Below are 72089 nucleotides of genomic sequence, written 5' to 3'. Positions count from 1 at the left end.
CTTATTGAATAAACTTATCATGATGGCTTCTTAATATTCTTGATCACTAACTTCCAAAAAGGAGAGGTTCAGTAGCAGCATCTCCAAGAAAAGTAGTAGTTCAAACGTTGGGCATTTACAGTACATGTATGTATATAGTTTTTTATTGTAAGCCAGAAGTTAATTGAATTAAAAAAATTGTTTTATAATTTTTATGGGTCATTTTGTTAAAATGTAAATAATTTTTGTCTTCTTACTGATATACAGGGTGAGTTTTTTAAAGTGATCCAATAGCTAACTTTTTAATTACACGACTTAGCACCACACTTTAAATTTGGAACTTGCTCAATTTTAAGTTTCACTCAGGGATACACTTTCAAATTTTTTGAAGATGGCCGCCATTTTCCAATATGGCGGTCAACTTTAAAATCTCTTATGGAACACCCTGTATTTTACGTTGTTTTTAGATTCTACTCAACAAAATAATACATTTTTGCTTTTGAGAGTTTTTCAATATCTCTAATGGTTCAGGAGCTACGTGGACTGGAAGTTTTCATAATTTTTGCCAATATGGCGGCCAACTTTAAAATCTTTTATGGAACACCTTGTATTTTATGTTGTTTTTATATTCTACACTACAAAATAAGACATTTTTGCATTCTAGAGTTTTTCTATATCTCTAATGGTTCAGGCGCTACGTGGACTGCAAGTTTTTATCATCAGTCCGAAAAAATCCGAAAACTTGCAGTCCACGTAGCGCCTGAACCATTAGAGATATAGAAAAACTCTAGAATGCAAAAATGTCTTATTTTGTAGTGTAGAATATAAAAACAACATAAAATACAAGGTGTTCCATAAAAGATTTTAAAGTTGGCCGCCATATTGGCAAAAATTATGAAAACTTCCAGTCCACGTAGCTCCTGAACCATTAGAGATATTGAAAAACTCTCAAAAGCAAAAATGTATTATTTTGTTGAGTAGAATCTAAAAACAACATAAAATACAGGGTGTTCCATAAGAGATTTTAAAGTTGACCGCCATATTGGAAAATGGCGGCCATCTTCAAAAAATTTGAAAGTGTATCCCTGAGTGAAACTTAAAATTGAGCAAGTTCCAAATTTAAAGTGTGGTGCTAAGTCGTGTAATTAAAAAGTTAGCTATTGGATCACTTTAAAAAACTCACCCTGTATATTGTAAAAAATTTAATTTAAATATTTTATGGTGAATTTATAAATGTCATTTGTTTTTAAATGTTAATTTTTATCTTTCGTAACTTTTTACCACATTTGATTTATATCACATAAATTTATACTTTTTGTGTTTTTATAAGTAATTTCAGTTAAAGTTTAGTGTCAGTTTTATTGGTTTTTAAATTTAAAAATTGTATTTGCATTATTTAAGAAAACAAAAATTAGAAGCTGTTATTAAGAACAACTTTCTGGCATTTTTACTCTTGAAGAGAAATATAAAGCAAACTTATGTTAATTCAGTTTTCTTTAGTTCCTACTTAGTTGGGTTAGTTTAAAAGCTGCATGCCTAAAATGTTATTGATTTATGTACATGTTAATTTATTCATCTTGTAGTGTATATAGTTTATATCTTTAAATAAATGTTTAACATTTCTATTAAGTATTTGTATCTTTGACTGTGTTTTTTGAAAGGATAACAGGATTTTGATTCGGACATTTGCCAATGCTATATATTACTAAAGGTATAACACAAAGTTTCGAGGATTGGAATCTATCCAAAGAATTGTTGTAGTTTTATTTGTATGAACTGTCCTTTCTTGCTATTCATATACAATTCTAATATCATGTACGTTTCAGAAACATGGTAGTTACATATTTGTTTATATTCGTATATTTTTCTTTGAAACGTATCAAATATCTTCCTTTGAAATATAACATATACATTTACGTAACCTGAGAAAACATTCTCATCAGTTATATACGTGTTTGAAACTAAGGAGATATGCTTTGAACTGTATCTGAAACATCACCTATGATACAATGAAATAATTTTTATACGTACTAGAGACTACTGAGTGCTGTGAGGGCAGCTACTAGTAGTCCTGCATTTGTGCCATAGGTATCAGATACAGTCAACAGTGTTAAACTTCTGTAACTACTAGCTTTAACACATGTACTTCATACCTAATAGTTCAGTTATTGCATAATGAAAAGTATTTCATTTAAACTAAATTTTGAATTGTTTACTTTAATTGGTTATGTTATTATTGCATACTATATGTTTGTACAACCTCTAGCACAATAACTAAAAGCACAGGTTATTCTGTTTTTCTCCAGTGTCTATCTCCTGACAGATTAGTAACCACAGAATTGTAATCCAATGTGCGGGCTTAGGATTAATTTTATCAGTACTTGTTAACTTATTTTAAATAACACCTTTATGATTTAAAACTGGAGGTTTTAAAATTTATTTTACTAACTTTAAACAACACTAAAGCTGACGATATGAAACTACGTTTTGAACAATCATACTGCTTCTAATAGTACTTTGTTTTGAAATGGACATAATTTTGATAAGTATCATAAAAACAATAATAAATTACAAAATAGTCTTTCTAATGCAATGCTCTGAAATAAATACTATCATTTTTAACATTATTTTTGTTGTATATTTGTGAATATAATTTCAAATGTATAACCATTTCTGTCACATTTGTAGTTAGTAGCTACTGAGAGGGAAAAATTAAACAAACCATTCTAACTACTCGTAATAACTTAAATTGCCTTTTGAATAAATAAATATTTTGCTAGTGAACTGCAAGAGAATTTTACTATGTACACTGTTATAGCAACAGTATATGCCAGATGATAATAGTTGTGGGAAAGGTCTTCAAAATCATCACAAAATCAGTTTAACATTTAAAGCTCAGTAAAAAAGTAGTTCATGTACTTGTTAAATTTAAATGAAAAATATGAATAAATACGTATTCAATGTTTCACATATTCATTAATTACACTCATACGTTTTAATGCAGTTTTACAGAACAATCAAAATCATATATTATTACACAACTAGGGATAATGAATGGCATATTTTTAAGTTTACATAACTAACATAATATATACTGTCATTATTGTAAAGATATTTTAGACAAATTTTTAGCTTATATACTTTAAGATTTTAAATATCTAATATCGGAATACAATCTATTTTAATATTTTCAACTTAACTTCAAATTCTTAATACATGACACAATATATTAAAAAGGTCTATTAATTCTAAATTTAATAATTTTATTGAAAGTCATACGTAGTATTAATTGTTCAGACGTGATGAGTATGACTAAGCCTTGTTTAGTAAAAGTGATGTCTGTCGGTTAGATGTTACTAAAATGTTAGTCAATAATATTTGGGCATTTAAGTTTTAGTTAACATTAGTTGAATGTGAACACATTTATTGGTCTTAAATAAATACATTTATAACTATAAAAGCGTGAATAGGCCTATTCTTTAATTAAGCTAACAATCTTCATACAAGTTAGGTTATGCTAGGATGCAGAATAGTAAGCGGCCACCACCACTATCGAGTCAGGATACTAAATTATTGATTAGAAATACCTAAACTAGCTAATATAAAAGTATTTTAACTATGTAAAGCACTGGTAAATGAATACAAATTTTCCAATAGGTATTAATTTTATTATTGCAAGAACTTTTTATACTACAGCATCATTTTATAATAAACAGGTAAGATTATATTGTCAAACTATTGCTTGATGTGAACATGAAAAATATCACCTTCCTCTACATCTAAATCTGATATGACATCATTAGGTAATAAAAAACTCACCATCAAATTGAACTTTTATATCTTCTTCTACACATTTCAGCTCTTCGGCACACATTTTTAAAAGCTCACTTACTTTCATATTCTTCTTCATTTTAAAATCTAAATAGTTTTTCTTTCCTTCTACCAGCAGTTTAAGTGATACAGGTTCACTAGTATCAAGAGACTTATTGTCGTCACCTTTGGAAGTGTCCAAGCTTTTATTCCTGTAACGTCTTCTAAAATCAATGGGAGGCATTTCATTTGTTGGGTATCCTGTATCATCATCAAATACAATAACTTTGGGATCAATTGGAGGCTCACTTCTTTTAGAATCAATAGGAGGTTTGTCTTCTACCACAATCACGTTTGGATCAATTAAGGGTTCACTACTTTTAGAATCAATCAAAGGCTCCTTGTTCTCATTTATCATAATAACATTAGCATTTGTTACTTGAAAACTACTTCCCTTTGCTGATGTACTTGGTCTTACTATATTGTCATTTATCACTATAACATTGTTTGGTTTCATCATGAAACGCATTCTCTCCTTTCGATTATCAATAAGAGGTTTGTCTTCTACCACAATCACGTTTGGATCAATTAAGGGTTCACTACTTTTAGAATCAATCAAAGGCTCCTTGTTCTCATTTATCATAATAACATTAGCATTTGTTTCTTGAAAACTACTTCCCTTTGCTGATGTACTTGGTCTTACTATATTGTCATTTATCACTATAACATTGTTTGGTTTCATCATGAAACGCATTCTCTCCTTTCGATTATCAATAAGAGGTTTGTCTTCTACCACAATCACGTTTGGATCAATTAAGGGTTCACTACTTTTAGAATCAATCAAAGGCTCCTTGTTCTCATTTATCATAATAACATTAGCATTTGTTTCTTGAAAACTACTTCCCTTTGCTGATGTACTTGGTCTTACTATATTGTCATTTATCACTATAACATTGTTTGGTTTCATCATGAAACGCATTCTCTCCTTTCGATTATCAATAAGAGGTTTGTCTTCTACCACAATCACGTTTGGATCAATTAAGGGTTCACTACTTTTAGAATCAATCAAAGGCTCCTTGTTCTCATTTATCATAATAACATTAGCATTTGTTTCTTGAAAACTACTTCCCTTTGCTGATGTACTTGGTCTTACTATATTGTCATTTATCACTATAACATTGTTTGGTTTCATCATGAAACGCTTTCTCTCCTTTCGATTATCAATAAGTTTCGGATTTTCATATATTACTTGCAATTCCTCATCATCAGAATCAAATTTCATATTATCATGATTGCTTGAAAATAAAGTGGCTTTAAGTTGTTCAAGTTTTTTTCGTTTCCTCCTGATATTTTCTGCTGTTCTTGTATAGGCGTCGAATTCGTCTGAATCCGAAGACGTCATTATTGGTTTATTTATCCTTTTTCTTACCTAAAACATCCAAAATAATTACAAATTATTACTCAATACTCATCATAAATTGATTGAGTTTTTAGTCTACATATATCAGGTTGTTACTTACTTTAGCCACGTTATAGTTTAGACTTTAGGTTAAATCTCGAATAGTCCAACAAACTAAGGGACCGGGGGAATCAGGGTTTCTGGATGGGGGGATAACAAGATAGGGAGGGGTAGAAAAGAGATGGAGGAGATAATAAGCATCAACACAGGCCAACAAAGTAGAAGAAATTTTAGAGGTCCAAGCATTTTCGCAACAATTTCTACCTCTATGGTGACGTTATTCCTCTGCTCCTGTTCTAAAAATTTTTTCATGATTATTTGACGATTTATTAATTATTTCAATCTATTTTGTAATTGAACAAACTTTCTGTGTTCTACATTCCAAAATAAAGACGTAGTACTTTGTGTTTTCACGTTACCATTACCCATTTTGTGTTGGCGTCTTTTTGAGTGCAGTTACGTTTTCGTGACTTGCTGAGACAATGGAATTACCTTCAACAAGTGATTTTGTGATTGAACCAGTGAAGTGTAATGGGTGTTCGCGCAAGTTGCTTGAAAGCGGTGCAATGAACAAATCAAACTGTTTCATGTTTTGTGAAACACAGTGTATTGAACGACTCTTCATTGTAATAGATGTGGTGGGCCTCTAAATCACAGGAAAAGAAGAAGCAGTGTACCTATAACGTACACTGGTTGAAAGGAGCCACATCACTATCCGGGATATTTTTTTTTATGTAGTTTTCTCCTTCATCTTTTACCCCCTTGACAGGGTCTGATAGAAAGAGAATTAAATTTAAGCAATGGGACAATGGTCGACTGGTACTCTTTACTAGAGAAGTTTTTATACACCACATCAGAAAAAGTTGGCGAACCTCAATCTGTTGTACAGATTACTTCGGCAAGAGAAAGTACAACCGGGGATGTTGGATCGAGGGGCAGTGGGTTTTCAGAGGTATTGACCCATCTAGAAAGAAATCCTTTCTTGTTCCTGTAGAATCAGGGGACTCTACGAAATTGCTGGCTATTATCAAGGAGTGGATTCTTTCTGGAACAACTATTATCAGCGACTGCTGGAAGGCCTATGATTGTTTGTCGAAAGAGATTTTTCCTCTCTCTTGTTATATACTGTTATAATATATATGTTATAACTGAGCATGCCCTTAACCAATCTAGGATTAACAGCACTCATCTGGCAAACTACAATCTCGTATCTTTTGCAGAGAAAATCACGAAAAAGGTGGGATTGCTATCTACATTCATAAATTCTTTGGCAATAAAGTAGAGGAGATTGAAACAAAGAAGCATTGACTTGAACTCGTTAGGAGATGGCCAGTATAAAAATAGCTCTCAATGGAGGAAAACATCTTTACCTGTGTGGCATCTACAAGCCTACTGGAACTGTTGTCGTGGAAACTCTAGGTCGAATCTCAGGATTTTTGGATATACTCCTGAGTAAGAATACCCTTATCTGCATGGTTAGTGATCTCAACGCGGCTAAAGCTAAGGAAAATCAAGCCTTTCATAACGTTCTTGCCTGCCTCGACATTCACAGAGTGAACCTGCCCTCAAAAAGAGTCACCAGTACCTCTGAGTTATCTATTGATGTCTGCAGCAATCTAAACTCAAAACAACTTAATATCAAGATGGTTCATGAATACATATTCGACCATAGCGGTCAGGTCTGCGCTCTCGTCACTAAAACTCAGCCAATCTCTACTCTCATGTGATCGCAACCTGTTGCAGTTGAAGACACTTCTGGACAAGTAATCATGGGATTCATTAATAGCTGATGTTAATGAATCTCTTTCAGACCTCATAAAAACATTTACATTGGCACTAGATGCATCATGTCCTTACAAAACATCGCGGTCTAATTACCCATTACAAAGATCTTTCCGGTATTATGCAGAAGTGGATATATTAAATACACGCTTTCTCCAAGCCCAGAACAGATTCTTGCTAACTGGAAGAGTGCGACAGGCTGGAAGCTAGTCGTAAGAAGAAATCCTACGATCTAAAACTTAAATCCTCCAGAAGAGTCGCAAGTGAAAAGGCAATTTCACAACCTTCCAATAAAAGCAATGCTATCTGAAGCACTATAAACTCTGAAAGAAGAGCGTATGATAAACCAAGAGAAGAGCGTATAATAAACCAAGAGAAATCATCTGGAAACTGAAAGTTTCACACAAAATTGTTGAAAACCACAAAATGGTTGTGGGCTGTTTCAATGAGTATTTCAACTCCACAGCCGAAGAAATGCTTAAATCCAACATCTCTCAGACTCTACCCTTCTTATGCAGCATCATCAACCAGCTATAGAACAAGAATTGGTCTCATTTCACACGCTTCTGACGAGGTAAACCAACTTTATCAACTGGCTTGGATGACATTTCCTCTAGACTCTTGAAATTCTGTGAAGAAGAACTTTGTCCACCATTAACCGACATTATAAACAAATTCTTGACCCAGGTGCTCTTCCGTGGAAACATGAAGATCATTAAGGTTTATTCCCTCCACAAAAAAGGGAACACTGAAGTCATGGAGAATTACAGGCCAATATCATTGATCCCCACCTTTTCTAAGTTACTAGAAAAGTTATTTTGGCTCGCTTCCATAAACATCTACACCAGAATAATCTTTTTCTAAGGGGACAACATGGGTTTATACGTGCCATCACCGCAGTCACAGACATAGTAGAACACATCCTTCATAACTTAGAATCTGGAGCCAATCTCAGCGCGGCTTTCCTGTATTTCAGCAAGGCGTTTTGACTGCCTAGACTACCAGCTCATCGTAGAAAAACTTCGAACAAAACGTGACATCACTTGTTGATCACTTCTCATTAAACTGAATTGTTTAATATGAATTCATTGTAAGTCGTGTTGATGGATCAACAGCGACAAAATATTCTAAACCGGGTATTCTTCGAAACATTACTGTTAAACGATTTGTTTACTCTATTGGAAAAGTAATGCATTAGTCTTAAATGTATGAAATAACTATATTAAAAACTGTGGGTGCTCATTCAGCGCCTTGACTATGTCCATGCCCATTCCCTGAATAAGCAACCCCAGGCCTGCCGTCAAGAGCCAGGGGGGTGCAGCCAGTTCCTTCTTTCTACTTCTGCACCTCGTGGGAGGGGGCGGTCACTGTAATCTGCATTCATAGCTCAATTAATCAACATCTCTACTGTTTTGGTATGTTTGTAACATTGCATTTTAATAGCATTATTTATTGACAATGTTAGTATATTTTAAATGTACACACAATATTACTGAGTTTGGTTTCCACTGTATTAATTTATCAATTTCAACTTTAATCAAGTTTAGGGTGGTTATGTATTTTATATTGTATAATATTCTGCTGACCGTAAAATTAGGTTTAGATTTAATCCTCTAGTCATGCTAGTCCTGAGAGATTTATCTATATGCCATTTATCAATGGAAATTTAAGGTGAATATACTTCTTTGTGTTTATTATGTAGGATTTTATTTTTAAATTCAGAGTGGTATTTTGGGTTTGTATGAAATGTATTTAAATGTTTAAATTGTAAATGTTTATCTATATATATAGAAAAATTAGAGGAATAAAAAAAGATTACTATTTTATTATTATTTTGTAAAAAGAAATGAAATATTTAATTTTAAAAATGCACAAATCTAAAATCTTCTCACACTTACAAGTGTACATTTTAATCTTACGACCATGTTAACCTCATAAGGTGATAATGGTATTGGGGAAGCATGACCAAATTTCAGTGTACTAAATTCACTATTTTTATTAGTGGTTAATTATATTATTCTAATTATATGGAGCAATATAAATTATAATAAAATTGCCTAAACTGCAAGGTCAATAAATTACTTTATTCTGCAAACAGCTTATATGAACATTAAATTTGTCATAACTCTGATATAAATATTAATCATCTTACGTTTTGTTTAGATTTTCCTTATAAATTAGTTTTATTTGTAACAAATGGAACACAGTTTTGGCTTCATAAAATGTTTCATTTTGAATTGAAACTATAAGAACGTTCTCTGATTCTAGTCAGACCCGGTTTTTGTAACAAAAGCGAAAAGTGATATTATCGGGCATAATGGGAGAGGCACCTCCTCAGGCTTTGACATCAATTCAACACATGGATGCATGGACAAGGACCAGTATATAGAAGTATAATAGAATTCATATTGGGACTTTCGTATTAAATGTTATCAACATTAAAAGAAAAATATTCTCCCCTTTATGTTTTATCGCTCCTTTTAAAATGAGTAACCCTATTTTAGAATATGGATCATAAGTCTTTTATTATCTACAGTACTATAGGAAATGATGGAATCGTAATTGTTAATTACATTAGAACATCAGTTAAAAAAAAATCATGGAATGTTGCATTGAAATTAGAATATCTTCCAATGGCCATAATTAATTTCATAAGTGGTATGCCATTTTTGAAAAAAACATAATTGAGATGTCTATGACATACCAGTTAAGCTACAGAAAATTGCGTATGAAGGCACGGGTAACAGTTATTAAACATAAAAAAACCTTGAAACTCTAAATTTGTTCTTAACATCATTGCTTGTTATATTTGGCTGTCAACCAAGTATGAAATATACTGAGAAAAATAAACATGTAAATATCAATTTCAGAACTGTAATGAAGAATCTAAAAGAATGTTAAATCAATTTACTTTTTTTCAGGGAGCATTTAAGTCCTTGAATTTTCACAAGGCAGACATCACGTTTTGCAAAGTAGGAGGGTTAGTCCACGTCGACACACGTAGAGTACCGACTCTAGTGCCCAAAACTGACCTGGCAAAATTGTGTAATAATATCGATGTAAGTTTAGAACTGTGTATATTTTTATTTTAGTTATGTTTCATTTTTCGCAGTTGTAATTCCTATATTAATACAGAACTTATTATGTATAGTGAATTTATTTGATGAAATATAGTACGAAATACAGAAAGAAATTTCCTCTTTAGGTGACGGATACTTTTACACGAGTAAAGAGAAAAGACAAACTAGAACATGTTAATGATGTATGGACAAAAATTTTAGAATCTTCGCCTTTTTTGTATGCAGTTAAAAAATGTTTAACTATTCTATGTTACATTAATAACACATGTACTTCTAGCCCTGTGTATCTGTAAGTGTCAAGTGTCAGCTTAAGTCTTAACGAGCATTTGGACAAGATTGTAAAACAGAGCGAAATTTCAGTGAAATCTTAAATGAAGAATCTAAAAAAAGGTTAAAAACAATTTACAATTATACGCAGCTAATTTGTCTTTTATTTTGAGGCTCATCATATCGGAAAATGTAATGAATGATTAACCCAATGAATGGCAGAACTTCTGTGGCCAAATTTAATTTTTCTGTTGTTACTTTATTATTTTCAACTCTTAATTTTTAAAACTGATTAGTAAGCTATATAGTCAATAGATGTATAGATGCAGAAATATTAGTTCATTAATAATATCAAAATTACTGTACATAAAATCTAATTTTGTATACAGTATATTTTATGAAATTTGAGTGCAGGTAGAACAAAGTCCTCGAATCTCAGTTAGCACAAACTTAACAACTGCAACAAATGGCAATCTTTACTGGTACATAATGAGAATCTACGTTTACCAATATAATAAATAACATAATTACAAACTCTCTATTAACTTACAAGGTAAAGGTCAAAGGTAAATCTGCTTTACTACGATTAATTGTTAAACCTGCCATTGGAGGCCCAAAGCTCGTGTGAGAAAATGTGATGTGAAACGGTTTAATATATTAAAACAATACTTAATTTATTACGGCTTCATCCATTTAAGGGGCGAGTGGAGTGCATGATCGTAGGAACCTCTCATGGTTCGTGTGTTCCAACGAGCATGGGCCAGACGCGGAAAGTTAACAAAATATGTTTCATTAAAAAGAAACAACCTTGAACCACCATAGTTTTAGTGGTGTTAAAAACTTAGTTTTAAATCATAGTTGTGTTTAGATTTTAACGCTATATCTAAATGAAATTCACCAAAACTACAGTAAATGCATTTCTGCAGTCCTGAGTTTCGAACATATTTTGAATGATAACATTATGACTAACACATTATTGTGATAAAAAAAAATTTTTAATATTGTAATGAGTCGTATTCAGAAATTCCATTCCATTCTACTGAAGAGGGTATAGACAAATTGATCACCCCCTACGACAAGTTATTGAACATTTGTGGAAACTATGTCGAAAAATAGTTTAAGGTTTGGGCTTTCATGTAGAAATAAAATTGTGTTGAAAAACTGTGTTTTTTTTAATGGTACTTACTTTCTGAACACGCCCTGTATTATAGAACGTCATAGACTGTTTTACGATAAGTACCACTGGAATATCCACGGAATACCCTATGACAATATCCTAATTTAATTTCGAGACAGTGTGATGAGGAACTTGAAATTCTGTAACTTGTTCACCTAACCATTGAACATTATTTACAAACATGGCTTTAATTTTAAAAAAAATCATCTTAAACAATGCCAGGGATGGTATAGGCACATGTTCTCAAAGTGGCATACCACTCATGATAAAGGTGATGATAAAGATAAAAACTTAATCAATCAAAACTTTTATCGAAATTTACAGAATGGGGTCCCAACAAATTACAAATAATATATCGTTAGCTGTCCACATACAATGTGAGAAATCTGAACAATTAAGTAAATGTAAATCACAGGATCTAAAATTCCTAACATCAGTAGGTTATTATTCTAATATCCCAATAGCTTACCTTGATTGGATAATTCTAAAGGTTCCAGTAGCACTTGAACTATCTTAGTTCAAGGGGACGAATCTAAAATCTTCTTCACAACAAAATTAGAGATGTAAATTTTTGGCTAACCTCTTCAGACTGCAAACTACTGCGCACTGCAAGCTGAGCTGTGGAGTGTGGGCGACGGTGGCAATGCGTGCGAACTTTAACAGTCTGGACCTTTTGCAATACGCGCTTGTGGAGCCATCTACCCGTAAAAGGGACTACTACTTATCGCCTTCACCTACCAACCTCAGCGCAATCGGCACATGCTCCCCACCCTCTTCCAAAACACCAGACACTTATTCAGACACATCATCCTAACCTTTATTACAAGAACTTGAATTATGTTTATAATTTTTGACTCCCCCCATTTGCACACCAAACACCAGTCCTAACCTATTCACACATAGCCCTGGAACAAGGAAATTCATCATTCCTGCTTATCTTTTAAAAATCTGTTTCCCCCTTTTGTATCTGACCATCGTAGAATATGTCAGATACTGATTTCTCTATTTGGTGCTTTTTTTGTAAATTTCGTTTGTTTGTGAATACAATATAAATATACCATTTTAATTTTTCGTTTGGTAAATTATAAAATAACTTGATAAAAAACTATTTAACATTCTTTGGACTAGAACGTATGTTCTTGATTTTTGAATACCAAAAACTTTGGGATCACAAAAGACCCTACCATGATAATTATGTCATTAATTCCACTATGGTAATTTAAGGTTAAAAAGAATTAACTAAACCAAATCTTCTCGCAAACATACATGTGTAAAGTCTCCATATTCTCTTATACCTCAAGATTTGGTAACTTGATGAGCTCACTTCAATTCCTTCTGTGTCTCATGATGAGAATCATATTTCTCGTTTAACTGTTATCAAATATGATGATATTGCTGTATTCAATTAGATCCATATCTTAATTCATTATTTCGGTAACGTTTAATTAATTGAATATTGAATGAATTGGAAATGGTAGAATTTATAAGGTTGGCGCCTTATGTGTGAATATGTTATTGAAATGCAATTTATCTGTGACAAATAAGAATGTGACTGGTTTTACGGTCAGTGGATATTATGAATGTAAACTTACAAAAATGAAAATGTAAACACCGACAGTGAGAAAACGTACTTATTCTCTAACAACGCGTCTGTTTCACAAATATAAGGAAATTAAAAACCAATTAAATAAATAAAAACTTGTTCTTCGCCCTAGCCACGACAGCCTTGAATATTACCACTCAAGAAATAGCTGGGAAGCCTCCCCCCTAAAACGTTCAAATTTTTGAAACTTTCACAAAGTAGTGTATTTTGCACAAAGTTTTAAGTCTTTGAATAAGTTGTATTGACGACTGACATAATTTGCCTAATGCTTTAGTAGGCTGTGCAGGATTAATAATTGAAATTGATTAAACTTGTGTAGTAATGTTATTATAAAGATATTATTATCTGCAAAACACAGTACATAGTATACAAATGCTAAGTAAGATATGATATATGTAAAAGAGGTTTTTACAAAAGTAAACTTTTTCTTGACTTCTGAACCATTGAATGTAGCACTTGCTCTGGAGAAACTGATATTTTCCTCAAGCAGACAGAGAGTAGGGCAAATGTAGTTAACCGCTCGGTCCCAATTTTGTTCCTTGAGAAACTATTGACCCGTTTCAATTTTGAGAACGATCTTTCAGCGGTACATGTTGACACAGGAAGTGTTCTTCACACTTTCAACAAACGAAATATATGTGGGAAAAACAGGGCTGTATTTCTAAATAGGCTAAGTAGGCTGCAGCCTAGAGCGGCAAAATTAAGGGGCGGCAGATTTGAAAAAAAATTAAAATATTAAAATGAAATATTTGTGAAATACAATATTATTTTCCTTATACGAGTTTAAGTTTGTGTTATATAAATAGAGCTTTTAGGAAACACATACACTTTAATTTCCTATTTCGTTGTATGTATTACTACAAAATATGTACGAACGCCTTGTTCCTTCGCGCAACGAGCGGCGATCTGCCGATTTACATTGGCAACACCCCCTGGCAGCCGGCAGCCCTGGGTGGCTGGCGCGACAGCTCTCCGCTCCCCTGCCCCTCATCACCTCTCCAACACTGGCGCTCAGCTGATAGTCACCTGACGCTGTAACGGACCGACAGACGCACCCTCTGACTCACGACTCACGCATCCACAGATTACACTACACTACAGTCTACAGTGACTACACTGCGCTGTCAGTTGGTGGTTGATGTTAGTGTTGTGCACACGGCGGCACGGTTACGGTGTTATATAAGTAGTTGACTCGTTGTATTCAGCTAGTTCAATGTTAAAGTCAACAATCAATTGTAAGTATGATTGAATCTGAATGAGACTTAGATGTAAGAGTGGAGTGAATGGAAAATTTTAGCTAACAAGTAACCATTGCAATAACATGTGGGTCGTTGTCAAATCAACTGTCCTTTCGAGGTCCCAATATATACAATTTTTAATAACTTTAATTTTAAGGGGGCGATTCACCATTGCGGTTTTAGCAACCTTTGGCCGGTCGGCTCCCATAAGCGCAATGTTAATTTCACGCTTGCAGGCTTGTCGAATTCAAATGATCATATTCCAACAGTGCTCACAAAATGTGCTCATAAAAAGTAATATTTTTTTACGGAAATCTATTGACAACTAATCAATCTAGGGTTCTCGATTTTTTAATTTCCTCTCAAAAAATCTGTTTAGCCTTCAACGGGCGGTTAAAAATCACTAATTTTTGGACTTTTTGCCAAGTCCCCTACACTATATTGTTTAATATTTTCAACATTTAAAAAACGGCAATCCTAGATCACCATTTGAGGAATACACCAATACTCTAAAATTTAGGATAACTTAATTCTGTGAGCAGTGATCATTTGAATTCCACGCCCTGTTTTCATGGTCAGCGGCGTGTTAGAGCACCCCCTTAATAAAATATACTCAATTGTCGTATGTGTTATCAATGAACCAATTAAAATTTAGGATAATTACTTTACTTGCTTATTACCGCTGCTCTTGTACTTATTACTCCTTATAAACCTCATGAGTGTTACTCTCTACATCATGGAATGTTAGGTAGGTACCCTAAATCATGAGTGTTACTTGGTAGGGAAAATTGTTTAAACTACAGATATTTTGGCATATTTAACATATGTTTTAGATAAGTAAGAACAGAAGTACTCTAAAACTCATTATTAAGACAAAATAAAATTTTTTGGCGAGTGAAACTCAAAGAAATTGAAAAAATCTCATAAAAATTCATGTAAGTAATACAATGTATTTGCTTGCGTTCTCACAGAAAAAAGTCCAACATTTTTCCAGATCCCCTTTTGGCTGGTATATGTGTGCCCTCCAGACCTTCTTCCTTCTTCCCATATAAAAAGAGCTTTCAAATCTCGTTTTCTCCAGGACCCCTAGGATGGCAGTTACGCAGATTACGCTCCCAAATAACTGACTATTCGGTTCTAACGTAGAGTTTTATATTTTAGGCTACTACTAGCTTCTCTACAACTACAATGAGTGATGGACGGAAGAGGCTTAGCGGTGCGGAGTACAAGAAACGGGCGAAGAAGAAACTCGAAGAACAAGAACGTGTATTGAAACAAACCAAAAGGCTAGATTTGTTCTTTAAGACGCCAGGAGAACAAGAGATTGCACCAGTACTTGAAGGACCTGCACTTGACGATTCCGTTGACGAGACGGCCGGCCAGCTGGACGACAATGTTTCAGCTGGGCCAAGCTGCTCAAATCCACCAGCTAATCTAGCAAGTTTAAACGAAGACATCATCATACCTCACGAGATCGCCACTGAAAGCCTTTCGTTGGAGCTGCTGTCACCCTGCTGTTCCAGCGAAGATCCAGCTTTCTGGGTTTTGAATGATGCAACTCGAGATTCAATCGCAAAAAAATGGGTTCAAATAAAATATTGACCTGGATTTCTCAAACAGCGTCAGAGAATACAAGGATCAAAAACGATATTTATCCAAATCTCTGTTTCAACGAACATTGAAAAATGGAGAGGTTCAGGACAGAAAGTGGATGGTATTCTCAAAAAGCAAGGGTTCTGTTTATTGTGGCCCTTGTTTGGCATTCAATTTCAAAGAGAAATCCCAGTTTGATTGTAAAGACGGATTCAACGACTGGAAAAATGGTGAAAGTCGGGCCAGTCATCACGAAAACTCACCAATTCACAAGTCGGCAATCATTACTCTAAAATCACGAGAAATTGCTCTGAAACGTGTTGGCAGTATGTTAACTGAGCAGCTAGACAAAGAAACCAATTATTGGAAAAAGGTTTTGGCCAGGGTTATAGCGGCCGTTAAGGCCTTGACATCAAGAGGCCTTGCATTAAGAGGCGATGATGAAATCTTTGGATCAAACAGAAATGGAAGTTTTTTTATGGCTTTAGAGCTTATCTCCGAATTCGACCCTTTTTTAGCTACTCACATTGAAAAATATGGTAATTGTGGAAGTGGTCATACAAACTATCTCTCTTCCCAAACGTGTGAAGAAGTCATTGAATTAATGGCTCAAAATGTAAGACAAGAAATTTGTGAAGAATTGAAACAGTCAAAATATTTTTCTCTCATAGTTGATTCAACCCCAGACATGTCTCATGTAGACCAGTTGGTTCTTGCAGTCAGGTATGTTTTAAATGACGGTGTACCCTGTGAACGATTTCTTACCTTCATCCCGTCAGTTGGACATACCGCAGAGGGTATGTTTAAAAGTGTGATGAGAGAACTAGGAAATCTGGAAATAAACATTGATGACTGCCGAGGCCAATCGTACGATAATGCCTCAAATATGTCGGGGACTTACAATGGTCTTCAGGCAAAGATAAAGAGCAAAAGTCCTTTAGCTCTATTCATCCCGTGTGCGGCTCATTCTTTAAATCTGGTCGGATCATCTGCTGCTGAATCTTGTGAAGAAGCGTGCAGATTCTTCATGTTGCTTCAAGAACTTTATGTGTTTTTTACATCTTCTACAAAACGATGGGAGTGCCTGATAGGTGTAATGGAAGATTCTTATCAGAATAATAAGACTATAAAAAGGGTGTGTCCTACACGATGGTCGGCTAGGGATGATGCATGTCAGAGCTTGCGAGAGTCTTGGGACGAAGTGTACAAGGCTTTGACAACAATTTCAAAAGACCCAACAGAAAAGGCTACAACCAGATGTGAGGCTCAAGGAATCGCTCGGAATCTAGAACGTTTTGAGACTGCATTTATGGTATGCTTCTGGAGCACTGCCCTCCATAGAATTCACAAAGTCAGTAAAACTATACAAAGTGGAACCGTTGACGTTTTGTTAGTCAGGGATTTGTATGGTTCTCTAGAGGAATATTTTGTGTCAGAAAGAAACAACTTTTCTTATTTCGAGGAATTGGGTATGAAGATAACCAAAACTGAAACATACGATTCATACGAAAAAGACACAAGCAGACAAACCAAGCGAAAAGTCTGGCCAGACGAAACCCGGAGTGAAGAAGTCAACCTGACTGGCAGAGATGACTTGAGAATTAACACATTTCTTCCAATTCTAGACTCCTTTATTTGTGAATTTAAGAGAAGAAAAGTGGCCTATAGTGACTTTGTAGATAAATTCTACTTCCTGACTCAATTGTGTGACAGCAAAACAGACATCAACATCACAGAAGAGGAACTAAGAAACAAGGCAACGAAACTTCATCAAATTTATCAAAATGACTTAGATTCCGATTTTATTGAAGAGTGCATTCACTTCCAAAAACACTGTGCGGTGGGAATGGACAATCCCTCAGATAAAACGTTGGAAGGAATTTCTACCTTTTTGAGAAAGAACTCGTTGCATGATGTTTACCCTAACTTGGACATAGCAGTACGAATTAGTTTGTGCATACCTGCAACTAATTGCGCGGGAGAACGTAGCTTTTCCTGCCTTCGAAGAGTTAAAAACTACTTACGGACAAGCATTTCTGAAAACAGGCTCAATTCACTTTCCCTCCTATGTATAGAAGCAAATTTAACAAAGAAGCTCTCTTATGAAGATTTAATTAAAGAGTTCTCAATTAAAAAGGCTCGTAAGAAAGCTCTGTAAAATGTAAATAGCCTACTGTATATACAATAAATTAGTTCTGTTAATCACACAATGAACTTGTATTAGAATGTACAAACGTTATTTTTAAATATTTCAACTCATGCTTATAATAAACCAGTTATTCAAATAATTTTGTCAACTTTAATTTCACCTTGCAAAACCATTTGATTGATTTAAATTAAACAATTTTCCAAGATTTGAAAATATTTAACAACATTCCAAGTAAGTGTAAGTCTGCAAAAAATACACATTTTCTAAAATGTGTGTTATTTGGGCTGCAGTTCCATATAGTTCCACCGGCACAATCGAATACGAACATATCGATTGTTGATCAAGCTAAAACATCGTGCCGCGGCGTTAGGTTAGGTTATTTCACGTTATTTTGTGTTTCTCGGTCGGTAAATAACGTGAAATAACCTAACCTAACCACCGCGTCGCGATATTTCCCCGTTATTTGACTAAACATTAAAAAAATTTATACTACATTAAAACTGTTACGAAATGCTTTAAAAACGCCATCCAAATTACTATTTTGTTCCTGAAAAATGCAAATTTTCCCGGGGGGGGGCCGGACCGCCGGACCCACTTTTGGCGGGGGGGGGTGTGCTCCCCTTTTTGGGGCGGCAAATTATCTTAAGCCTATAGGCGGCAAACTGGTAAATCCGGCCCTGGGGTAAAAACTTATTGTCACACCTGTCTAGACGCTCGGCAAATAGAGCTCGTAAAGACAATCAAGCTCGTCAACAGTCGGGCTTTAAGTGGCTGCATATTAAAATGAGTTTAAAATTATTCGGTAATTAAGGTAAATTAAGAATCATTATGGCAATGCTGAATTATTTAAATAATAATAATCGTTTTCTAAAAAAAAAAATTAAAAATTCTGGGGGGCCGGACTTCTCGCTAGCTACGTCATTGACAATATAGTGCAGTATTTTAATGTCTGTCTAAGGCGCAATTTAAAAAATACTTTTATCATTACGGTAATCAATGTCTACAGGTCGCAAAGAAAAAGACTAATTGCGGATTATTTAGTTTTACAATAATAGTAACTCTATCACTCTCCACCAATCTTATGGAGCAAACGAGTCTCTGTTGTGACTCCGCCTCTCTATATCTGACTCTACAGAGACTCCGCCCTTTTATTTACATTTGACTCAACACATCGACAACTCTGGATTTAACTGTTCTTGTGGAAATGTAACAATGCTTTTTACGCGTAACTCAGTAAAGGCTCTGTAAACAATGTTTTCCTCACAACAGCATGCACTACACCAACTATTAGTTGGAAAAATTAAGGTAACCTTAAACTAATATTAATACATTCTTTGCGGTTGTTGTTTGATACTGTGTATTAATAACAGTATGAAGACAACTCCATAACACGGAATTTACCACGAATGACTACAGACGGACGTGGATTGACTCTTTGTACTCGATACTATCAGGTATCGATACTCTTCATCCAATACCTGAGTAGTATCGAGTACTTTTTTACCGATACCGATGCAAGTACTGGTATCGATACTTTCGTGGTATCGGAACAACCCTAGGCTTTCACACTGGATATCTATACTCTGATATTAGCTATTAGTCAACATTCAGTTAAGAATGACTGACAATGGCTTCCAAAATATATGTTTATAAGATGTGTTTTGAGAAGGAAGATCCGGAACGTCAGTCGGTCAGCCAGATGTTATATATTATAAAAACTAAACGCTGTTCTACTAGCGAGAGCATATCAAGACATTTTGAGAATATTCGTTGTATTCATAAAAAACGTGTGGTGTATATATGTTCACATCAGGACTTCTGTAGCATTACAGCTGTTACTTAATACGAGATGTAGTCAAGTTGCCGCTACTGCTGACGTGTCCTGCCGAGATAACTGCTGATCGTTGAGTGACGTATGGTGTATATATGTTGACATCAAAACTTCAAATCAGTTTTATTGCAGCGACAATAGTACATTGTATAGCAAACGTCACAAATTTTAATCTAAAACTTCTTACATTCATACCACAAAATTCTCATTCGCGAATGCAATTTTACACTTGTGCACCGCACCTTTTATTCTTCGCCAATATACCCCACTGTAAACAGCAGAATCAGTCGTGTAATTGGGCGGTCTCCCAGTTAAATGCTAAAAATTCCCCTGTATTATGAAATGCTTGTGAGACCAAAAGGTGTTTAAGGCGCATTTTGAACGCCTTGGGTGTTAGGGAATTTTTTATTGAATTTGGCAGTATGTTAATAAAATTAACACCCTCACAGGCAGGTGTTCAAAAACCACTGTTCTGTGGCTCTCAGTTAGTAGTAGTTCTCTACCTCATGTCTCATGCGTATGTATGCCCCGGCCTCTGGTTAAGGCACACGTATACATACAAAACAAAGTGGTTTCCAAAATTTACAGACATGGGAGAGTTAACAACTGCAATTCCTTAAAAGCTTACCTGCACGACTCTCTGAATTTTATTTTTGCGATTATTCGAATAGCTTTTTTTGGAGTTTGAATGCTCTCTGAAACTGAGAGTTTGCGCACGCTCCCCACAGAATCACTTCGTAGGACAAATGGGGGTAAATTAAGCCATAATACGCCGTTATCAGTACTTGACTTGGGCAGAATTTTGCTAAGGATCACCAGGCATAAATGCCTGAGTAAATATTTGCGCAAACATGATTGATGTGCTCATTCAAAGTCAACCCTCGATCAAGGTGTATTCCTAGGAATTTTGAAGAGAGGACTTCTTCCAGTGTGGAATCAGCTAAAAAGACGGCAGGTCCACAATGGTTGCCTACATCGCGCAAAGCAAAATTTAAAGCGTTGGATTTTGAGGTGTTTCTTGTGAGATTGAGGCTTTGGAAGTATTATTGATGTCAACAAAGGTCTGTTGTTCCAACACTTCGTGATATTGCACTAAAACAGAGAGTCGTATCATCGGCATACTGCACTAGTCCTCCATGCAGAAGTGATGATCCTATGCCGTTGACATAAAGCAGGAAAAGCTCAGGACTAAGAATGGATCCCTGGGGAACACCGTAACTCAGTTCTATTGGTTTTGACGATTGATTTGATATTTGGATAACTTGGGATCTATGACTTAGAAATGAGCTAGGTCATTTAAGGGGCACGCATCTGATGCCATGGGACCCAAGTCTGTCGAGCAGTATGCTATGGTCAACGCAGTCGAATGCTTTGGACAAGTCATTGTGTGGTTCCGACATGCTATACCTTCTACAATCATAATGACAAGACTCACTACTGCCTCTGTCGTTGATTTGCTTTTTCTGAATCCAAATTGTTCATTTGATAGCTGACTGTATTTGTCCAATAAGTGAAGCATTCTTATGAGAAAAAGATTTCAAAAATTTTGCTCAATACTAGCAAAATTGAGACAGGCCATTAGTTATTGATTGAAAATTCATCGTCTTTTTTGAAAATTGGAAAAACTTTTGCAATTTTCATGAGGGAGGGGAAAACTCCTGTTTGGAATGAATAATTTACCAATTTAGTTAAGGGTCTCACCAAATGTTAGCAGCATTGTTTGATGAGCCATGTGGACATTAGATTAAGATCATTTGACTTTTTGGCTGGGAGCGGCTGACTAATTGGGTGAAGCTCATCCTCAGTGACAGGCGTCAGCAACATTGAGGCTGCTGGACCCTGTCTTCGCGAGGGGCGTATTTGCGGTTCAGATGGCCGAGGACCTTGCTCAATTTTGATAAACTGATTGGCAACCTCAGTTCCATCCTCCACAAGTATATTCCCATTTTAAATTTTGATTTGTTTTTTTAGTTTTTGTTTTATTGTTAATGATGTCCCAAGTTGTTTTAGAAATATTTTTAGAAGAAATAATAGATTTGGAGACATCGTATGCTTTCGCAGCTTGGATCACTTACCTGTAATTATTTTTGTATTTTTTTAAAATTTTCATTACGAGTACGTTTGTTAATTTCGGAGAAAAATTTCACTTTCTCGAAACCAAAATATTTTGTAATCCATCTGTTTTTTTTTCGCAAATATTAATCGTTTTTGTAGGGCAGCATGTGTTAATATGGAAATTTAGGACGTCGTTAAATGTTTTGAACTGCTGCTCTACGGATTGAGAAGAGTGAAGGAAAGTCCACTTTTCTGTTGACAGGGAAGTGTTGAGGCGAGCGATGTTTTTTTGGCCTTGTGTCTCTTATTGTTTGGTTAATTTTGGGCTCCCTTTCAAGTTTCATTCCACTGACGACAGCTTCTTGCACGTAGTGGTCAGAACTTAGGTAGCACGCACACACTACCTAACTAGCTGAACTTAGGTTACAGCTGTTACTTATTACGGAATGTAGTCGAGTTTCTGCTGCTGCTGACGTGTCCTGCCGAGACAACAGCTGATCGTCGAGTGACGTATGGTGTATATAATATGTTGACATTAGAACTTTATAGCATTACATCTGTTACTTATTACGGGATACAGTCGAGTTGCCGCTGCTGCTGACGTGTCCTGCCGAGACAACAGATGATCGTTAAGGTGACGTGTGGTGTATATATGTTGACATCAGTACTTAGGTAGCATTACAGCTGTTACTTATTACGGGATGTAGTCGAGTTGCCGCTGCTGCTGACGTGTCCTGTCGAGACAACAGCTGAGCGTTGAGTGACGTGTGGTGTATATATGTTGACATCAGAACTTAGTTAGCATTACAGCTGTTACTTATTACGGGTTGTAGTCGAGTTGCCGCTGCTGCTGACGTGTCCTGTCGAGACAACAGCTGAGCGTTGAGTGACGTGTGGTGTATATATGTTGACATCAGAACTTAGGTAGCATTACAGCTGTTACTTATTACGGGATGTAGTCGAGTTGCCGCTGCTGCTGAGGTGTCCTGTCGAGACAACAGCTGAGCGTTAGAGTGACGTGTGGTGTGTATATATGTTGACATCAGAACTTAGGTAGCATTACAGCTGTTACTTATTACGGGATGTAGTCGAGTTGCCGCTGCTGCTGACGTGTCCTGTAGAGACAACAGCTGAGCGTTGAGTGACGTGTGGTGTATATATGTTGACATCAGAACTTAGGTTGCATTACAGCTGTTACTTATTACAGGATGTAGTCGAGTTGCCGCTGCTGCTGACGTGTCCTGTAGAGACAACAGCTGAGCGTTGAGTGACGTGTGGTGTATATATGTTGACATCAGAACTTAGGTTGCATTACAGCTGTTACTTATTACAGGATGTAGTCGAGTTGCCGCTGCTGCTGACGTGTCCTGTAGAGACAACAGCTGAGCGTTGAGTGACGTGTGGTGTATATATGTTGACATCAGAACTTAGGTAGCATTACAGCTGTTACTTACTACGGGATGTAGTCGAGTTGCCGCTGCTGCTGACGTGTCCTGTCGAGACAACAGCTGAGCGTTGAGTGACGTGTGGTGTATATATGTTGACATCAGGATTTGAGAGTGATAAATTTTAGGGAAATTTTATTACTCTGATTCGGTAAGGATTCCAAGTAGAGGTTCTAGAATATCTATATATTTAAAAGTAGTTTAAATAAAGAGTTCTTTCTTATATTTGACAACACACTGCTATTTATATACAACGTAAATAACATAATACATAATATAGTAGATAAGTCAAAATCAGCAGTAACGAATAACAGAAACATAGCTCAAATTTAATACACTTTAAATTTTGTTAGTTAACGTACCAATTGTATGAATGAATGATAGTATATTATTACACTGAACAATTTCTCATTTCACATTCCTTTCGTAATACCAGCATGCACTGTCGTGGATGACAATCTGGTTAACGTTTTGTTGAATGTGTCTGGGTGTTATTAGTTTCATCTAATGATAGATTCAACAGATAAATATTATTACAGATTAAGAATGTTATGCTGTTCAAGTGTTGTTTAACCAAAAATCAAATTAATAATGTTTCAAAACGTCAACATGTCGTATGCAGTTAGTGGATAAATGATAAAAAATTTAGTTTTCAATCGCCATAGGGTTTTGCCACGCACTCTATTCTATATATTGGGATAACACAATTTTACATAACAGGATATTTGAGAGAAGTGGTATAGGTCTAAATACTGGGTACCCGTAAAAGCTTAGTAGAACTTTGTTAAATAATAATAAAAATTCATGTAAAAGTTGGATTATCTTTTCTTTACATGAAATAGTAACAAAAATCTTCCATCGTACATCTAGTGGATCTCTACATGCTCTCCATTAGAGCCGGGACAACAACAAGACCGTGGTCCGCGAGTTCCATTCCATTCAGTGTTTTCCTACTCTTGTAGTGAAACTTGAAGAAAGGCTGCCGTAATTCTTTCTCCGAGCTCATCTACTGTGTGTACTTATGTTCAATAAACAATGTCCATTTTGAAGCCCACAAGAAAACAAAGTCACAATGTGTGGTATTAGGGTAACGAGGTGGCCATTGTATAAGTGGTCTTCCTGTGCTCTTACAGTACCAGTGTTAGAAAACTTGTTTACCCATTAAAGAATGTTACTGCGAGTTATCTGTTGTACTCTCGCAAAAATTAAAACTTCAGTCTCTGTGAACTACATTATATATCTGGATTTCTCGTGATACGTTATTGTTTTCTTCTTAGGATTTAATGACGTTGTAACCGAACAGACCCTTCAATAAATAGGGAAACAAAGCCATATCATATGGTAGACCTAACTTCCACCACTAGCAAATAATATGCAGAATAATACAATTATTACAAAAATCGTTTATGAACACCCGTTATATTAAATATTTTATGATATTTTGTATTAAATCTTAATGTACGTATTATAATTGTTTAAGTTAATGTTAACTAATTGAAGGTGTCTTTTCAGTTGGTGTCCTATGGTCCCTTAAGTGTGTGCCACTACACATTGAATAGTGTTATGCCTTTAATAACAATAACTATTTACTTTCGTAAAAAGGATAGGTAGTTTTAGTTTCCCATGAATAAATCAACTAAAACTACTGTTGTGCTTTCTAACATTCATATACTTGTGTTGATACTATCATTGTGTGACGACTGCATTGTTACAACTATATTTTACAAGGACTTATTCTATAAACACCGCTGTGTAAACCACCTTTCTTTCTAGAGGAGTAGAATATATTTTTAGAACATATAATCTCTAGCAATACGAGATTGCGGAAGTGCAGTAAAATAATCCCTTTTGTTGTAATTAGAAGGCTGCAGATTTATCTTCAGTAACACAATTTACCATTTCTCCCTGCATTCTTTGGACAAGCAAAATTTAAGACAAGCAGTAAGGTAGGCCTACCTATTCAAGTCTCTCTCAGGGCTGTCAGGTCCCGTAAGTCATAAGTGGCCAAAGCTTCGCAAACCTCAATCTTAGTGCCTATCAAGTCCACAAATCTAAGTCACCGAGGACGATGTTTAGTAAATGCAAAATTCAAAGTAGTCCTAATGAATTCCAAATCCAAGTCGCATGTTAGCTCGTTTTTATAACGTACTCTTGTATGTAATTGTATTGCTTGTTTATTGTTGCAGAAAGAGGTGAGGTCTTGTCTCCCTTTCAGTATACGGCACTGTAAAAAACCTTTATTGAGATCAATGATAAAAATTACTTCGCACAGCTAAAAATTTGGTAATAATTGTGTAATTCACATAAAAGAAAGTAAATATTTCCAGTTTCTTAGTATAGCCTTCATTTTATTAACTGTAGGAAGACTGTCCGAGCCTAATTAAAAAGTAAAAACAATCGGAAAATCATTCACTATTAACTTTAATAACTTTATTGTTCTTCAGAATGGCCTATTTTTACACTGGCGTTGTTTACTTCATCTAATAAAGGCTGTTGTCTAATTAGACTCACTCATGAAACTTAAAATACAGTAATATAATTGCCTCTTAAATACAATATCAACATAACCTGATGAACACATAGCATTAACATTATCCTAAGCTGGTACTACTTTACTTAAAAATTTCTTAGAAGCAATAATTTAAATCCGTTTACTTACAAGACTTCGCTGAGGTGGCATGCAAACATTTCTGACATTCATTTAATTCTTGAAATTTCATGCAGGCATATGGACGGACAGGCAATCATACAGAAAAGAAATTGGTGCAAACATTGCATTCAGAGAAATTCCATGGTTGGACGTGCATAATACAACATGTTCTTGTATATGTAGAAATTAAGTTTCCTTCAAAATTCAGTCTGTGGATGAAATCTTCTTAAGATATCGTGCCACATGATAAATTCAGTATTTTGTATATTAAGTTAGGTTTCATGGAAATGTTCGAATAATAAAAAGTTCCAGTGAGCTAGAGAGGATACTACAATGCAAGAGAGCGCTTAAATCAAATCTTATCTCCGACTTCTAACATTGACGTCCTGCTCTAATTTTTCACTCTGAATAAAAATGGAACATGCTCAGATCACATATGATTGGAAGTAGGTAGGGTTCACTAATTAATTTATTCATCTATTTTCTCGTTGCCATTATGGTTATCCGATTATCCATAATACTATGGAAAAATATACACTAATGCTGAGCTAAAATACAGATACCATTGTCGAACTCAGTAATGCTTATATAGAATTGAAGATTTTTGCAAAATTTCAAGTCTATATGTCATTTCGTTATCGTACGAATAAACATTCTGATAAACGGACAGAGAAAAATTAAAATTGTCCGCCCTTTCGAGTCTTAAGCTTCGCTACAGCTCAGCCAATTATGTCTCTGGATGCTCAAATGTTCAGTAAAAATTTTGTTTTAAATTTACTACAAACCAATATATATATATATATATATATATATATATATATATATATATATATATATATATATATCTCTTCAATTACTCGCATAGTGTTCACATTTAATTTATTCATAGATAGCTTTATTCATTTCAGTCTATTTTTGATTATTCCTGCATACATCTTGATGAAATGGCGTTTTGCATACTTAGCTGTAAAGTTCCTATAGTATTGCATGTTTAGGCTAGTACTTTTCGTATACATATTACTAGGTATATGTTTACCTGTAGGATAATAAGATTTCGGACATTGCCGTCGTTATATATTAAAAAAATTCAAATACGTTTCAAGGATTGAAATCTATCCTCTTCTTCAGGCGTAAAAAGTCCCTAAGACGCCAAAAATATTTAGAAATGGGGCAAGTGACTGCCACTCAAGGTTGAAGTAATTAAGTGAAACCTGACGAACTGCAAGAAGTCCAGATTAGAGAGAATATAACTAACTTTAAGCAAAGAATTTAACTATAGGGGTTTCCCGAGATTAATAACTCTGGCGTTAACGGGATTTATTGCTCCCCTACTTACAAGTTTTTAGCTTGCTATATTTAGCCATGTGACCAGATTTATTACATGTAAAGCATTATTTTGGATTGTATTCACTCTGAATAACGGCCATATTGCTGATAAAATACGGTGGATACAGGTTATGTTGCTGTGGCATACATGAAATGTCCCTGACCATAATAGGTTAAATTTTGATTGGCTGTACACAAATTTACCAAATTATTAAAACTAGTTGCATTGTTTAAAAAGTAAATTTATTTCTATTTGAGATACTAATTCCTTGGTTTATACAATTTATTATGGCACGAGACATACTATTGCGAGCCTGGGTTGTGGCAAATAAATTAACGTTTAATGCACTTAGGCCTGAGATATATTGTTTAAACTTCACTTGAGTGTAGAAGATTAGCTCCTTGCGATAAAAATGGTGAAAATTATTAATTTCGATCTCTTTAGATAATTAATAAATAATAAAACAAAGTACCAGGCTTGCAGATTCATTTTTATACTATACATTTTGGAGCACTGCATAAAATTTGCCCTATGCTATCCAGTATAAGTCGCAGTTAACTTTTGGTTACTCTAAGTCTGATGAGAGTTGTAGTCGATTTTTTATCACTTTGAAATTAATAAAAATGATCTTTTAAGGGTACAGGGTAGGGCCTATCTAAACAATGTTAAATTGACCAAACATTTGCACACATTTCTCAAAAACCATAACAGATATCCCAATGAATTTTTTTCACAATAATAATTATACTATTGTACAATGTTTAACTGGAGGAATTTAAAAAATATTTTTAAAAAATTATTTTTTTATAAACTACAACAAAAACTTTGTTTTTAGCTTAATATAAAAAAATTTTTTTTCTAGAATGAATATTGATAAAATCTCTCGTTAAACCATACAACTGAGTTAGTTTTATATATGATAAAAATTTCAGAGCTTTAAACCTCTCCAATGCTGAGAAAAGTGTGCAAATGTATTTAAAAAAAGTAAGTTTCGGAAATCGCAAAAACCACCAAGAAAGACAGTGTTTTAATGGTAAATACATGAATTTAACGTAAACTTACTTTTAATGCATCCCATAACCATAGCTGGGGTCATCAGGATCCTCTTCCACATCTTCAATTTTCATTTTTTTATGTCTTCTCATTTGTGTAGCCTTCTTTGTGATCTCTAACACTTGTTTTTGCGCAAAGTATACTCGGTCCTTATCCAACCTTTCATAGCTTCAATTGTGTTTAGGCCTATTTTCATGTTACATTTTTTCATAGTTTCACATTTGGCAATGTAACCATCATTAAAACATGAAATTGCATCATGAATGCCGAAATGCAATGTTTTATTAGCTACAAAGACAGTTTTGGAAATGCGGTTCCAAATAACACTGTTCACGCTCTCATTTAGATTTTGGGTTTTCCCATGAACACATTTTTTAGTAGATCTGCTTTGGCTAGGTCACTAAAAATAGGTTTAATCTCCTTCATAACTACTGCAGGTAGTGCCTTTTTATGGGAAAAATATTGTTGGTTCACAACTGCCTTTTGGTACTTGCACCACGATTGCTGGCGAAATCGTTGCGTGCAATGTCCACAAATATCGTAAATAAACATGACTTACATATATATATATATATATATATATATATATATACATATATATATATATATATATATATATATATATATATATATTGTATTATATATCAAAATGTTGAGAATATTTCAAAGAACAAGAAAAAACATTAAAATAGTTTTCGAAAAAAAATCTTTTTTTTTCTTACCCTGTCCCCTTAACTCCAATCTTGTACAGTTATCTTTTAATAAAACAGTATTATTTTAAACTAAATATAAATAGTACATAAAGTTTTTCATTAAACCATATACATTTTAGCAAACATTGCCTCCCTTAAAGAAGCATTTAACATTTTTCTTAGTTGGTTGTAATCTCTTAAACTAGGTTAAAGACTTAAATGCTTTGGCTATCAGTTCAAAGGTCAGCTTGTACTTGGGCATGTAGTCTATTTTAAAGGAGGTAATTTCTTAGGCTATACTAATTTAATCTAGTGCATTATAAATTGGTAGGCCTCGAGTCTTTAAAACAAGGTTGCTAGCACATCAATTAGCAGAGTCACGCAGTAAGTGTATCCGAAAATCAGAGGGGTATTGTGTAATAAATAAATACAAAGTAGAATTACGTCACACCACTTGTCGTAACAGGCATCGCTCAGGTTGCATGCATAATTTCAAATCTACCTGTATAGCTCACTTCACTATCTGGAGACAGAGAGTCAGAGAGGCAATTGTAGAAAAAAGATATTGACACAACAATTTTCCATCACAGAACTCTTTCTTGTAAAAAGATTTCCTTCCAAATTTAAAGTCTACGTTTGAAATCTTTCCCGACATATCTTTCCACATGATAATTTAAGATTTTCCATAGTTCAATTGTGTTTTACATCCACTATCAGTGTTTAAATAATAAAAGTCTGCACAAAAAGTGGCTTTAACAAGATGTTGTGTGTTGGGATAGTTAGGTTACATGTGATATTGTCACACGTTTGAATCTTTAAAGTGTATTGAGTTTGTTTAAAAATTTAATTATTCTGCTATTTTTTCGTTGTAATTATTGTTTTTCAACTACTGTAAAACTATACGCTAATGCTCAGCTAAATCCCAAGGAGTGACATGCAGCATCATCAAACTCGTTGTTCCTCAAGTAGAAATGAAGCTTACAGTTCGGTTTCGGGATATCGTGCGGATAGACAGACACGCAGACAGAAAAATTCTAGTCCCACGAGTATTATTAGGCTTCGCTATAGCTCAGCCAACTAGCCTTCAGAGCTGATAATAATCATGTATTATAACACTTTTATGTTGTGTACCGACACTTTGCCTAGGACGAATATCGCTTATTTATTAAGAAAAATATAGATTATATTTTATTATGAGAAGAGATAAGACATGCTCCCAAGTTTATAATAACGTTAATCATAAATATATTAAAAAATTCACAAAGTTGTTATACAATTCTGTGGTTGCAACCTGTTATGTTTTAATAGATTCAAGGAGAACATATGAGTTATAAAAATTTAGGCTTTATTCATTTGGGCAGTCTTTGTTAATTCTGCTTAAAAATTAACTGCAAATATTGGCTATACTTTATTGCATGTACATGAATGTCAAGGGACCGGGAGGAAAGTTCAAACTGTCCCAAATTTAAATAGAATTATGTTTTGATTATCCTAGTTTGAATGTGTACAAAATAAATATGTGTATTATACATGCTGAAATCAACATTTATCTTTCAACATTGAAATTTTAAAATATCAATGTTTTAAATGCTGATAAAATGCAGGTTTAAGTCACAGCATTTACAATATTGTGAATGCTGAGTTTAGCTCCAGTTCACCTTCCTATTTATTGGTGCAGCGTCTAGAATCGGACGCTGTCACAGATTTCAATCTGGAGTCATGTTCCTCTGAAGTGATCCAAAAAGTACACGACAAGAGACATGAATTGTTCCATACCAAAGACGTCACATTCACTAAGATTTTGCTGACGCTGTTAATGTATTAGGACCGATAACACAGACCGATAAGTGTAGAACAAGAACAGAATAAATATGTGATGGTTACAGCTATCAGATTAATTAATCTGATGAACTAAGGAAAGTAATAAATAACACCATTAAGCAATGAACAAAATGTAATAATTAATACGTATAAAGGCCTGTAAACATGAACTACACTTATATTGATATATAAAATTATTTTGTTTTTTAACAGTAAAAAATTAACACTATTTTAATACTCAATAACAACTTATAACACTAAAGTATTTTTATTTATTTTATTGTATTATTTATTTTATTATGAATTTTTATTTCTTTTTTCACTAAATAGTAATAGTAACATATTCTCCATCTATTTTGCTATCAGGCAAATATCAAGTATAACATTTAATACAATTGTAAAAAATTAGTTATATAACTAATCAAATTTAAAGATTAAAAATATATGAAAGTGAAACATAACTCATTTGCCGTATAGCTTGAAATGGCTCTTCTTATTTCATTCTACTAGTAAGCTTAGCTTTACTCTGATTTTTTTCATAAAGTTAGTAAAATTGTAGATAAAAAATAGCAAACAATCAAACAATTCTTAGTGACGAGGGTATATTGTATGTAATATAATTAATTACACTATTTATTTATTTACTTTAAAGTAACACATCAAATCATATACATTACTGGTGACTTCTAGTCAAGTTCTTATAACAAAACGTACAGTGTTGCTTCACAATATAAAATCTTAATTGTTTTATAAACTAAAGATTACAAAAACAGAAAAGTAAAACTATTTACATACTAAAATATTCTTCTGATGCAATGATTTCCTCTGAAGCCATTTCCGAAATTCTATTTTAAATTTTGTAAGGGATTTATTATTTCTTAAATGATTTAAAAAGTTTAAGCCGATACTGTGGAGGTTTAGTTATGTTAGGTGTTCTGGTGCTGGGTATATTGTCCTTAAATAAAAAACATACATTTTGAATCTGATAATGCACGTTAATGTCAATAAATAGATACTACACAATATTTGAATTTTAAGATTAATAAATGTTACCTACCATGGAGTGCTTGGTGGGAACTTTGCATGAATATTTACTGCCTTTTTAAACTCTAAAAATGGTTTTCGAATGACCTACATTTCCCCATGCAAGGATTCTATAATTTAAAACAAAATAAACATGATAAACCGCGAGCTGTGTATTTATTGTGGTTAACTGGACAAGAACTTTTGGAGAGAATATTATTGAAAAATGTCTTTATTAGAGGCGAAGTTAGGACTATAAAGTCCTCTCTACCACTTACTTAACCTCATAATCTCGTTGCAGACTTTTATATAGGAATACCAATGTCTTGCTGTCAATTTCGACCTCGTGAAATAGTACAGAGTTCAGTAAAACTATACTTTTGTTGTTTAATTAAGTTTTTAACTAGAAATTTTAATTGTATGTTTTAAATTCAATTACTTGTATTTTATGTATTCATTACAATACCACTTACTGAGAACCAGATCTTAAGAGACTCAAATTCTTCCTTCACATTTGTCAATATGGGACCCTTTTGGCCTGCTGCAGACTAGTGTTTTTTCATCCGTATATTGATGTAATTTACCTCAAGTGATACAACATATTTCATTGACATACGTGTTAAAAAGATAAGATCCTAAGATATAACCCAGTGGAACATCACAAACAAGGTTCTTCCGCGGTGACATACAGTTATTGCTGTACGTATTTTAAATAACCCGTTATTTTCTTTTACTTAAATTAGAGGAAAACCAACTTGCTTCTGTGTTACTTATGCCAATTATTTAGTTTCGCTATCAGTTGGTTTGGTTTACACAAGCAAAACCATTGATGGACAGGCCACAGAGAACAGCTCTCCGAGACCAGTCCAAGGTCGCTGATATCTAGTCAACAATATCACCAATAGCTTTGTTGTGCTCATTGGCTTCTTGAACCAATTCTGACAAGAATTTATGAATTCATTTGTATTAGTAGAGCTTCTACAACTTTTTAATATGATTTAGAAAAAGACGACTACAAGGCTACTGAACCGTAGCTGGGTAGACCATTAACGCTGCCTTTAAAAAAAGTTCGTTTGATATCAGCAAATTTAAGTTTTTCATATGGATTCCTTCACAAAGAGACAAAATAAATCACTTACACAACGGATGTTTAATTTATTCAGACTTTTTTTAAATTTATATGGGCCTTCCCATTCCACGGCCTTTATTATTTACTCCAGTTATATATTTTTTACTTCAAAGCGTTTCTTTTTAAAAGTTTAAAGATTGTAAAGTTATTTTTATTATTTCTTAAAGTTTATATCATTCCAAATAGTTTGCTTGTTGCTGTTAGATGCCTAGGGATCGTCAGTAAAACCTTAATTGAAGTTGCTAGCAAGTTGTTCAATAGTCTGGTTCACATTTTCTTAATTTGGTACTGTAATTTCAAAGGGTATTCATTATCTGTTTTTCGTTCTTAATTCTTTTTTGACAATAAATTATGTACCTTTTGATTAATTCTCACATTTTTTAGTAAATATAATTACTTTTCTAAATACCTTTCTGTAATTGTTAAAATATGCCAATAACTACAGTATATTCAATTTAGATTCAGAATATAGCATTCTTTTCTATTGATATTTTAATTTCTTTAATAACCCATATTTTCTTATTTGGTTGGGGATGTTTTCCCTAAATAGTCTTTGAAAAGGTTCCTGAAATATACCAAAAGAAATATTTCAAAAGCTATCAGCGTTGGAATTGGTACTCAAAAGGCAGAATCGTCACTTTTGAGTGACGCAAAAGAAATTCTAATTTTAAAATATTTTCAGCTGTAAATTTTCTGAAAATATACAACTGGAAAGTGTACTTTTCTTCTCGGAAATACTTCAGAAGACAACACTTAAGATTTTTTAAATGTTAACAATGATGCTCTGTTGTCTGAGAGTTTCGCCTCTATCACATTCTAGGTCATAAGTTTTGATCGATTGTTATAACCAAGTGGAAAAACATTATCAACACAAGTACTAGATAAAAACATCTGACGATTGTGAGCTCCTTAAAATGAGCTAAAAAAACCATAAGGTCAACTAACATAAAATTATTTCATTATCCTACACTCTTACGCTTATGTGGTTAGTTATGACTATTATCTAAGTTTTCTAGATTTCGAAACTTAAACTTTGTTAGCAGTTTCTTTATGCAGCTCAAACCAGAAAACATAGATGATATATATACAGACCAAAGAAAGGAATATAAGGACCATAGGCAAGTGGTAGGTAAAGTCATCTAAGAACGTTTTCATCAATAAGGTGGAGGGTAAATACAAAACTAGCGAATGCCGAAGCCCACTATTACAGTATACAGTAGACTAATATTGTGTACACGTCAAAAATGTGTTTGTAGTTTAGTTCATTTGAAAATAATAACAAATGTGTTATATTTGCAATATGCAATTAATGCAGTATAACTAACAATAACTTTATCATTTTTAATGTGGTTTGATGTAATTTTACTTTGTTCTGTGCTATATGAAACTTAATAAAATATACACACTTTTTTCATTAACTACCCATAAATATCATGTTATTACATCATATAATCACTTTCATATTTTTTCAACTTCAACAGGTTTGTTATGGAACCGATATTTCATTTAAATAATCAATTAGTACCATAGGTAAAATTAGCGTTTACATATTTTGTCTTCATTTTAGTTAGCACATGTAAGTAAGACAATAAATTAATTGCAGACAACTCATAGGTTAGTCCGCAAAAAATTTAATTGATGCACGTTACTGGCTGATAATGTCGGGACGGAGCTTTGGCAGCTACTCATGAATCCCACTTCTGATGTGATTTGTAGCAAACTGCTCAGTTATTGAAATAAATATACAGAAAACGATTTTTTTCGAGTGTTTTCCAACAACTTTCCCGCTGACAAATATTACAAATAAATAAACAAAAATATCCTCGCAGATAGACTTTTATGTGTTTTTGTATTAAGAAGTGTTTTGTTAGTGATATTCACGTTAATTTGATCAATAATGAACAGCAAACTAGATTTTAAAAAATGTTTATCATGGTGCCAATATATCTTTGTACAAGAGTGTGAAATGTAAGAATTAAATTACAACTGTAATTTTATTTCACGGCAATGTTAATGAAACACGTCTAATTAAAATTTAGCATTAGTTTTTGGACATCGGTTCACTGTTATCACCAATAAGGGTGTGCATGGTTCAGGTTAAGCTTCTGTAGTGTCTCTTACATGAGCCTACTCAGCCTATATTTCCTTTGGTCTGTGGATATATCATTATTGAAAGTAGTGTTTGCTTATTTATATCTTAAAAATAAATGTTTGTTCTTTTAATAATAAATTGATAAAAAATAGTAGCTTCTGAGTAGACATGGAACTCCTCCAGGTGCCAGAAAGTATTAAAATTCCCTGAAACAATACCAATAGGTTGTTAGTGTATCCAACCAACATTGCTCTATTCAGGGACAGAATAAATCAGTGACACAACAGTAGACGTCTGCTTGATGTTTGCAGATTGATTACGCTTATTGCCCTCACTTATGATACTTCAAAAGTCTATAGTTATTAAACTTAAGATTAGTTTCAATAGTACAAGTTCTGCTGGCTAGTGACAAAATGAGAGACATTCCACGGAGAGAAAAATGTACAAAATCTTAAGTATGTAAGCTAATTTATTCTCTAGATATCCCCATGAGTGAAAATGTTCACTAACATTCAGCCAAAAACCATTGCTGAATGTGCTCCAAATAACCTTTGTTCAGCTAAATGTACACTAATAATTCACAGCCTACTACCTCTCATACCCCCACATAGTGTGAACTTGGGCCCTCTCATTAAAACTTCTACTGTACAAGAACCACGAATCTCTTATCACAACGCAATTTTCAAGTTCTCCCTCACTGTAATAATCTGTAGATTGGGATCTTCTAATTGATACGCAGTGATTAATGGTTTGACACTGTTTATAGTTTGAAAACAACACCGCCTTTAAACACTACAAACCTATAAGAAAACAATTTGAAGTTTCCAGTGATAAATTTTGTTCGACAATTTCAGTGAGAAGGTTTTACCGTTGAGTGTAAATATTTGGATTTGAAAACCGTACATAGGTTAAATATTTCAAACTTTATGCTCTCTGTCAAATTTTCAGGATACTTCGCTATTAGATTGAAATGCCTTTTTTTCATTTCTTAATCTGTATTGTTTGGGTTTTAATTAAAATGTAAAACAGATTTAAATGCGTGAGTTTAAATTTCAGTTCCTTGTCTATTAATTCTGTGACAATACGATTATAACTATATCATATAATTTTCTTCAGCTGAAGATTTATAGTCTTGCTTCAACATCTTTTTCAAAACGTTATTTCCTTTTTCTTATAGTCTCAAACTCTACGGGAACTCCTAAAGCTGTCTCGAAGTCCTTAGGACTTTCTAAATAAACAGACTATATATTTCCTCTGTTAAATTTTGGATGTTGCCTTTTTCCATTTTAAGTGCAATGTCACGAGAGTGAATTAAATTTAATATATCCATTTCATCTACAAATCCGCTCTAGTAAAGTTATTAAACTTCGAAAAATTATGTGTTACGCATTCTGCGTCAGATTTGTTCTCCTTCTGTCAAGTTACAGTTTCTTTTAACTGTTCGTATGCTGAAATAATTTAGGTCAAGTATTGTACAATGGAAGCTACTGACTCTACTCTCTAACTTCATCTGGTGTCTGAGTGGTCTGGCTCTTATTGTTTCGTTTAAAAGTACACTCTGAAATTCAGCTAAATAATTATTGTGTTACCTTCAATATTATATAGCCCTGATCTGCAGATTGACTAATAACAATAACTACGTACCTTCGTCAAACAGTTCAAACCGCAGTCATACACTATTATAGTTTCGTCTTTTAATAAGTCATCTTCTGGTGTCGTCAAAGTTTAAAATTCACGAACTCAGGACAAACACAACGAATATATATAGTAAGAGAAACACAACATGTGATAAGCCTATCGCACGCGAATATTAAACATGATAGAACATCACGGCCGTCAGAAGAAGCGTGTTTAATTTGGTGCCTTTGCGACCTTGATATAAGACTAATTACTAATTCACTAATAAAAACAATAATCCATATTTTCATAAATACCGTTTATTGTGTGGTTCTCATCCATCAAATGTTGAGCAAATTACGAAGTCTGTTTATGTAATTTAGGTTTAGGGTAATGCTCTTTAAATCTTTGGCTAAACGATCTGCCTTTCTGACCGATGTAAAAACTATGGCAATCGGAACAAGTTAGTTTATAAACGCCGGTCTAAACACGCTTGAAGAATATGCCATTTATAAATATTCTAAAAGGAATCCTTGGGTGCGAAGTGGCGGGGTCTTCATACCCCAACACATGTGCCAAGCCAGAGCGTCCACGAAGCACACGCACAGCCACCTTCTCTCTTCTTGAGTGCTGTACTTTTCGTGCGCGTGCACCTGGGAACTGCCTGATCCAAATCTTGTCCTTCTTTTATAATTCCGATCAGGCTGAGCTGATCTGGCGGCTTTCTTTTGAATTATCCAAAATTTTTAACTTTCTTTTCCCACTACTCTCACCTGCCGGGTAATCTTCCCAACAATCTATCTTAAGCTATTCTAATTCTAATTTTCCTTCTGTTAATCCAAGCCAAGGTGGAACAGCATATGCCGAGGGCTGCGTGATCAAGGGAGAGCTTGGTCGTAAATATGCGAACTCTGGATACCTGGCGACCTCCAGTTTAAACCTAGCCTTCCCCAAGTAGAGCGGGACAATGCTTGGGGTGACCTTTAGATCTCCGCTACTCGTGGGAACACAATGAGTACAGAATTTACAGAAAAACAAACAAAACCAGAGAGCTCTTGTAGCACTCAAAAAGTGGATGAAAATTCACGAAACACAGAGGGATTGATGATGGGCTCTGACCCTAGCAATCCTGACCAAAACCCAAAAAACAGGCGGACTTCCTAGTAGAAGTCCAATAGCCTCCGACTCGTCAGAGTCGAAACAGATGAAGAAGATGCGATACTGGAGGGCGATCACCAGAAGGAAGAGGGAGCAAAAGTCGAGAGACAGCTCCCAGCACTGCCTAAGTATATTTGGAGCCGCCAGGAAAACGCATGGTCTGGTTCCGAAAAAGAGGGTACTCCCAAGAAGAAGCCAGGGAATTGGCCTTAAAACCAATCCCAGAAGAAAGAAATAAGAAACTGAACAAACAAAAAGAGGGAAAGAAAACCGAAAAGACCTCACTCTGATGGATCCACTCCGGAGGCCCATCAGAGGAAGAAAACAAAGAACGAAGGAAATCAAGGGGAACGCAAGGAGCAATCTGGACAACCCCAGAAACCTTCATACAAACAAGCGGTGGCTGGTATAAGGGTAGGGGTCTTGCACTCCAATTTTCCCGAGACACTACTCACAACTGAACAGATGGAGAAGATCCAGAGCTTCATCTGGAAGCTATCGTGGAGGAACAGGAGGGTTTCCTACTCTCCAAGATTCTACGGTATCAACAGGAGACAAGGGGTTCTAATCTTCACCTGCGAAAACACTGAAAACAGCAGAATGGCTTAAAGGAAAGCAAGACTCCCTAAAGCCTTGGGAAGAGGCCAGTCTAAGGATAGTACCAGAGGAAGAAATCCCTCGTGCGAGAATCGCGACTGTCTATCTTCCTGACAGCATACATGACACAACCGAAAAGATAATGAAGCTCTTAAAAGGACAAAACAAAGAGCTATCTGTCGGAGAATGGAATGTTCTGCGGAGAAAGCGACGAGGGGAAGTCTGTCCTACTCACCCTGGCAGTCGACTGTGCTACAGCGAACAAACTTGAGAAGGAAGGTCCATGGATCGGCTACAAGTTTTGGGGAAAGTTCAGCTTAGACTGAAGAAAAAACATCAAGAAAACATAGAACAACCCACAAGGGAAGAGGGGGACTACAGAGAAATCTGAGACGGTCACCACAGAAAAAATGACCGCTGAAGAGATGGAAGTGGAGGAGGCCACGAAGGTGTCAGAGCAATCTGTATACATACCTTACCTAAAAGGTCTACTCCACAAGCCAGAGCAGCGGTCGAAGAAGAAAGACCCACCTGTTCTCTCTTCTTGAAGAAGGGACCTTCACTCAAAGGACCATCCGTCTCGGCTCGAGGAAGAAAAGGGGATAAAGTCTCCAAGCAATCCAGAAGAAGAGACGGGGATGGACCACCTGGGGGAGGTGGGAAGAAGGGCGTAAGTATGCGCCTAATACAGATAAACCTACACCATGCAAAGGGCGCAACTGACATCTTGGGAAGAAGGTTTATCTCAACAGGCCTGGATATCGCCCTAATCCAGGAGCCTTGGATCTATAGAGGTTGCATCAGAGGACTGACAACTCAGGTAGGTAATCTCATTTATGATCGAACAATTGAAAACCCAAGAACTTGTATTCTAACTTCAAAACTAATAACAGTCTTTCCGATTACAGATCTAATAACAAGGGATCTGGTGGCGGCTACAGTGAAGGTGACTTCACTGCAAGGGGACAAGAGAGGTTACTATAGCCTCAGCTTACTTCCCCAACCCGTCAACAAGCTGCCCACCAAAAGAACTAGAAAGACTATTGCAGAGCTGCAGAGACAGAGGCTCGGCCCTCATTCTCAGCTGCGACTGCAATGCTCACCACACGTATTGGGGAAGTACGAACACAAACAAGAGAGGTGAGGAACTTCTACAGTTTATGTTCAGCAATGATCTAGTGTTAGAGAATAGAGGGTCAAGCCCAACCTTTATAACTAGAAAATAGGAAAGAAAGTCCTGGACATAACACTATCTACAGGACTAAAAAACAAATATAGTAAGGTGGCACGTCTCCAAGGAGGCCTCACTATCGGACCACTGTCCAATTAGGTTCGACATAGAGGAGACAGGGGAAAGATACGTGACCCACAGGGTTCCTAAATCGACCAACTGGAGAGGTTACAGAGAGTCCCTGGCAGAAGAGTTGGAAGAAATAGGACCCTTGCAGAGAAATGAATTTGAATTAGAAAGGTCTGCACAAATAGTAGAGCAAGCTATAATAAAGGCCTACGAGAAAAACTGTCCTCCCAGGCAAAACCGGTTGAAGAGGGATGTGCCGTGGTGGACTGGGAGGTTGGAAAACATTAAGAAACAAAACGAGGAAATTATTAAAATGGGCAAAAAGGACAGACGACTGGCTCCCTTATCTACAGGCCCAAAATGAATATAAGAAAGAACTAAGAACAAATAAAAGAAGAACCTGGAGGAATTTCTGTAAAAATATCAACAGTCTTCCCGAGGCATCCAGGCTTCAAAAAACTCTCCAAACGGAGCATACAAATCCTATGGGGACTCTAGTAAAGGACAACGGTGACCTAACAATGAACAGGAAGGAGACCTTAGAACTACTTCTGGAGACACACTTCCCGGGGGGTCAACTAACTCGTAATGAGGATACTTATTCTCTATATGGGGGGGGATCCAGTCGGGAGGTGGCAAAAGCCAGACAGGTGTTCTAACAGACTATTCACACACGAAAGAATTAAATGGGCGATAAGATCGTTCAAGCCGTTTAAATCTCCTGGGGCGGATGGAGTTTTTTCCAGCCCTGCTTCAAGAGGGGCTGGACATTCTACTAAATACCCTTAGCATTCTATTTAGAAGCAGTTTTTCGCCTCTAGGATATATACCAAAAGAATTGGAGGATAGCACTAGTGGTGTTCTTTGCGGAAAAATGACAGGGATCCAACAAAACCCAGTTCGTATAGACCCATAAGCCTAACCTCCTTCATGGTGAAAACTATGGAAAAAATAATAAATAGACACATAAGGGACGCAATATTATTACTGGAACACCCACTTAGTCCCACACAACACGCATACATAGAAGGAAAATCAACCACCACAGCTCTCCCACAGTTTAGTGAGAGAGGTGGAGAATACCTTCGAAAAAAAGGAAGCCCTAGTCAGCGTCTTCATGGACATTGAAGGGAGCTTTCGACCGAGTAGCATATCAATCCATGAAGACTGCGATGGAACGTTTTGGAGTTTTCCTCAGACGTAGTCAAATGGATAGTAGCCCTCCTAAAAAGCAGACAGGTGAAAGCCAAGTACGGGGACGAATCGGCTGCGATCACGGCCCAAAGAGGCTGCCCCCAGGGGGGAGTCTTATCTCCTCTCCTGTGGGCGATGGTAGTGGATGATCTCCTAAGAAAAGCAGAGAAGAGGGGGATAAGGCTACTATGTTATGCGGATGACCTAGTGCTTATGATTAAAGGGAAAAACACTGGCAGGCTGGAACGCCAATTACAAACAGAACTGAACTTCATAAGCAACTGGTGTCATGGGGAAGGTCTGCGGATCAACCCAACAAAAACAAACATGATTACCTTTACCAGGAAAAGGAAATTCCAGCTAGCTAAACCGGTCCTGGAGGGAATCAGCATAAACCAAACAAAAGAAGTGAAGTATCTGGGTTTAATCTTGGATGAGAAGCTCACTTGGAACTCCCATATTAGAAACAAGATATCCAAAGCAATAATGCCCTTGGGCCTGTAAGAGACTCTTTGGATTTAAATGGGGACTTAAACCCAAAATGATTTTATTGGATTTACGAAACCATAGTGAAACCAATGGTCACATATGCTGCTTTAGTATGGTGGCCGAAGGTTCGAACAAACAACAGCTGCAAAAAGGCTACAGAGTCTTCAGAGGTTAGCTTGCTTAAGCATCACGGGAGCAATGAGCTCCTGCCCAACACTAGCAATGGAAGCGGTTCTGGGTTATACTCCTCTTGGCCAGGAAGTGATGAGAACAGCTGCGATGAGCGCAATGAAGCTTCTAGGGACAAAGGTAATAAATGTTACCTCCCTAGAAGGCCATATGAAGATATTAGGAAAATTTCCCTGAGGCTGAAATGCTAACCAAAGTAATCTGATACTATGGTTAAGAAATACTCCTTTGAAAAACCATACACGGTCTCTATCGGAAGTAGGGAGGAATGGATTAAAAGGGAGGCCTACCCAAAAAAAGGAGTCCTGAAGTTTTACACGATGGTTTCACTCCTAGACTCAAGGGCAGGATATGGAATACATGGACCTGGAGTTGAACATGGCTGTGCCCCTGGGAAGACATGCCTCAGTTTTTCAGGCGGAGTCATGGCAATAGATTTCATGTTCTAGAAGACTCACACAGTTGGGGACTAAAGGATTATCATACCTTATACTCTCTGATAGTCAGGCTGCACTGAAGGCACTGGATAACCTGTTCGATTGATTCGAAAGCGGTCTGGGAATGCAGGAAGGCCCTAGCAGAGCTAGCAACAAGTAATAGAGTAACACTCGGATGGGTGCCCGGGTCATGAAGGAATTCATGGAAACGAAAAAGCGGACATCCTCGCCAAAAAGGGAGCGGAATCCATATTGGTGGGGGCCAGAGCCAGGATGTGGAATATCCTTCTCTCCAGCATTAAAGCTCTGGTTAAAAGATTGGGAAAAGAGGACAAGATATAAGAATTGGAGCAGAGCCTCGGGTTTAAGAATATCCAAAATGTTTATCTCTCCTTATGCAAAAGGATGGACAGCTCTCCTAGACCAGAATAAGGAGGATATAAGACTGATATTAGGAATGTTGACAGGACATGGCCCTCTGAGAAAGCACCTTTAGAAGGTAGGCCTTAGTCGGAGCAGCGAATGTAGACTCTGTGGAGAGGAGGAGGAGTCAGCGGAGCACATTTGGTTGGATTGTCCTGCCATCGTAGAGACTAGGAAAAGATACCTGGGAGCATACCTCCTCAGCCCCAAGGACATCAAAGAACAGGAGCCCTTAAATCTGATTGGTTTTTTGCAAAAGCCTCGGTTTTTGAGGGCAAAAAAAAATAAAAGTAAGGGAGGCGCAAAGGTCCTTTTAGGACTAAAGTGCGGGGACAAAGTGTCCTCTTCCCTCAGAAGGAAAAAAAAAAAAAAAAAAAAACAAAGGAATCCTTTAGTTGAATTCATATTAAATGAGAAGCTCCAATCCAGCTCCTATAATTGTTCAACACAACTTTATTTGTTTATCGTAACAGCTTATCGCCAACCGACCGATCAGCACCGATCAGCACCGAACGTCGATGCACCGGGAACTAGAATCACCCAGTGTCAGTTGTCCTGTCTTCTGCCGGCCGTGATGTCCTACCATGTTTAATATCAAATTTTGTATATTTTTCCGTATATATACGTTATTAGAACATCTCAATATAATATTATAAAATGTAATGAAATAATTGAAAGAATGTCAATATCCAACTTTAGAGTTGATTGGAAAGTTAATTCTCACCTTCTGTAACATTATTGCGTTATTCCGATCAAAATTTTATCAGTCATTCTTCAAGTTTAGTTGTTTTTGTATATGTCTAGTGGGAAATTCAAGTGAACTGTGTCTGCAGTATTTACGTTTTTGTGAATCAAGTATATATTTTTGCAGTTATAATAAAGCAGATTTATTTTAATTTGTGTTCGCATAATTTATACAGAATATCAAGTGTACCCTTACCTTCAATAAAGGAGGTAAATTAAAACACATTATAGAATGGAACCATTTGTATTGTTGATTAGCACCTACAGTCGAGCCATAAATTACAATTTTGAAATTTTCTGTATACACATAAAAATAAATTTACTCACAGTTATACGTTTACTTTAAATTTCATGTGGGTACTGTTCACTAGCCTTTATAATTCAAGCCAAAAGTTTTAACGATTACATTTTTTGTGTTTTTATACTTCATATTTATATACAAAATGATATCTGGAAGAGAGTTCCAACTCAGCATGCGGCAACAATTAATTTATTAAATATTTCTGTTCTATGACATTGAATCCGCAGTACAGACGAACCATTGCGCATATTTGTACGGACTCTCCCTCTTATTCTGCTTGATATAAGATCCTCGCACAGGCCAGTGGCCCATGAGGACGGACAGAGTAAGGCTTAAAAGGGCTTCTTCTTTTAACAAAAAAAAAAAACAAAAAAAAAGCAAAAACAAAAATATTTTATGCGCTTCCATTGTCACAAAAAAATTTGAAATTGATAATCAAATATTGCTGAAATTGTCTTTTAAGAATGTAATATATAACACGTTCAAAACTCGAATGTTTCTCAAATTATTTAATTTTAAGACTGATATACGAATATGGTATGAGGTGATGTGGTTACATTTTCGCAAATGAAACAAAATATTTCGACGCTCCCCCACTGCCTCCTCAATCACGATCGATTCCAAACGATCAATTTAGACATTAAAGTGTCCTAGAAACACTTGTCAAATGATCTTGTATACAAAATGATGAGACCCGTAACAGCATTGTACAACATTGTACAACGATACGGCAGTATCAGATATGAGGTCAAGGTCCAAAGATAAGGAGCTGGTTCTATATCTTATCTGCTACAATCTTACATTTCCTGGAAGGTGTATCAGGTGGAGATTTGGTCATTAACACGTTCACTGCGACAAACGCCATTTGGCGTTTTGTGATGCTATGACGATTTTTGGGCGGGATGTTACTTCCCGACCGGTTTCAGCGTTATCTCTTGATTAGCCGGAACAACTAACCTTGATTAGCCTTGAGTACGGTCTGGGACATTATCCTGTGCGTGTCGTTTCCATGCAATACTTTTAATAGTTTTCTTAAATGAATAATAATAGGAACCGCGAGCAGCGAGATCCAAATAATTTGACAGTTAGTGAAATTGATAGATATTACGATTCTGAATCTGGATCAGAGGCATACAGTAGTGGAGTAAGTTACAGGCCAAGTGATGAAAGTGATTCTGAATCTGAAATTGAAGCAGATACTGCAAGTGGCGGCCCAGACGCGTCAACCTTGAGTAGCCACTCAAATCCCGATTCTCCCCAACCAAGCACCAGTCAAATTAGACACACAAATCTTTCTAAAATACCACTAGTTTGGGATGATAACCCAATAATGAAAACTTTTTTATTTAATCAACCAACTGGACTACGTGTTCCTACACCATAAAATAATAGCCCTATTGATTATTTTAACCTTCTTGTTGAAGAAGCCTTTCTCAAAGCCATTATCAATGAAACCAATGCAAATGCAGAAGTGTTTTTGTCTTCTGGCACTCATGAGAATTCTGGAATAAGTCAGTGGAAAGATATAACATTAGCTGAGTTCAAAAACTTTTTAGGGCTTTTCTTTCATATGGGAATAGTAAAAATGCCAACCATTCAACACTATTGGAAAACAATTATTCAAAACATGTTTTTCTGAATTTATGTCTCGAGATAGGTTCCTTGTAATTTTGAGGTGCTCACATTTTGTCAAAAGTGACCCAGATTCTGAAGACCACTTACATAAGATACGTCCAGTTGTTGATTATTTTTATAATAAGATGCACCATATCTACTCGCCAGGCAAAGAACTGTCCCTAGATGAATCCATGGTTTTGTGGAGAGGTCGCCTCGTATTTAGGCAATATATCAAATAAAAGAAACACAAATATGGGATAAAGTTGTATCTTCTGACAGAACCAAATGGACTCCGTTTGAAATTTTGCATTTATGCCGGAGCTTTAGATGCTTTGTCAGGAGCAGGTCACACAGAAAAAGTAGTAATGTATCTGTTATCCGAAAGGCTAGGTAAAGGTCATGCTGTATATGTCGACAACTTTTATAACAGTGTGTCACTGACCAAGAAACTTCTGGCTGAATAAACCTACATTACTGGGACACTGTGTGTCGATAGGATCAACAATCCTTCAGAAGTTGTGACCAAAAAACTAAAAAAGGGAGAAACTGTTGCAAAATATCACGAGGGGACAATGGTAGGGAAGTGGAAGAACAAAAGGGCTGTTTTATATATATCAAACCAGTATGAAAATGAAATGACAGAACATGTTAATAAAAGAGGAGAGACAAAAGAAAAACCACTACCAATAGTAAAGTATAATCAGTATATGAGCGGAATCGACCGGCAAGATCAGCTACTCAGTTACTATCCATGTGAAAGAAAGACCATTAGGTGGTATAAAAAGTTATTCATACACATTTTGCAGATGTGCATAGTAAATGCTTTCTTTTAATACAACAAACACAACGTAGATAATAAACCATCACTGTTGGAATTCAGGATAAAAGTGATTGATAGTCTCCTGACTCTACTAAAAACTGAAGAACCCAAAAGAAAAGCAACACAACACCTCCCATCAAAATTCCAAATGGGTGAAAAAGGCAGATCTCTACGAAGACGTTGTATCGTGTGTAATGGCAATGGGATAAGAAAGGATACTACCTACTTTTGTGAGGCTTGTAAGATAAGCCAGCTTTATGCCTCGGAAACTGTTTCAAAGCTGAAGAAAAATCACAAGAATTAAATTGAGATAAGTTCGTGTATATAGTAATTTAGGGACTACTACAGCTCAAACTGTATTCTATGTGTATTTTTACGACTTGACAACATATTACTGATCACTGAACCAATGGAAATGGTAAGTACTATTAATACAATTATTAACAGTTTATTACTTTGGTTTTAGTAATAAATACGCATAAAACGCCAATTGGCGTTACCCGCATATTGTATTTGTCATTATGCTATATGCTAATAACGCCAATTGGTGTTATTTATTATTATTATATTTTATTGATGAATTAGTCATTGAATGTACAAAAGATACCCATTTAAATAGTTTTAAGCAGAAATAGAGCATAAATTAGAAAAATTGACATGCCGCATTCGCCTTAAGTCGTCATATTTTTTCAGCAGTGAACGTATTAAAACCTAAGTATACAGTTAAATCTGGGTGTATGGATTGACGTGTTCCTGAATGAAAAACTACCTCAATAATCACAAAACTGTGTAAAACTCTTAAAAATAAATTTACTATGTTCTACAAAACTGACTCAGATAACCCTCTTCTGTGAGTGTGAGAATTAATCAGCTAGTAAGACATTGTTAAGGTGTGTACTTTCATGTTTACTGATACACATGAAACAATAGCATCTGCCACCTATACAATAACTTAATAATGGAGTCCTTAACTTTATCAGGGCAATTCTGTTTTTGAGAGAACAATTCAGTTTTATTAAATAAATGTCAATATCCATTATACTCTTGCCTCTAACAATATGTTTTAATAAGACTTTAATAATGAGAAGTAAAAGAGCGTTTAAAGTAAGAAAAGGTGTTACTAAACGGTTAGTGTACTATATGATTGTAAAATTGATGAAACTCTATTAATTATCTTCATGGGATTAAAACAAAGGAAAAGTAAAGAATGTGTTATTTTACTAAGTGAAATAGAATAAGAAGGATTAAATTCTTGGGATCTACTAATCAGGTATTTTGGTACTCACATGTATTCGGTTTCCTCCTCCACTTCCATTTGTGTCATATTCATTGTGTAGAACAAGTGGTCAAGAGGGTCCCCACTGAAATTTTACAATGAATTAGTACCAAGTAGACTCAGATCTATTGAAAGTATAAAAACAAGTGCTGTTTACAATGCCACTCTTAGAACAAAAGTCAAATGATACTTACTTATCTGCTCTACTAACTTACATTACTCCAGACTCTTTTTAAATGCTGTATATTTGCTAAGGTATAATAGATCAATTTATGAGTTTTTTCATTATGTAGCCTCTGCTGATCATGGTTTGTCCTATCTTTCTTTTTAAAAATATAATTATTATACAATTTTCAAACTCAAATTAATTGGTATCAAGAAGAACCACTAAAATGCAACATTTGAGCAAAGTATATGTCATTTCTTACTGTATAAGACATTGTCAGAATCGTTATCAGATGTCTGAACTCTTAAACATGTTTTTGAATCTAGGTAATTAAGTTAAACATAAAAAATATTGTTTAATGTGAGAAAGGATAAAGTTTATCCCAAACTAAAACAGGATCTACAATTAAAAAAATACCTATCAACGAATATCACTAATTTTAAATTTGCACAGAGTAATAGAGAAAATTGCTAGAGTAGCTCAAGAAATATCTTTACCAAAACAACCTGTTTACCAACCAGCAATATGTTATTCGTTTAGGTCAATATTATTTGAAAAACAGTATTCCTTGATTAAATCAAATCTTTTTTCTCTGCGAGCTTGATGACAGTGTCATCAGCGGTCTAAGATCTATGGATGGATAAACTGAAGCAGCTTTGATACAGCTTGTCGAACACATCATAGACCTACCCAAAGAAGGCCGGATTCGTTGACTGCCTTAGCTTGCTTGTCAATTTACAAACAATAGGGATGACTAAAAAATCAGAACAATGGTTCAAAAGCTACCTAAGCAATAGAACAACTGGTAGAGTTATAGACCAAATGCAGTAAAACGACACATGCATTCTGTCCAGACCTTATCCGCATACAAGGAGTTCTTCCACAGGTCTCTGCTCTGGGACCTGCCCTGTTTCTTTTATTGACCAACAATATGCCAACCCACCTGGAGAATATTTTCAAAACTGTCATATTCACTGTCATCACCCTCACAGAGAGAAACAAGAACAACTGTCATCTGTTATACAAGAAGCCTTTTATTTACTCAAGGAATACTCTTTTTCTAATAATATTGTCTTAAATTAATCCCAATTAGTGCAAATAGTCTTTGCCACTAAAGTTTTAAGGAACTCATATAGCACAACATGGCCTCGACTTCAAGAATGACACCTAAGCATCACAATCGACTCTTAACTTATCTTAGAAATAATACGCTCAGTAGTGTTGAGGAGCAGGAACGCGTGGGAACGGCGTTCCCATACTAGTTATGGACGTTTTCTATCAAATTTTGATTCCAATCAAAAGGAGTAAAAGATCTGTTTTTCGCGAGAACAATTCAATTAAATAAACGTCAATATCCATTATGCTCCTACCTATTACAATATGATTTAATAAGACTTTAATAATGAGAAGTAAAAGAGCATTCAAAGTAAGAAAAGGCGTTAGTAAATGGTTAGTGTACTATATGATTGTAAAATTGATGAAACTCTATTAATTATCTTCATGGGATTAAAACAAAGGAAAAGTAAAGAATGTGTTATTTTACCAAGTGAAATAGAATAAGAAGGATTAAATTCTTGGGATCTACTAATCAGGTATTTTGGTACTCACATGTATTCGGTTTCCTTCTCCACTTCCATTTGTGTCGTGTTCATTTTGTAGAACAAGTGGTAAAGAGGGTACCCACTGAAATTTTTACAATGAATTAGTACCAAGTACACTCAGATCTATTGAAAATATAAAAACAAGTGCTGATTACAATTCCACTCTTAGAACAAAAGTCAAATGATATGTACTTGTCTGCTCTACTAACTTACACTACTCCAGACTGTAAAGTTAGTTGAACCTTCATAACAATTCTTAATGACGTTCTGTTTAATAATTTACTGCCAAATAAATAATTTAAATCTATAAAAATAAGATTACTGTTTCTTTATTTTTTTTTTCCTATAGTTTTCAATATAAGTGAATGTAAACCTCCTGACGGCTCAGTGTTATACCATGAGCTTAGATACATTCAATTGTATGCTCGTAGCAATTAATTGTAAGCATTCTAGGAAATCATATAAATTAAAACTTCCTTATAATTTGTCAGATGTACCTAGCGTTCCCACACTGAAATATTTGCCTCTACACCACTGAATACGCTGATCATTTACCATAAAAAATCAAGCTTCGGATACTTTGTTATCTGTAGAATAAAAAAGACATCAACTTAAAAACAGTAAGAACTTCTTATTTTGCATTATTGGAATTCAATCTGAGATTTGGAATGCCTACATGGGGAGGAACTACTCCAACAAATCTAAAACAAGTCTTATTCTGCAAAAAAGAGCAGTTCTCAGTGATAAGCAGACCTCAAATACCAGGACAGTTAAGTTCAGAATTCTCACAGTAATAGCAACATGAAACTATCCTCTGTACAACGTATATTGCAAAGCCCCGTAACCAAGATGTCCACAACTATAACACATGACATTATTCAATATCCTCTTCTACACCGGCATCCAACATTATTCAGATGGTAGTTCAACCAATTGCCAGATGACGCAAAGAACTCCAGCGACCTACAGCTGAACTGGCGACTGACAATCTGGCTTCTTGATAGGCCCTTTTACTCGACAGGAGAATTTTTGAAATGGAAGGACTTCCCTGACTACACGTGTCAATATGACCTTAAAGTACGGGACATCTATCAAGAATCATTCCTTGGCTCTGTATCCAAATTTTTGACCAAATACTAAACTTAAAGATGTAAATAAAGCAGGTATCTTAAAGATTACAGATATTGTCAATTGTCTATGGTTTGGTCCTGCTTTCACCCATAAACAAAATAAGTAAAGCATGTTGAAACAGTGAGAAAGTAAAACTACGAAGACCATCTAGAGCTTCATTCACACAGTCATTGAAAGAAATTTCTTTGTACAGCCACAATTACTATATCTATGTGTCCCTGATATTAATTCAAATGTATGTAACTTTTTCAAATGTATAAACACCAACAGAATCTGCACAGTATACTGTTTCTTCAATCTGCAGCCCCAATCTCTTACATATAATGAGGAACTAATTTTATAAGTAACTGCCATTTTTCTGATTCTGATCAACTCCGTTTTCATCAGCTGGTACAGTAAAGTATTATTAATAGTTTTATGAATGTGTTTCATGATAATTTTTTTACGAAAGTGTTTGATAAGATGACACCTAATAGAATTCATGACTTCTTCTACCTCTATTAGTAGTTAAAAAAGATTAAACTTATATCTCATCATATGGCCATGAACATGTGTAGCCAATTTAAGACTACTGTTGTATTTCTACAGGGACCCACCAATTTCCAGGGAATCAATAATTTACTATGTGACCTATTATTTTATAGTCGTTAATGTATGAAAAGGGGTTAGACCTGCCTCCAAATTGTTCTCTAAGTTGAGCAACTTAAACACCCAATTAAGTGATAATAAGGTAATAACTGTAAAACAGGTTTTAGTTTGTAAAGAAAGTGGTTGTCTATTGAAGTTATTTAGCTTCTGAATGTGGATGTTCATTTTTTGTCTCTATTAATTTTTAATTAATTTCAATGAGCTCCCATTTTGTATTGGGTTGAGATAGAAAACACTAGTTTTCACTGTTCTTCTTTTGTTATCTAGACCTTTCAAATGAGGTCTCTTAATGGGTCTTTACATTTAAAAACCTTAAACCATTCCCCCAAAATCCCATTTTGGGAAAATAGGAAAAGTTATAACAGTGGCTAAAAAGTTTAGTTCTATTACCTTCAAAGGTGTCATGAGTTCCATCCCTCCATCAAAAACTAAACAGAGTGTATCTATACTTTTAACTTACACTGTATATACTGCAGTATAGTTATACTCTCTAGAAGCATGTAACAAACACTCAGAAGAATTATCGCTTACTTCGAGAGAGATTTCTGCTTTTCTCTTCCATTCCCTAAATTAATACTGCAATGGTTTTAAGACCCTCAAATTTACTGACAGTTCACCACTAGATGTAATGGCAAAATATACAAGATTATGGTACTAATCTATCAGGCTACTAATCTTACAAGATTAATAGCGTACCTATTATATGCTTGAGCTCCTTATAAGATTATAAAATAACCAGAAAATAGGATCATATACTTACAATCTTTCATAGGACAAAAGTTCATCGTCAATCATAAGTGGCTTCTTGTAAAAATCGTAGTCAGCATGAAGTGGACGTATCGGCAGGTTTTTGCATTTTTTCCTGTTTAGAAGTAATATTGACAATTAAGCTTGTTTTATAAATTTTGTAAACATAGTATTACCAATGTATTTTAGTTTAAAGGTGCAGCCAAGGTTTTTACATTTTTCAAGATTTATTATCAATATATTATAATTAGCTATAAACATTATGATTATAAATAACACTATTTACCTTTCTTAAAAATAAACAAATAAAATCCCTTCATCATGTCTTGTTTAAAAGATGATTTACCACAAAATGCTGATTCTTTAGAAAACATATGTTTTAAATTATATATACAACAATATTGTTTTATAATAATTCAGAATAAACTATGTTTGAAATTTAGGAATATTATTTAAAATATTTAAAGATACCTTCTATTACCATGTTGCTAGTGAAGCTAAATGTACACAAACTGGGAATTTTTAAGAAAACGTTCTCTGGAGTAAATGTTTTAAAACTCATTCTTAAATGCTAACATACAAGATAAATAGATTTAGAAAGGATTTGAAAGACATAGAGGAACTTTGCTATCAGTAATATTTTATATTTTTGTTATTTATTTATATAACATGGTAATTAATTAAATAGTTAATATTTTATTTGAGTCAATTAACAGAATATTCAAATACGAATAAAAATTGTCTATAATTTATACTGTCCTCCTTCCTTGATACTGAGTTAAGTTCCCTTTTGATGCAGCTTCTGAAATCTGATGCCGTCTCTGACATGACTCCTAGAATCTGGAGACATGTTAGTCTGAAGAGATCCAACAAAATTGGCGACAAAGAAGCTGAAAGTTAATTCTTTACATCGTTTCGACATCAGAGATACCCAGGCTACAAAATACAGTGTAATATAGGCGAAGAAGTATTTTTATTGTTTCATGAGGTCTACAATTGAGTGCACTACGATGTTCAGACACGATATCTAAGCATCCTTTGGGATGAAACTTGGTATCTCAAGCTACCTCACAATAAGGAATACCTGGGTCTGCATGTTCAGGTACAGGTGTTAGCTCCAATTCCTCAACGCTTGTAGCTTCTTGTGAACCACAACTGGTTCCTTGAAAAACTGCAACTGCTGAAGGTGCCCTCGAAAAGTAGGAAAATAACTTTTTTATTCTAATAAGTTCGAGATGTTCTGCATCCTGCTTCTCTTTTTTTAGATTCCAATACTCTACAGCACCTAGTTTTTTGGACATCATTTACCAAAGATTGTCACGATAATTTGTAAGACTTTATACATACACCACATAAAATTGTCTATAATTTATACTGTCCTCCTTCCTTGATACTGAGTTAAATTCCCTCTTGATGCAGCTTCTGAAATCTGACGCCTTCTCCGACATGACTCCTAGAATCTAGAATCATGTTAGTCTGAAGAGATATTAATGCTTTCTACGATACAATTATAAATCAGTACTACCGATTGTGCAAAGCAAAGCCAAATCGAATGACCAGATTGACACAAAAATGACAAAGACACAGCAATTGCGTGATGCTTGTCGAAGGTGATGAGGAGGGCTGCTTCCCGCTATTTGTTTTGAGAGTTTCAGCAAGAATTAAAAAGCATTGATATTACACATTTTTATGAAATAAATTGTAGCTAACTTTTATATTTTTTAATAGAAAAACGAATGCGATAATCAAATTTTTATCATCCCAAAACCCCCCTGATTATTAATTTTATTCTTTCGCATAATAATCTCGAAGAAATTAAAATGTTAATTTCTTAATTAATTATATATTAAAAGAAAAGAAACAATGTATTTCAAGGTGAACTTTGGTAAATGTATACGTGTGCTTGGTGTTGTGGAATTCGATTTCTTCCAAGAATCGCTGCTGTTCATTCAACTATTTCAGGCCTTATTTCAATGGACTATATTCACAAATTTCCGCCCCCCCCGTAGCTGCCCCGCAATGTACTCCGCCCTGGAGCGGTCGCTCCACTTGCTCCTATGTTGCTACGCCGCGCAACTGTTACAAACAATTAGGTGTTAAATCAAAGGGTGTAATATATTTTCTACCAATCAGTTGTAGTAAAATTATAAAGATACACATTTTTAAAGTGGGCATTATTCCAAGGGAATTTTCTTATGTGAAGCATACTACAATTTCAGCAGACTCACCAAACCCTGAAAATAAAATATCACGCTCTCCTGGACAAAAACATACACCATCCTTGTTCAGAAATGCAAAAGATGTTGCAATGCTCCCTTACTATCGCAAAGCAATGAAAAAGCAGGTGTTTAACAGTTTCCACCTTCTCACCACATTATCTACAGATCGGATCATTTAAAAAAAATGCAGACTCTATGAAAGCGTGTTTTCATATGCCTGTATCACATAATTGGACACAGAACATGATATGCCAGCGATCTACTTAAAGAGAGATGATCAGACGCTATCCTGGGTGAAAGTAAAACCACCTTACTCATCCTTAAGGTTTCGACTTTGATGTAATCTCTACAGTTTCATATGTTCAATTTCGAGATGGCCTTAGAGAATTTACACCAAAGGAACTCCATGGAACAGTTAAATCCCTATCATATGAGCTGCAGGGCCTAGGATTACTAAAGCATCAGCACTTTATTTTTCCATGACAAGTGGAATCCAACATTGTTGTTTCTGCTTTGGAAGAAATGACCTTATAATAATTCAGAACAAGTTTAGAGTTATCTCAAGAGTCCAATCCCATATACTCTGCCTGGCTATCTGTTTAAATGCTGATCATCTTGCTCCTATATCCTGACGTAGGTACTCCACAGTTGCAGTACTTTCTGCCTGAGAACTATAGGATGAATACCCATGCAGAGAAGTTTTCTGCATGGCTTTAACTCCGAAATTTAATAATTTGTGCCACTTGCTGTCTTAAAGTTATCATTAAGCAATTAGTTCCGTTGGTGGAAGAAGTTGCCTTCCTGAACACCAAACATCCCTAGAAGATATCACAACCCTGAAGGATTTGTGGAAGGATAACTTATTAGGTAGATCGTCCCTTAGACCCCTTAGACCTTAGGCTCGAACGATCAGTTGTACCGTAGGAGCCGTTCTGGAAACATGGTCCAGTTGCGGTAGTGGAAATGTCACACCGTGTCTCTATGTCCTCTTTTCTCGTAGTCATTGTATAGTGTCTCGTTGCTCAAGTCAGAGGTGACAAGGTCCAGCTGCAGTAACTTACCCCTCATGATAGGTCCTCTCTACACTTGTTCCTACGCCCGACGCCAATGATGATTTTTATTGAAAGTGAATTGGTCTTCCGTAGATCCCACTACAGCTCTAGAAACCCTGACCGAGCTGGAAGTTCTCCCCCATCGGATGAAATGAGGCAAGAACCAAGATCAACATCGATGACTTGGCATCTGAGAATGCACCATTTTTACCTCGTGTCTCACCCGTCCTTCCATCTACGGATGTCTCCATATTTTAATATCATTTGTCACTCTCTCTCCACGTAACACTACGGCAGCGCTCACGGCACTTGGGAAGGTTCAGGGCACATCAACACACCGTCATGTCGCATGCACAGCTACTCGGCGGGGGGGAGATTGATTAAATCCAAAAAATGCACAATTCAGCCATCCGGTAAATTTATAATCTCAGATTTTCTAATCACATGGCTCCTTTTCAGGATGCTATCAGATTGAAATTGTTGTTTCTATTGATAACTTTAAAAGAAACTGAAATAATTATTAAAAACAAGAGCCGTTTAAATGAAAGCTACTACATTGTTACTGTGTTGCTGGGTTTGCCCTATGAAAATGTCTGACACCAGCCAGATATGGCCATATTAAAATCCAGACATGGCTTAATAAAATTCTATATGGGCCAGATATGGCCAAGCATGACCAGATATGGGTGGGGGGGGCGTATCTGACTAGATATGGTCAATATGGAGCCCTATATCTGACTAGATATGCCAGATATGGATAGTCTTATCTGGCCAGATATGGTGGAATCCTATATCTGGCTACATAGTTATATAGATAGATATAGGTCCCATATCTATCATATTTGTTATTTAGTTAAATTTGCAATATATTTCACAATAAAATTCTGAATGTTCATTAATATTGAAGGCATTACTACATATATAATATTCTATCGTTAGTGTGCGTGTTTTATTTACCCTTTCTTATTTTATATATCATTTCAATATGCGTATCAATTGAAGTTAAACAATTAAAATATATATCCCACCCCATTGGTGTATAAAATAACTGGATTTATAAATTTTCCAATAATATAGATATGCACTGTACTGTATTTTTGAAATGAAACATATAAAGAAACATTGAACTCAATGTTGATATAACATCCATAATTATAGTTAATAAATGTAATATAGGTACTATAACAAAGTGTGTGCGTGTGTGTGTGTGCGCTCGCACACACATGTGTGTATGCATACACATTTGTTTGTGTATATGCATTTTTATAAAATAAACAACTGAAGAACAAATTCGTCCAATAAAATTGAATAGCATAATATCATGTTTGAAATTTAGGTGCATAAATTAAAAATAACTTCATATAAAATTTATATATGTAGTAGATCTAATTAAGACTCCATATATTTAGCTATATGTCTACTTCTTATAATTAGGCTATGTAGTGCAAATTTAACATCTGTGTTCTTATCTTGTTTTAGAATCAGCATCATTGTTGCAGAAAGAAGGAAGTGGCCACAAGCCAATCAAAAAGAAAGAGGTCCGTGCCTAAAGTTACCTTCCCACTCCACAATGAAAATTTTGAACCACCTGAGGAGTCAAGTGCCAGTGACAGTTTTACTATCACATGTTAATATATCATTTCTAATAAAGAAAAAAGAATGCAGTAAGTAACAATTAAGTTTTCACATTAACATGTTAATTAATACAATTTCACTTTTAATATAAATAACATCATTTAATAACAATGCATTTGTAATTTTAAGAAAGCTCAAATTAAGGTAAGATTAATTGTTATTTTCATAATGTTAAATTATTATTTAATTTAGTTAATTTATAATATAAAACAAACTAAGATAAAATAGATAAGGTCTACCATATATGACCAGTTAAATACTAGATCTTAGCCATATCAAGTTCCAGATCTAACCTCTAGATGTGACCATATCTGCACAAAAAAGGATATAATTTCTTTTATCTGTCAATATCAAAAAAATCTCATTAGGGTTGTTTGATAAGAAATTATTAACATTGAAACATGCTTGTGATATTAATTACATTTCTATGAACTGTATTTGTTTTGTAAGAGTTACAACAAAGATAAGAAATTCTTTCATGTTCTCAAATTATGTGAAGTTAGAAAATTTTTAAACTGATCAGTTATATTTAAAAAATATACATTTTCTAAGATCATTGTAAACTTTAACACTTCTTTCTGTGTTAAATGGCAAAGATTTGGTAAAATAACTGGTTTGTAGAACACTTTTAGGCTGCGGAATATACATTGGCCACTATCAGGCATTGACCGAATAGTTTCCCAGTTTTAAATAATGTTGATTTTGCAAACGTTTTGTCGCTTAATCGCTTAAGACAGGACAAAAAGCAACGTATATTATGCATCACACTTCATCAGAGACAATTCACATATGTATATACTGAAAGTTAACACTCTGTGTACATATATTAAATTCTGTAACTACTTTTACAAATTACCTCTGGACATTTGCAGTATACTTCCGTTTTGGAAAGAGGACCTTTGCTTTCATTGTTTGTTTACTGCTAGTGGGCACTTCAGGACAATTTTTCTTTTTTTCGTTTGAACTGTAATCACAGACGAAAGCAATAACAACAATATTCATTGATTATGTTACTTGTGCCCTTAGCCAAGGTATGAGTGTCATTTACATCATACATCCTGATAATTAAACTAATAAAAAGTGCATACCCGTAGTGCATGTTTAATTTTTTCCTATAAACTAACTTGTAAAAAACTGGAATAGTTTATATGTTTAAGATTAGTTTAAATTACATTATATTATGTGTCTTAATAACTATTTCCATTAATATATTCACCAGTTTCTGCAATTAATCTGTAATCCCAGGAGAGCTAATATAATAGTATTAGATTGAGTCTGTAATATATTCCCTTAGCCATGGTAATATGTACAGTATCATTTACATAATGTATCCTGATATTTAAATATTAAAATGTGTCTCTATAGCTATATTCATGAAAGAATATGGTTAGGTATTTAATTAATTAGATTAAATGTCATGTTACAGTAAAATCATAATTTTTCATAAAGTCTACTTGCTGTTTGTCAGGTAAACCAACCAATTATCCATCAGAAATGTCTAACTTGAAAGAAATATTAACGGATTTATTGTAGAGAGCTATTTAGTTAAACCAAAATACTCACTTAATTAACTGTTTAGTTTAGTTAAAACTTTGGAAACGATATGATATTGCTGCCATTTGTAGTAACACATCCTCATTTAGGTGGTGGAATAAATTTCAGGTTTCCAAGATATTATTTTGTTCAATTCATTGCTCTATAAGATCATTTCCTTGAATACAATAAATAAATGTTGTGTTTCAACTCTCAAAGTGAAATTTTATATCTATCATTATTAACCAGGACCAAACCAAATAATATGAGCTAAATATGAAAATGTTGAACTTATTACAGTATATTCATACGTTATAGCTTAAATAAGAGACAAATCCTTATATATCTATGACTAAGGGAAATTATACTTTTGTATTAAAAGTAACATTAATTAAGTAAAACTATTATTTTACTTGACATTATGTATTAGATTGAAAAATTATGTAATTCAGATCTTTTGTAAAAATTTTCAAGAGAAAGATTGACTTTATCAGGCGTAATTCGAGAATTTAAATAGAAAAGATAATTGAATGTATAAATAAAATACATTGTATAAACAATATGTACTAATTACCTTTTAAAGTTTGTCAAGTATAGCACATTATTCGTGGTTCCTTTTGATGTGGTTGGCTGTGCATAGTTTTCAGTAGATACTTCAGGATTAATTCCTTTTTCTGCATTATTCCTGTACCCAGAAGTTTATGAACAAATATATATATATATATATATATATATATATATATATATATATATATATATATATATATATATATATATATATATATATATACAGGGTGTACATAAAGTCCTGCACGGGTATAATATTTTCTGAACGATAACAGATAAATAAACAAGATTTGGTACATCAATACTGCACCTAAAAATCTACTTTTTGAAGGAACTATCAGTTTTCTGTAATATTATGGGGACGTCCCGCAAGGAGTCAGAAGGAAATCTTAAATAGGAGCATAGGTCAATATGGACATCATTTTAAAGGGCTTATCTAGCAGAGTTTAATGCCGCAAACCTCACTCAAAAAGATTGATCCAGTACAAAATGGCGGCTGTTCAAAGAGCTGATCAGGCTGATCAGGTTTTCCCCGTTATCAATATATTAGGACCAAATTTGTAACCCTTGAGGATAAGTAATGTCATAATTCACTTCTGTACAACTGACAAGCATAATGTAGTAGTTAGCTGCAGTATTCGTTTGGTTGCATTTTTGCTTTACTGGGGTTATGGCTACTAATAAAATGTAACCAAGTAAAATCTTTGAACAGCCGCCATTTTGTACTGGATCAATCTTTTTGAGTGCGGTTTGCGGCATTAAACTCTGCTAGATAAGCCCTTTAAAATGATGTCCATATTGACCTATGCTCCTATTTAAGATTTCCTTCTGACTCCTTGCGGGACGTCCCCATGATATTATAGAAAACTGATAGTTCCTTCAAAAAGTAGATTTTTAGGTGTAGTATTGATATACCAAATCTTGTTTATTTATCTGTTATCGTTCAGAAAATATTATACCCGTGCAGGACTTTATGTACACCCTGTATATATGTCGGTGTTTAACTAACAACATTAAACGTACTGTAGTGTTTAAGTAAAATCATGATTTTTTCTCAAAATTCTACTTGCTGTTAAAAGGTGAACCATGAACCAACTCATAATCTATTAGAAATGTCTAATTTGCAATGAATAGTAAAGGATTTACTTAAGAGAGCTATTTTGTAAAATCAAAAGCACTCCTTTAGTTAAATGTTTAGTTTAGTTAATACTTTGAAAACGATATAATATTGCTGCCATTTGTAGTAACCCATCCTCATTAAGATGGTGAAATATATTTAAAGTATCCAATACATTTATTTTGAGAATTCATTGCTCTAAAAATAATTTCCTTGATTACAAAAAAATAGATGTTGTGTTTCAACTATCCAACTAAAATATTACACCTTTCATTAAGGGAAATCTGGCAATTTATAATCAGGACCAAACCAAATAATAAGAGCGTGATATTGTGCAGTATATTCGTAAGTTATAGCTTAAGTAAGAGACAAATTCTTGTATATCTATGACTAAGGGAAATTGTACTTTTTAATTAAAAGTAAAGTTAATATATGAAACTATTATTTTACTAGACATTATGTATTAGATTGAAAAATTATGTAATTGAGATATTTTGTAAAGATGTTCGAGAGAAAGATTGTCTTTATCAGGCATAATTCGAGAATTTAAATAGAAAAGATGATTAAATGTATAAATAAAATACATTGTATAAACAATATGTACTAATTACCTTTCAAAGTTTGTCAAGTATAGGACATTTTTGGTGGATCCCTTAGATGTGGTTGGCTGTGCATAATTTTCCAAAGATACTTCAGGATGAATTCCTGTTTCTTCATTAATACTGTAATCCCAGAAAACATAATTTAGTTAATACATAATGATTTTTTAATTAGTTTTAATGAAATATCAAAATGTGTCTTTTAAGGTAGTGAATTATACTTAAGGTATGAAAAAATGAAATATCAAAATGTGTCTTTTAAGTTGGTGAATTATACTAAAGGAAACGATATAATATTGCTGCCATTTGTAGTAACACCTCCTCATTAAGGTGGTGAAATATATTTAAAGTATCCAATACATTTATTTTGAGAATTCATTGCTCTAAAAGATAATTTCCTTGATTACAAAAAAATAGATGTTGTGTTTCATGTATCCAAGTAAAATTTTACACCTTTCATTAAGGGAAATGTATAAAAATGTATATTTCAAGGTGGTGACATATATTATTAAGGTATGAAAAAATGAAATATCAAAATGTGTCTTTTAAGGTGGTGAAATATAATTAAGGTATCCAAGATATTTTTTTTTTTTAATTCATAGCTTTATAAGATAATTTCCTGGAATAGAAAAAAATAGATGTTGTGTTTCAACTCTCCAAGTAAAATTTTATACCTTTCATTAAGGGAAATCTGGCAATTTATAATCAGGGCCAAACCAAATAATATGAAAATGTTTGAAATATGTACAGTATATTCGTAAGTTATAGCTTAAGAATTAGATAAATTCTTATATATCTATGACTAATGGAAATTATACTTTTGAATTAAAAGTAACATTCATTAGGTGAAACTATTATTTTACTTGACATTATGTATTAGATTGAAAATTTATGTAATTGAGATCATTTGTAAAGATGTTCGAGAGAATGATTGTCTTTATCAGGCGTAATTCAAGAATTTAAATAGAAAAGATAATTGATTGTATAAATAAAATACATTGTATAAACAATATGTACTAATTACCTTTTAAAGTTTGTCAAGTATAGCACATTTTTCGTGGTTCCTTTTGATGTGGTTGGCTGTGCATAGTTTTCAGTAGATACTTCAGGATTAATTCCTTTTTCTGCATTATTCCTGTACCCAGAAGACATCATTTAGGTAATACATAATGATATTTGAGTTAGTTTTAATGAAATATCAAAAGGTGAATTTTAAGATACGTTTATGAACAAATATATATATATGTCGGTGTTTAACTAACAACATTAAACGTACTGTAGTGTTTAAGTAAAATCATGATTTTTCTCAAAATTCTACTTGCTGTTAAAAGGTGAACCATGAACCAACTCATAATCTATTAGAAATGTCTAATTTGCAATGAATAGTAAAGGATTTACTTAAGAGAGCTATTTTGTAAAATCAAAAGCACTCCTTTAGTTAAATGTTTAGTTTAGTTAATACTTTGAAAACGATATAATATTGCTGCCATTTGTAGTAACCCATCCTCATTAAGATGGTGAAATATATTTAAAGTATCCAATACATTTATTTTGAGAATTCATTGCTCTAAAAATAATTTCCTTGATTACAAAAAAATAGATGTTGTGTTTCAACTATCCAACTAAAATATTACACCTTTCATTAAGGGAAATCTGGCAATTTATAATCAGGACCAAACCAAAAAATAAGAGCGTGATATTGTGCAGTATATTCGTAAGTTATAGCTTAAGTAAGAGACAAATTCTTGTATATCTATGACTAAGGGAAATTGTACTTTTTAATTAAAAGTAACGTTAATATATGAAACTATTATTTTACTAGACATTATGTATTAGATTGAAAAATTATGTAATTGAGATATTTTGTAAAGATGTTCGAGAGAAAGATTGTCTTTATCAGGCATAATTCGAGAATTTAAATAGAAAAGATGATTAAATGTATAAATAAAATACATTGTATAAACAATATGTACTAATTACCTTTCAAAGTTTGTCAAGTATAGGACATTTTTGGTGGATCCCTTAGATGTGGTTGGCTGTGCATTATTTTCCAAAGATACTTCAGGATGAAATTCCTGTTTCTTCATTAATACTGTAATCCCAGAAAACATAATTTAGTTAATACATAATGATTTTTTAATTAGTTTTAACCCTCAAAGTGCTACTATCGCACTGTGCGATATGTTCGTACACTTCAAAGTGCTACTATCGCACTGTGCGATATGTTCGTTTTTTTCATATCACAGACGAACGGTTTCGCTCAATAACGACGTGGTTTATAAGGCTACATGTAGGAATAAATTCCCTATCAAGTAACGTAATTAGAACTATGTAATTCAGAAGTTTACGAGGAAGAGTAAGAAGAATAGTCAGCTGATTTCGATGCGTGTTTGTCTGTTACGGTCGTCTCGCGGCCGACGCTCTGTGACGTTATTGTTTTGCTTCGTTCTTTTGATTTGTAAGTGACTTATATTATTGTTTATTGAGTAATTATTTGTGCTATGAGTGAACTTAGTAATTCAAGTGCCATTAGGCGCTGTTTTGATGACGATTTGAGTGGAAATGATAGCGATGCAAGCAGCACCCCCACCAGAGAGTGACTCAGACTAATTTTTTTTAGTCTAATGTAAATATGTATGTAAGCCATTTTTTTTTGTATTTTTTAATACTTTATCTGTCATTTTTCTTACTTTTACTCATATCAGTAACTAAATATATGTTTATTTTGAGGCAATAATCACTATTCAACTACTTACTGCCACTTGTTGATGTGGTAAATATTTTAGTAAAATTTTTGCGAAAAAACATTGTTTTGTTTTTTACCAATTAGTATTGTGATATGTTGTGCAAAAGGTTAAGAAGTGATATTTTTCTTATTCAGCATTATATTTGGAACATTTTGCATATTTTTAGAAACTAGGACTACTACATTTTGTAAAAACTATACGTCAAGGATTTTGAAAAATAAAAATATAAAAAACTACACAACCGGTTAGCAGTACCAGATTTTTTTTATGATAAAAGATAAGCATTTTTATTTTTACTTGATCTTATAGAACATATGTTTGTGTAAAAAACCATATGTAATACATGCAATTTGAACATATGTACGTATATAAAAAGTTGTTTAAAAAAGAAATGTCATATGCTCGAAAATGGCCTAGCACTTTGAAGTGGTTTAGTCATCACTTGGAGGGTTAATGAAATATCAAAATGTGTCTTTTAAGGTAGTGAATTATACTTAAGGTATGAAAAAATGAAATATCAAAATGTGTCTTTTAAGTTGGTGAATTATACTAAAGGAAACGATATAATATTGCTGCCATTTGTAGTAACACCTCCTCATTAAGGTGGTGAAATATATTTAAAGTATCCAATACATTTATTTTGAGAATTCATTGCTCTAAAAGATAATTTCCTTGATTACAAAAAAATAGATGTTGTGTTTCATGTATCCAAGTAAAATTTTACACCTTTCATTAAGGGAAATGTATACAAATGTATATTTCAAGGTGGTGACATATATTATTAAGGTATGAAAAAATGAAATATCAAAATGTGTCTTTTAAGGTGGTGAAATATAATTAAGGTATCCAAGATATTTTTTTTTTTAATTCATAGCTTTATAAGATAATTTCCTGGAATAGAAAAAAATAGATGTTGTGTTTCAACTCTCCAAGTAAAATTTTATACCCTTTCATTAAGGGAAATCTGGCAATTTATAATCAGGGCCAAACCAAATAATATGAAAATGTTTGAAATATGTACAGTATATTCGTAAGTTATAGCTTAAGAATTAGATAAATTCTTATATATCTATGACTAATGGAAATTATACTTTTGAATTAAAAGTAACATTCATTAGGTGAAACTATTATTTTACTTGACATTATGTATTAGATTGAAAATTTATGTAATTGAGATCATTTGTAAAGATGTTCGAGAGAATGATTGTCTTTATCAGGCGTAATTCAAGAATTTTAAATAGAAAAGATAATTGATTGTATAAATAAAATACATTGTATAAACAATATGTACTAATTACCTTTTAAAGTTTGTCAAGTATAGCACATTTTTCGTGGTTCCTTTTGATGTGGTTGGCTGTGCATAGTTTTCAGTAGATACTTCAGGATTAATTCCTTTTTCTGCATTATTCCTGTACCCAGAAGACATCATTTAGGTAATACATAATGATATTTGAGTTAGTTTTAATGAAATATCAAAAGGTGAATTTTAAGATACGTTTATGAACAAATATATATATATGTCGGTGTTTAACTAACAACATTAAACGTACTGTAGTGTTTAAGTAAAATCATGATTTTTCTCAAAATTCTACTTGCTGTTAAAAGGTGAACCATGAACCAACTCATAATCTATTAGAAATGTCTAATTTGCAATGAATAGTAAAGGATTTACTTAAGAGAGCTATTTTGTAAAATCAAAAGCACTCCTTTAGTTAAATGTTTAGTTTAGTTAATACTTTGAAAACGATATAATATTGCTGCCATTTGTAGTAACCCATCCTCATTAAGATGGTGAAATATATTTAAAGTATCCAATACATTTATTTTGAGAATTCATTGCTCTAAAAATAATTTCCTTGATTACAAAAAAATAGATGTTGTGTTTCAACTATCCAACTAAAATATTACACCTTTCATTAAGGGAAATCTGGCAATTTATAATCAGGACCAAACCAAAAAATAAGAGCGTGATATTGTGCAGTATATTCGTAAGTTATAGCTTAAGTAAGAGACAAATTCTTGTATATCTATGACTAAGGGAAATTGTACTTTTTAATTAAAAGTAACGTTAATATATGAAACTATTATTTTACTAGACATTATGTATTAGATTGAAAAATTATGTAATTGAGATATTTTGTAAAGATGTTCGAGAGAAAGATTGTCTTTATCAGGCATAATTCGAGAATTTAAATAGAAAAGATGATTAAATGTATAAATAAAATACATTGTATAAACAATATGTACTAATTACCTTTCAAAGTTTGTCAAGTATAGGACATTTTTGGTGGATCCCTTAGATGTGGTTGGCTGTGCATAATTTTCCAAAGATACTTCAGGATGAATTCCTGTTTCTTCATTAATACTGTAATCCCAGAAAACATAATTTAGTTAATACATAATGATTTTTTAATTAGTTTTAATGAAATATCAAAATGTGTCTTTTAAGGTAGTGAATTATACTTAAGGTATGAAAAAATGAAATATCAAAATGTGTCTTTTAAGTTGGTGAATTATACTAAAGGAAACGATATAATATTGCTGCCATTTGTAGTAACACCTCCTCATTAAGGTGGTGAAATATATTTAAAGTATCCAATACATTTATTTTGAGAATTCATTGCTCTAAAAGATAATTTCCTTGATTACAAAAAAATAGATGTTGTGTTTCATGTATCCAAGTAAAATTTTACACCTTTCATTAAGGGAAATGTATAAAAATGTATATTTCAAGGTGGTGACATATATTATTAAGGTATGAAAAAATGAAATATCAAAATGTGTCTTTTAAGGTGGTGAAATATAATTAAGGTATCCAAGATATTTTTTTTTTTTAATTCATAGCTTTATAAGATAATTTCCTGGAATAGAAAAAAATAGATGTTGTGTTTCAACTCTCCAAGTAAAATTTTATACCTTTCATTAAGGGAAATCTGGCAATTTATAATCAGGGCCAAACCAAATAATATGAAAATGTTTGAAATATGTACAGTATATTCGTAAGTTATAGCTTAAGAATTAGATAAATTCTTATATATCTATGACTAATGGAAATTATACTTTTGAATTAAAAGTAACATTCATTAGGTGAAACTATTATTTTACTTGACATTATGTATTAGATTGAAAATTTATGTAATTGAGATCATTTGTAAAGATGTTCGAGAGAATGATTGTCTTTATCAGGCGTAATTCAAGAATTTAAATAGAAAAGATAATTGATTGTATAAATAAAATACATTGTATAAACAATATGTACTAATTACCTTTTAAAGTTTGTCAAGTATAGCACATTTTTCGTGGTTCCTTTTGATGTGGTTGGCTGTGCATAGTTTTCAGTAGATACTTCAGGATTAATTCCTTTTTCTGCATTATTCCTGTACCCAGAAGACATCATTTAGGTAATACATAATGATATTTGAGTTAGTTTTAATGAAATATCAAAAGGTGAATTTTAAGATACGTTTATGAACAAATATATATATATGTCGGTGTTTAACTAACAACATTAAACGTACTGTAGTGTTTAAGTAAAATCATGATTTTTCTCAAAATTCTACTTGCTGTTAAAAGGTGAACCATGAACCAACTCATAATCTATTAGAAATGTCTAATTTGCAATGAATAGTAAAGGATTTACTTAAGAGAGCTATTTTGTAAAATCAAAAGCACTCCTTTAGTTAAATGTTAGTTTAGTTAATACTTTGAAAACGATATAATATTGCTGCCATTTGTAGTAACCCATCCTCATTAAGATGGTGAAATATATTTAAAGTATCCAATACATTTATTTTGAGAATTCATTGCTCTAAAAATAATTTCCTTGATTACAAAAAAATAGATGTTGTGTTTCAACTATCCAACTAAAATATTACACCTTTCATTAAGGGAAATCTGGCAATTTATAATCAGGACCAAACCAAAAAATAAGAGCGTGATATTGTGCAGTATATTCGTAAGTTATAGCTTAAGTAAGAGACAAATTCTTGTATATCTATGACTAAGGGAAATTGTACTTTTTAATTAAAAGTAACGTTAATATATGAAACTATTATTTTACTAGACATTATGTATTAGATTGAAAAATTATGTAATTGAGATATTTTGTAAAGATGTTCGAGAGAAAGATTGTCTTTATCAGGCATAATTCGAGAATTTAAATAGAAAAGATGATTAAATGTATAAATAAAATACATTGTATAAACAATATGTACTAATTACCTTTCAAAGTTTGTCAAGTATAGGACATTTTTGGTGGATCCCTTAGATGTGGTTGGCTGTGCATAATTTTCCAAAGATACTTCAGGATGAATTCCTGTTTCTTCATTAATACTGTAATCCCAGAAAACATAATTTAGTTAATACATAATGATTTTTTAATTAGTTTTAATGAAATATCAAAATGTGTCTTTTAAGGTAGTGAATTATACTTAAGGTATGAAAAAATGAAATACAGTAGAACCCCTCATATCCGGCCTCGGTTTTACCGCACCTTGGTTTATCCGGCCACTTCCCGGAAGCCAATATCGAAATTTATTTACCACAGCTTGCAGACGCGCAGTTGCACGCACTAGTCTCCCACGACTCTTGCGTTATTTTGGTGTATCTATTTGTTTACATTTTACTGTGTTGTCCTCAGTTGAGCTAATAGGTTTAACCTGTAAACAGTTCGTTGATTATTTGAAGTGCGGTTAGTACAGTACAGTACAATTGTTTTGTTTCGTCAAGTGCTGTGTACTGTAGGTTGGTTTATCCGGCCGAATCGTTATCCGGCCAGGGGCTCGGTCCCGTGGTGGCCGGATATGAGGGGTTCTACTGTATCAAAATGTGTCTTTTAAGTTGGTGAATTATACTAAAGGAAACGATATAATATTGCTGCCATTTATAGTAACACCTCCTCATTAAGGTGGTGAAATATATTTAAAGTATCCAATACATTTATTTTGAGAATTCATTGCTCTAAAAGATAATATCCTTGATTACAAAAAAATAGATGTTGTGTTTCATGTATCCAAGTAAAATTTTACACCTTTCATTAAGGGAAATGTATAAAAATGTATATTTCAAGGTGGTGACATATATTATTAAGGTATGAAAAAATGAAATATCAAAATGTGTCTTTTAAGGTGGTGAAATATAATTAAGGTATCCAAGATATATTTTTTTTTTAATTCATAGCTTTATAAGATAATTTCCTGGAATAGAAAAAAATAGATGTTGTGTTTCAACTCTCCAAGTAAAATTTTATACCTTTCATTAAGGGAAATCTGGCAATTTATAATCAGGACCAAACCAAATAATAAGTGCGTGATATTGTGCAGTATATTCGTAAGTTATAGCTTAAGTAAGAGACAAATTCTTGTATATCTATGACTAAGGGAAATTGTACTTTTTTTATTAAAAGTAACGTTAATATATGAAACTATTATTTTACTAGACATTATGTATTAGATTGAAAAATTATGTAATTGAGATATTTTGTAAAGATGTTCGAGAGAAAGATTGTCTTTATCAGGCATAATTCGAGAATTTAAATAGAAAAGATGATTTAAAGTATAAATAAAATACATTGTATAAACAATATGTACTAATTACCTTTCAAAGTTTGTCAAGTATAGGACATTTTTGGTGGATCCCTTAGATGTGGTTGGCTGTGCATAATTTTCCAAAGATACTTCAGGATGAATTCCTGTTTCTTCATTAATACTGTAATCCCAGAAAACATAATTTAGTTAATACATAATGATTTTTTAATTAGTTTTAATGAAATATCAAAATGTGTCTTTTAAGGTAGTGAATTATACTTAAGGTATGAAAAAGTGAAATATCAAAATGTGTCTTTTAAGTTGGTGAATTATACTAAAGGAAACGATATAATATTGCTGCCATTTGTAGTAACACCTCCTCATTAAGGTGGTGAAATATATTTAAAGTATCCAATACATTTATTTTGAGAATTCATTGCTCTAAAAGATAATTTCCTTGATTACAAAAAAATAGATGTTGTGTTTCATTTATCCAAGTAAAATTTTACACCTTTCATTAAGGGAAATGTATAAAAATGTATATTTCAAGGTGGTGACATATATTATTAAGGTATGAAAAAATGAAATATCAAAATGTGTCTTTTAAGGTGGTGAAATATAATTAAGGTATCCAAGATATTTTTTTTTTTTAATTCATAGCTTTATAAGATAATTTCCTGGAATAGAAAAAAATAGATGTTGTGTTTCAACTCTCCAAGTAAAATTTTATACCTTTCATTAAGGGAAATCTGGCAATTTATAATCAGGGCCAAACCAAATAATATGAAAATGTTTGAAATATGTACAGTATATTCGTAAGTTATAGCTTAAGAATTAGATAAATTCTTATATATCTATGACTAATGGAAATTATACTTTTGAATTAAAAGTAACATTCATTAGGTGAAACTATTATTTTACTTGACATTATGTATTAGATTGAAAATTTATGTAATTGAGATCATTTGTAAAGATGTTCGAGAGAATGATTGTCTTTATCAGGCGTAATTCAAGAATTTAAATAGAAAAAATAATTGATTGTATAAATAAAATACATTGTATAAACAATATGTACTAATTACCTTTTAAAGTTTGTCAAGTATAGCACATTTTTCGTGGTTCCTTTTGATGTGGTTGGCTGCGCATAGTTTTCAGTAGATACTTCAGGATTAATTCCTTTTTCTGCATTATTCCTGTACCCAGAAGACATCATTTAGGTAATACATAATGATTTTTGAGTTAGTTTTAATGAAATATCAAAATGTGAATTTTAAGATACGTTTATGAACAAATATATATATGTCGGTGTTTAACTTACAACATTAACACTTTGTACCCTGAGCCCGAGTATAGGTCGGGCCGCGTCGGCAGCGCCTGCTATCGGCGCCCGAGTATAGCTCGGGTCGTGTTATTTAATGGTATTAGTTAGCTCAGTCATCTTATTTTTGGATTAAAACATTTTGATTCTGTTCATTGGTTGTCTAAGTTCGTATTTGTTGGTTATGAAATGCCTGGGTCATGTTTTAGTAATGAACTACGTATATTTTTCGTCGTACTACAAGCGAGTCTAGACAGCTGATCGTAGGCGCCGCGGCTGATCGTCGGTACTGTCAGTTTGCTTTGTAGTGTTTCACGTTCTGTGTTGCTGTGAGTCTTAGTGATGTCTTACTAAGTTTTCTACAAATCTTGCCGACAAATACTGAATCAAATGTTATTATAATGTATTCTAAATGTTAATTTAACTGTTTGTAAATAATCAGAACTTTAGTTTCTTACTGAATGAAGTAAAGGCAAATGCAAGGCAATGTGGAGTTATCCGTGTGTTTTGTTTTGTATTTACACTCGCTTTGTTCTGTCTTCTCGACTTTCCGTTCATTTTCTTTTATATTCTTTACTTATTATTTTCGAGTTTAAATAATATGGGTGATGAAATCAAAAGTGATGCAATTCGCGATCTTTTGTTTGACTCCGAGTCGGAAAGTGACAACGATTTTGATACACACCTGGGACCAAATATTGATTTTATGAACGATCTAAACGAAAATGTGTGAGATCCTGTATTTGATGCAGACCATTGTGCTTTAAAAATTACCACACTAAGGCGAACTACCTGAACTAACAAGCTATGTAGCAAAAACTTTTTTTGTATTTTTTTACATAACATTCAAAGTCAAAGTCAAAGTCAAATTCTTTATTGCCATAAACACATTGTATACATGTATGACATCGTCAATATTTAAACAGTGATACTAATAAATGTATTTAATAATTAGTACAATATAAAATGAACTCTTTTACATCATAGATACTTAATTCAATCAACAATGACTTAAGCTTAATTTTAAATTTATTGTCATCTAAGCATTTAATTTCCCTAGGTAACATATTATAAATTTTAATCCCCATTTCATATGTTGATTTAATGGTTGCTTGGTAATTGCATTGCCTGATTCTAAGCAAGTTTCTTTGTCTAGTATCATGATCATGAATTGAACTATTTGTAGGTAAAACATTTAAATTTATCCTAACATACAATAATAACTGTAGTATATACAATGATGTAACAGTCAGAGTACCTAAATCTTTAAATAAAGGCTTACAGTGAGTCCTACAGCTAGCATTGCACATAATTCTTAAAACTCTCTTTTGCAAGATTAAAAGTTTTTTTATATTACTATCACAGCCCCAAACAATGATTCCATAAGATAAATGACTTTGTATGTATGCATAATATACTGACAATAATAAATCTAGAGTTACATATTGTTTCAGTCTTCTAATCATAAAGGTACCTTTAGAAATCTTATTACAGACATTTACAATATGAGCCTCCCATTTAATATTTGACTGCAACATATGGAATAACTTAATTTTAAAAATAAACTTTATATGTAATAACTTAATTTTAAAAATAAACTTTATATTTGTATACACTTAAAAAAAGTATGTAACTCAATCTTTAAAAAGATATATAGTATAAGTTTATAACATAATTACTGTAATAACACAGAATTTTTTAAAAGCATCATAAATCCCTAGGGAGCCACGCCGAAACATGTATTAAGGGCCCAGGGTACAAAGTGTTAAACGTGCTGTAGTGTTTAAGTAAATTCATGATTTTTCTCAAAATTCTACTTGGTGTTAAAAGGTGAACCAACTCATAATCTATTAGAAATGTCTAATTTGCAATGAATAGTAAAGGATTTACTTAAGAGAGCTATTTTGTAAAATCAAAAGCACTCCTTTAGTTAAATGTTTAGTTTAGTTAATACTTTGAAAACGATATAATATTGCTGCCATTTGTAGTAACCCATCCTCATTAAGATGGTGAAATATATTTAAAGTATCCAATACATTTATTTTGAGAATTCATTGCTCTAAAAAT

At 33.6% G+C, this 72089-nt stretch overlaps 1 protein-coding gene and 2 long non-coding RNA genes across 3 annotated transcripts; all 3 read right to left on the bottom strand.

Annotated features, from left to right (window-relative positions):
- Positions 1–31126: 31126 nt before the first annotated feature.
- Positions 31127–57566, bottom strand: LOC124368960. Its single transcript, XM_046826536.1, has 5 exons — positions 57473–57566; positions 51724–51825; positions 49192–49266; positions 47428–47502; positions 31127–35461 (listed from the first exon to the last, which is right to left on the bottom strand). The coding sequence occupies exons 1-5, from the start codon at positions 57523–57525 to the stop codon at positions 35452–35454; spliced, it is 315 nt and encodes a 104-aa protein (XP_046682492.1). The 5' UTR covers positions 57526–57566; the 3' UTR covers positions 31127–35451.
- Positions 57567–58723: 1157 nt separating this feature from the next.
- On the bottom strand, positions 58724–62474 carry LOC124368633. The gene is made up of 4 exons (XR_006922974.1): positions 62413–62474; positions 61457–61567; positions 60445–60555; positions 58724–58834 (listed from the first exon to the last, which is right to left on the bottom strand). It is a non-coding gene; the product is annotated as an uncharacterized LOC124368633 (long non-coding RNA).
- A 2003-nt stretch (positions 62475–64477) lies between these two features.
- Positions 64478–69840, bottom strand: LOC124368524. The gene is made up of 6 exons (XR_006922960.1): positions 69787–69840; positions 68775–68885; positions 67401–67511; positions 66446–66556; positions 65434–65544; positions 64478–64588 (listed from the first exon to the last, which is right to left on the bottom strand). It is a non-coding gene; the product is annotated as an uncharacterized LOC124368524 (long non-coding RNA).
- Between the last annotated feature and the right edge of the window lie 2249 nt (positions 69841–72089).

This window comes from Homalodisca vitripennis, chromosome X (assembly GCF_021130785.1).
Source record: "Homalodisca vitripennis isolate AUS2020 chromosome X, UT_GWSS_2.1, whole genome shotgun sequence".
Classification (NCBI taxonomy): domain Eukaryota; kingdom Metazoa; phylum Arthropoda; class Insecta; order Hemiptera; family Cicadellidae; genus Homalodisca; species Homalodisca vitripennis.
Note: the sequence above shows the minus strand (reverse complement) of the source record. Positions and strands in the feature narration are given on the sequence as shown.

Excerpts from the sequence above, each read along its gene's own strand:
- LOC124368960 (XM_046826536.1), bottom strand. The coding sequence starts at position 57,525 with ATGAAAGCAAAGGTCCTCTTTCCAAAACGGAAGTATACTGCAAATGTC. Across the intron at positions 51,826-57,472 it reads TATACTGCAAATGTCCAGAG|GAAAAAATGCAAAAACCTGC; the intron begins GTAATTTGTAAA and ends ACTTCTAAACAG. Across the intron at positions 49,267-51,723 it reads CTTTTGTCCTATGAAAGATT|TGGGTACCCTCTTTACCACT; the intron begins GTAAGTATATGA and ends TAAAAATTTCAG.